This window comes from Electrona antarctica (genome assembly GCF_951216825.1).
Source record: "Electrona antarctica genome assembly, contig: scaffold_407, whole genome shotgun sequence".
NCBI lineage: Eukaryota > Metazoa > Chordata > Actinopteri > Myctophiformes > Myctophidae > Electrona > Electrona antarctica.
The window spans coordinates 1-72,089 of record NW_027637863.1 but is presented as its reverse complement, the minus strand read 5'-3'; the positions used below and the strand labels follow the sequence as shown (position 1 = coordinate 72,089).

Sequence of the window (72,089 nt, the reverse complement as noted above, 5' to 3'; positions counted from 1 at the left end):
GGTGATGGAGCAATCGGTGTAAATGTATATAAATGTATGTATATCATTTCAATAAACATGGTTATGACATGGCGTTGTAGACACTACGTGTAAGTGTGGGTTCTGCCGTAGTAGAAAGGGCTGCGACGGCAAGCAGGTTTATGTATCGAGCACTGATCCTGCTTGCACACCTTACCCTAGAAAACAGAAGGTTTCTCAACTGTTTTTTGTAGTAGTAGGTGTCCTTAATAACATACTAAAAGTTTACCAAAGTTTGACCATGCAAAAGGTGTTATTTTCAAGGTGGCGTCCAAGATGGCGTCCGGAATCATTAAAATAGCCTAACTCCTTCATTATTCACCCTAGACAAGTATTTTTTGTGTCTAACTCTATGTTTTTGGGGTCTAGGAATCCATTGAACTTGTCCAAATTGCAGAGATACATTTAGATAATTAGTGTTCTGTACCATACTGTACTGTACTATACCGTACTGTACTGTATTGTTCCATACTGTACTGTACTGTATTGTTCCATACAGTACTGTATTGTTCCATACTGTACTGTACTGTATTGTTCCATACTGTACTGTACTGTATTGTTCCATACTGTACTGTACTGTATTGTTCCATATTGTACTGTAATGTTGCAGACTATACTGTTGCAGACTGTACTGTTGCAGACTGTACTGTACTGTACTGTACTGTACTGTACTGTACTGTACCGTAATGTCCTGTCGCAGTTTTTTTGTCGCAGTGTTTTGTCTTCTCCCAAACTTCTGCCGCAACAAAAGCTCCTTTTAACAATACAATATCGAAATCATTTCATAATCATCTAATGGCTTGAGTGGTTAAAATGGTCCTACAGTATGTATGTATGTACCTATTTTCACACAAGCTCTGACGCATCTTATAATGGAGGCAAAAGCACACATCCTGCTGGGAGCCTGTGGTGAGTGTGGTGGTGCAAACGTGGTCAAAAAGCTTTCCATTTACCATCACGCTTAAGCTGACTTGTTGAAATGAGGTTGAGTTGCGTAAAAGCAGAGGACAAATCAATGTAAAAGTGTAGCATGAGCCCCATTTCCTTCCAAGTGTTTTGAAAAGTAAGTTAGTGAGTGACAAGGTGGTGGAAACTATAACTGATCACGGAGCTACAGGATGTGGTCGATCCGTTTCATGTATATGTCTTTGAACCTTGTCACTGTCATGCCAATACAGTTTATTTTATGTGAACTGAAGGATTGCAAAGTATTAAATCCGTATAGGCATGATTTCATTTGACTGAAGGTAGCATAACAGCACTCTGGGCTTGAAATATATTGTGTGGGTGAATTGAAATATTAAATATCTTGGACATACTGACATCCAACAACAGTGTTGCAAAATACATGATCTGCTTTTAAGTACACTTGTTCTGTGAAATGTACACTGTCGTCGTCGTCCCCCCCCCCCCCCTTACAGCGTAAAAGTAGGCTGCTGATTCGGTAGGATTGCACTAGTATCCTTTTATTGTACAGTAGTATGTTTTATCTCATTTGCATTTCATTTATCTTATGGTACCGTAAAAAGAAAACATACAAATAAGAGATTACAATTACAGTAGGCCTACTGAAGAAATTATATGTATATGAGGCAGCAGCAAACAGAAAGGACTTTAGCTTTGATTTAAAAGAACTGAGAGTTTTCTGGGAGTTTGTTCCACATACTGTATGTGGTGCAGAATACTGCTTCTCAACATCAACACTGATTCATTCAGTGTTTTTTGTTGTATGCTCGTATCTGTTAAACTGGTATCGAGGATTCTGGATTTTTAAACTGGTATCGAGGATTCTGGATTTTTAAACTGGTATCGAGGATTCTGGATTTTTTTTCTTTTAATCTTTCTGTGCATTTAATGCAGTCTTTACATGTTTGCAGCAAACACCTGTTGATTTGACACATATTACTGTTCAAAATCTACTATTTTGCACGCATGCACGCATGCATCATTATACTCTGATGTATTGTAATACCCACACAGATGAGAGTCTTCTGCCTCTGTCACCTCAAATCATTTCCTGAAAGTAAAGACCAACAAATTATGTAAGACTCTTTTGGGGTATTTTGAATTGCTATGCTTATATGCTATCTTTTTTGTTGTTTGTTAAATTTGTCCTGAATTCGTGTTTTTCTATGTCAAACTTATTTTTCTTAAAGTTGTTTAATAACAGTATATTATACCTGTTTTATAAATACAAATATTTCTATTTGTTCTAATAGTCCTAGAGAAATCTAAAATGTTTCTCACTGTGGTGGTGTATATCCGCATGCAAAAATACATTTTGGGCTGACTGACATTCAGACAGGAAACCAGCAACTGTGAGCAAGTGTCTGCTGGTTTCCTGTCCCTTAAGAGTTTCTAGTCATACACAGTTAGGGATCATACTTGGATATCCTGTGTAATAAGTAGTGGTACCGTAGATCAGATAAGGTATTTGAATGTGGAGGATCATATGATATTAGAAAAGATGCAATTGCATTTCAGTGCCATCAGGACAGTATACTTTCATCAGTTCTATGGTAAAAGTTGATGGTGCTATACTATCAGAATTAACTGGGTTAAGATTTTTAACTTAAAGCATAACCGCAATCAATATGAGATCATCAGCTATGCCTCACTGAGTAAATCTCAATACTGATGCTGCTTGGTTGTCCCAAATTCGATTCCGGCAATTTGTCAATGTATGACCCTGAGCAAGACTTAATTACTCTATGGGCTCACTGCTCCTAGTAGTTATACCGGTATATATGCAGAGGACAAATTTCACGTATGTGCAAATATACTGTGGAGAGGGGGGGGAAAGAGTGGGGACTAACTGTACTGTACTGTACTGCAACACACTGTATTGGACCATACGGTACTGTACTGTGCAATACTGTACCATACCTTTCCGTACTGTACCATACTTTTCGGTACTGTACCATACTGTGCTGTACTGTAGCAGACTGTACTGTACTGTACCATACTATACCGTTCTGGACTGTACCGTACAATACTATACCATACTGTACTGTGCAATACTATACTGCTGCGGTGTGTGTGTGTGTGTGTGCGCGCACAGTGGAATGGGGTGTGGCCTAAAATGTGATGTGATTTGCATCACTGTGAAATGTTGCGCAATAACATGGTTTTTCATGCAAATGCAAACTGTACAGTAATTATGACAGTTGCATGGATGCAAAGTAGTGCGTTATGTCTGGACACGCATGCCGGTGGTGTTATGCATGGTGAGATGTGGGCAAACGGTGTGGTTTGGTAGGAGAAGGCGGACAAAGGCAGACGGATAAACGGGGTGCGTGTGTTTTAATTAGGGTGGCAGGATTTTTTGGACAACTTTTTAATACATTAGGAAGGCAATCAGTAGGAGTGTGCAAAGAGGGTGATTATGGAGGTTGGTGCAGAGCTGTCAGAACCTAAGTCTCTCAATAACCACATTATCAAAACACTCCTTTGAAACAGGTTGATGACTATTATTTGGGTTCATATCTTCTTCCCAAAAGGACTTTCAAACTAAAATGGTAAATGGTGCATTTATATAGCGCCTTTATCCAAGGCGCTTTACATAGATTGTGCATTACATTCACCCATTCACATGTACATTCATACACCGATGGCGGCGGAAACCATGCAAGGCACCAACCAGCACATCAGGAGCAATTAGGGGTTCAGAGTCTTACTCAAGGACACTTCGACAGAAACTCTGGGGGAGCCCGGGTTCGAGCTGGTAACCTTGTGGTTACCAGTGAAATACATTTTGCACTTAAACCCCAAACTAGTACAGTTTCGGGAATAAGAAGATGCCTGTGACAAGTACATCTGAACCCTATCCGTGCCACACTCCACCACCATCCCTGCGCCTATACACCAACTACATACATTATGATAGCTCTGTACTGACTTGAACACCCTCTCTGGGCCCATAAGGGGGCTTTTCTCTCCACTGTATCCCCACTAAGGAGTCCCATCTTCCCCATAGACCAGACAAGTGGCCATTTGTTCCTACTAAGTGTGTTTGCTGCAAAGACTGAGCTTGTAGATCGCCTATTTTCACAATGTTTGTCCCGACCCCCAGTTTGGGAACAACTGCCCTAGGGGACTTGGATTATTATTATTTTGCCAGACACCTTTACAAACAATAGTGAAGACATTTCTTGTTAAGAAATGTCTTCCAAGATGTGTGTAATATTCCCAGTCTATCACTTGGCAGCCATGCTTTTACAAATCAAGTCACAGTACCAACCATTAATAATGAATGCACTCCTTATTGGTATGGAATCAAATCAAAATAAATCTCCTGAAAGCTTCAACAGAATGTGAATTATGTGTATAGGTGATGAATTCACCAATCCTGGGCATTACGGCATATAGAAAAGGGAGAAATGTCCTATTACACTGTTATAACCTTATAACCAATTGCTTTATTATATAATTGTACTTGTAATTGCTTGACTATAATTTAAATATGCTAATTGGATTCCTAGATCACCAAAACATGGGGTTAGGCACCAAAATGACTTGTCTACCGTGAATAATGAAGGAGTAATGGCCTTTTATGGAACTGGGGGCGGCCATCTTGAAAATCTGACCTTTCGCATGGTCAAACTTTGGTAAACTTTTAGTATGTTATTAAGGACAACTAATACTACAAAAAACAGTTGAGAAACCTTCTGTTGCAATTTTTTTAGGGTCAAACCATAATTGCACCCGACTACTAATGTTTTGTACCAGGGAGGGACCCCCAAAAAACATTTTAAATGTTTTAAAAGCATTTAAATTTTTTCTCAAGACTTTGGGGAACCCCTGAAACCCACTGTAATTTTGAGAGCTTTGTGCATGTTTGCGTGCGTGTGTGTAAGTGTAAAGGGCCGGCCCCTAACCACACCAGAGGGTGGAACTCCTTGCAACATGCAACTCCTTGCAACCATTATTTCCAAATGGCATGTTGCAAGGAGTTGCAGCGGTGTGGTTTGGGCCTAAAAAAGTAGGTCAAGGCTGGTTGTAAATAATCTAGGGAAAGTGGCGCATGGGAAATATCAATATAGGCGCAGCATATACAATACAACATAGTTACTATTTGTACTACTAATACTCAATAGTTTATTTTCAAGGCTCTCATACTTGTAAGATGTCTACAGAAGATATCTATGCAGAGCCAGACATGACAAAGAAGGTAAGAAAGAAAGATAGAGAACAGAGAGGGGACACTGAGGACAGTGTAGAGATGGAGGAGAGAGTGGTGGACATCTACCAGAGTGTGGACGACTTCGTCCCTGGACCACAGGAGGACATGACGGACAACACAGCAGGAAGACAGACTCTGGGTGAGTTTGATCAAGTTGTGAATCCTTGTCAAGGTGTTTTATTTGTTTAAAATGTAAAAATAGTACATGTACTGTAGCAGTCTGTCCTTCAAGAAAAGATTATACAGATTAAATTCAGAATTTCTTGCAGCACAAAACATAACAATTAAGTGCATATCCTTGACTATAATTGTGCCAAAAAGTGCCAAGCCGACCCTCATAACAAATTTCTCCGCGGCTCTGCCGCGTAATAAGGAGCGGCCGTGTGTGCGTCCTCACAAACAGCGAAAATAGCCGATCTGAATGAGGAATAGCAGCGCTCTCGTCAGGAGGTCAGCTATGTCCCGTAACATTCCACTGTTCTGAAATACTTAAAAGTATTGTGCAGTTTGAAAGTATTGTCTTTTACAGAAGGTCCTTGCATTTATATAGGCTACCTGAACCTGAATATATTCCTGAACGAATTGCACTGATCTGTTGGTGACAAATGAGCCTACAACACACAGTATGGCAGCACTATAGTTCCAGGTGTTCGTTCAGGCACACAGAAAGAAATACTGTGGCCAGATGTAGGCTAATTTCCTGGGGTCTAGTAGGACTGTAGTAAATAACAAAAAATAAATCACCCTACATTTTTCTAAATAAAGACATATTAGCAACTTGTTCGAATGACCCCGCCCCCCTGTCAAAAATAGCTAAAAACACTAAAACGAAAGACAGCAGCAAATGAAAAACATTTAACACTTACCTTTTACTTTCTCTAATAACAACCTAAAACATGAACCTTGGTTGAAAGACCTAAAGTTGTCCTTTGAACTTTTACTCAACTTACCTCAAAGGAAATGTTATACTTCACTACAATTATTTGACAACTTTAGTTGCTGATGGATTGATTGATTGATTGATTGATTGAATGCACGTTCATGTGCGTGCGTACGTGTCTTATGGGCAGTCCCCCTCTTCTAAAAGTAGCACTGTCTACAACACTGTCTGTAAGTACAAGTAAGACAGAATTTGTGCCTAAATGATATACAGACTTACAGTACGATGATGGCGTGATGTCTGCGGAAAAATAACGTGGGCGAGATGGATTATGGGCGACTGTTACCCGATGAGGATGCAAGGAGTAGCCTAGAGGTGGCGAAGATGAAGGAGTTTAAGGAGTAGTTCACCCCAAACATGAAAGTTTAGAAAGATTTAGTTTTTGTCACATTCGACTTTTTGATTTTTTGATTTGATTTGATGACCTGCCTGACATCATTACAGTACAACCAGAGTGACAGGATGTAAGAACAGGGAACACATTGAATAGTAATAATGTACATGTTGTCACCACTAGAACATGATGTTACAATAATGTTAGAGCCTCAGGGCCATGCAGAGAAGGTGCTATACTTCCAAACCCCTACTCTCCCCACCCCACACACGCACAAATTAATAAACGTGCAATGTGAATAAAAACTGTGTGCGTGTCCCGGGCGGTTAGCTCAACCGTCTGGGCACCTACAGGCTGCTGAGCCAGCCTGACGGCGTGCCGCGGGTTCCACTCCCGATCCTGACGGCCTTTGCCGTGCGTCTTCCCCCCCATTTCCTGTCAGATTACTTTCATCTGATCAATAAAGGCAGAAAAAAATATATATATATAAAATAAAATAAAAATAGAACGGTGTGCGTGTGTGTGCATGCGTGATACAAGACATTACACAACCCAGTGCTATACATACTTACTTTGCCAACTCTCTGCACAACCCATACATTGCATACTTGTGAGGGACTGAGGTAACAATTACTCAACACACGAATAAATGCAAGAACGACATGGGTGGGTGGGTGTATGACTTTACACAACCTGTGTGTTTGAGAATTTAGGTTTTGTACATCCTTAACGCGGAAGCATTGTGCCAAACCAGCCACAGACAGGACACAGGTCATATTTTGCTAAGCCACTACAATTATGGTTATACAGTTTATGTAATGTTTTTGATATGACTAATCAATATAGGCGCAGCATATACAATACAACATAGTTACTATTTGTACTACTACTACTCAATAGTTTCTTTTCAAGGCTCTCATACTTGTAAGATGTCTACAGAAGATATTTATGCAGAGCCAGACATGACAAAGAAGGTAAGAAAGAAAGATAGAGACAGAGAACAGAGAGGGGACACTGAGGACAGTGTAGAGATGGAGGAGAGATTGGTGGACATCTACCAGAGTGTGGACGACTTCGTCCCTGGACCACAGGAGGACATGACGGACAACACAGCAGGAAGACAGACTCAGGGTGAGTTTGATCAAGTTGTGAATCCTTGTCAAGGTGTTTTATTTGTTTAAAATGTAAAAAATAGTACATGTACTGTAGCAGTCTGTCCTTCAAGAAAAGATTATACAGATTAAATTCAGAATTTCTTGCAGCACAAAACAACAATTAAGTGCATATCCTTGACTATAATTCCTTGTGTTTTAGAGAGATGTTCAGTTCTAGCAGGGCTTTCAGACTAGTCTTGTTTTTCTCTCTCTCAGTCACTGCAAACCTAGTAGCTGTTTCAGGACAGCGCTCTAAAACAGAGAGAAGGCCTCTCAGAGTGGTTGCTGGGTGTCTGGGGATGCTGTGTCTTATACTGATGGGTGTGATCATAGCCCAGGCTGTGCTCTGTGAGTATTCCATGTCACTAAACTACCACATCACTCACTCAGGGAGTTTGTTGTCTGATATTTTGTAGCTTTGAGTATTAAAGCCACCACAGTATTAACCCAGAACTTGTGACTTATTTTTATTTTCTCATTGTTTCTTTTTGTGTGTTATTGCATGCATCTGAAAAGTATTATGAATAAAGTAGTGCTGACAACAAGTAACAATGCACATTAAAAAAGGTTAAATTAACAACATTGAGTTTTTCTTCTTTTCAAATCAAACTTTCCACACACATGCTTATTGACCTCATCATGAACAGTAGCAACAACTGTCTTTATCATCCATTTCTGTCCTTCGCAGGTCGTTCACCCTGCAGTAACATCATGACCAACGACACCCTGGTGCATCATTATAACACGCTGAAGTCCATCAATGATACCCTGGAGAACAACTGGCTTCAAAGTGAAGTAAACCATCTGAAGACACGGATAACAGGTGAGAGAAGATACAAAATAACTGTTAAATAGTATATTATTGACATTTGAAATTGAAATTGATTTCATATTACAAATCTAAAGTAACTAAAGCTATTACAGTTAATAAATAAAGTAAAAACTACAATATTTGCCTCTGAGATGTAGGGGAGAAGTATAGGAAGTAGGCTTATCACAAAATGTAAATACTTAAACTGAAGTAAAAGTACCAGAAATCTTTACTTGAGTAAATTTGTGGTGTAAAAACTCTGATAGATTAATAGTTTTACCCTCCACTCCACTCCATCTCTGACTACTATTATTATTTAACTATGTGTTAGAATTGTTTATCAGTACAGTGAAAATCCATCAAATCTCCTGTTTGATGTGTTTAGACAAGTCGTGCTGTTCCAGTGGATGGACACAGTTTGCAGACAGCTGTTACTACAGAACTACTGAAGGGAAAACATGGCAGCAAGGTAGAGAAGAATGTCTGAATCAAGGAGCTCATCTGGTGGTCATTAACAGTAGAGAAGAACAGGTTAGTGTGTGTGTGTGTGTGTGTGTGTGTGTGTGTGTGTGTGTGTGTGTGTGTGTGTGTGTGTGTGTGTGTGTGTGTGTGTGTGTGTGTGTGTGTGTGTGTGTGTGTGTGTGCGTGTGCGTGTGTCCAGTGTCCATCATCCTGTATTGGATACAATTAATGATGATCCAATCATGTACAAAAAATCAGGTATTCATCAATGGATTGAACGCTGGGTTGTATGCATCATGGATTGGTCTGACCAGGACTGAGGGCAGATGGACGACGTGGCTGGATGGAACACCACTGACAATAAAGTGAGACATTTGACATGTTTTTATATTGTAATTCTATCAAAGTCACTGTATGTGAGTGACTGAGTGGATGTGGTTCAATACATTGTTGTTTATTGTGCAGGTACTGTATGTGAGTGACTGAGTGGATGTGGTTCAATACATTGTTGTTTAATGTGCAGCTACTGGAGAAGTGGATATCCTCATAACGATGAAGACAAGAACTGTGCAGCAGCCTACGGTTACCTGAATACCGGAAAATGGATTAATAGGTTATGTTCATCTACAAGGATGTCAATTTGTGAGACTGAGAAATAATGTTTGTTTTCACTTCATTGATGAAACTGCAGCTCAGTTCTGCTACAGTAGTAATTCGTAGTGAAAATGATAAAAACTAGCCATAATCACTTTATCCCATTTAAAATTTGTCATTTTAGATTTAAGAATGAGATATTCAAAAATAGCAGATGTACAAGCTCACAGCGTGGCACCCTTGTACATCTGCTATTTTTGACCATTTTCTAAAGTATTTTTAAGTGTTAGAATTACTGATTCACTCACTCTTTCTGTGACCATAACGTCTTTTACATATTTTTAAGTGGTGCAACCACTTCTTTAAGTGACTCTGTGTGTGTGGGTGGCTGACTGGCTGGGTGGCTGGGTGTGTCTGAGCACAAAAACAGCATGGTTGTTTTTCACCACCTGTGCGCAACCTAACACACACACAAACACACGCACATATTAACTGTATATATGGTGATTTCGGGTGTGACAGTACAGTACAGTGACAGTACAGTACAGTACAGTACAGTAGAGGGTACAGTAGAGGGACCCCCACACGGTAACTTTGTCATTTCTCAACCGTTTCGGACGCGGGGGCTATGTCAGTGGTGCTCAATTATCTGTATTTGGCCGCAGACCCCCATCTGAAAACATGTTGTTCCAGGCTAAAAGTATAACATAATGCTTAAAACACCTAAAGGGTTCCCGGGTTAGCGTCTTTTTATATTTTTATGCACACAGACTAGCCTCACATCCACGTACCGTAGGCGGGTGTTCTTTCGCCAGAAGACGATTTCATTCCGTTATGGTGGGCGATTACATTTTTCCCCCCTTCATTCACTCCTGTTGTAAGCACGATCTTTAACAGCGTTCTTTCTCAGCTTCCTTTCTCCATCCGCACCTGGGTTGGCAATTAGGCGATTGTTGTAGCTCAATGAAAAATCTCCTCTGCTTCACAGTTAGCACATTTATAGCAGCACCGAAGGAGCCCTAGGGTGACACGAACATGGCGGATTACGACTTCCGGTTAGCGGCTCTATAGTGTCCTGGTCCATTCATTTTACAGAACGCAACTCTGCTGTGCGCATGCGCGGCACGTAATTACTGCGGTAGGCTTAATACAAACCACCATTGAACTATGATGCTGTTTATTCATTTTTCTTTCACAACTTGAATATGCTGGGGGAACATTTACCGAAAATAGCAGATCTATAGAAGCTCACAATAGGTCACAACACGATGCATTATGAGCTTGTAGATCAGAGGTTTATTGGGTGAAAAGGGAAATACTAGAGAGCAGAGGTTCTCAAAGAGGAGTCCCCCGGACCCCTAGGAGGGTTCCAGAGGAGTCCCCCGGACCCCTAGGAGGGTTCCAGAGGGGTCCAAGAAAAAATATATATTGCCTCTTTCTTAGGTTATTTGACAATTTTGCCAATGTTTGACCCGTTTTTATAATTTTAGTTTTTGATTCGTTTTAATGCAGAACATGTTTTTTTTGTGTGTTTTTATTTTATTGCTATTGTTCATATACTGTAGTAAGCTATCACAATGCCACGTGTTGTTGTCGTATTGTTATTTTTGATCTTTTTTATATTTCTGGAATAATATATGATTGAAATGTGTTTAAAATGTATGAATATTCATTATTATGTTTAAAATGTCTGAATATTCATGAATATGTTCAGATGTTCAGCTAGAACAACATGCGGCTAAGATAAGCAGAGCAGGTTGAAAGGTCTTAAAGGGATAGTTCACACAAAAAAATACTTTTTTTGGGGGGGGGCTGGGATTTTAACTGATTAATTTAGATTAGATAGAAAAATACTGCGAATTTAAGCATTTTAGTCGCTGACCACAATGTACATTCCCAGTGCCGTCGCTACATTATACACGCTCAATACGCACTGCGAGTAGGGTAACACGTTGAGGGGGGCAACAAAATGTGCCAAAAAGTGCCACGCCGACCCTCATAACAAATTTCTCCGCGGCTCTGCCGCGTAATGAGGAGCGGCCGTGTGTGCGTCCTCACAAACGGCGAAAATAGCCGATCTGAATGAGGAATAGCAGCGCTCTCGTCAGGAGGTCAGCTATGTCCCGTAACATTCCACTGTTCTGAAATACTTAAAAGTATTGTGCAGTTTGAAAGTATTGTCTTTTACAGAAGGTCCTTGCATTTATATAGGCTACCTGAACCTGAATATATTCCTGAACGAATTGCACTGATCTGTTCAGTACCACCTTGATAAAAAATAAACTATTTTGTTGCTTAAGCTTATGTATTTATTCACTATTTATTGCATTCACTCGTATACCAAAATCCACTTGAATTGAAAACAAAAGGCTTCTCAGGTCAAATATTAATATGCAATTAAAATGGGATTCATTTTGATTAATTAAAGCCTTAAATTGGTTTCAGGGTCTATTGAATGTGAAGGAGGAGGTGACAAATGAGCCTACAACACACAGTATGGCAGCACTGTCTATAGTTCCAGGTGTTCGTTCAGGCACACAGAAAGAAATACTGTGGCTGTAGGCTAATTTCCTGGGGTCTAGTAGGACTGTAGTAAATAACCAAAAATAAATCACCCTGCATTTTTCTAAATAAAGACATTAGCGACTTGTTCGAATGCCCCCGCCCCGAAAGAAAGAAAGCAGCAAATGAAAAAGATTTAACACTCACCTTTTACTTTCTCTAATAACAACCTAAAACATGAACCTTGGTTGAAAGACCTAAAGTTGTCCTTTGAACTTTTACTCCACTTACCTCAAAGGAAATGTTATACTTCACTACAATTATTTGACAACTTTAGTTGCTGATTGATTTATTGAATACTTTAACAGTTTGCAAGTTACTTTGCAGATTAATCAAAGTAGCATATCAATAAAAGATAGACATAGATTTTGAATTGCATAAAGAACAGACCTGAATATAAGACCATTACTACTGTGAAAGTGCAGTCTAAGTTGAAACTGCGTGGTTATACCAACAGATGGCAGCAATTATCTCTAATAGAAAGCCAGGCTGTCCTACCATGGGAGAAAAGTGGTAGACACAAGACGTTGAGATTGGTTAGGCCGCCGCCTACCTCGTTCTTTTTCGTGTCAAGGACCCCATGTATTTATTTGGCCATGAACCCACATCTGATAATAGGAACTTTAAGCAACGACTGTTTTCAGGACGGCTCCGCTAGGCGGAAGTACGGCGGCTATGACGCAATCACCGTCCGTAGCTGTCAAAATCGTTAAGCTAACTATTGCTTAATTCTTACATGTGCTGGACATGATCACCAGTGGAAAGAGGAACCTGGAGAAAACCGTTTTAATAAAAATGGTTAATATGACATATGGTATTAGTGTTATTTCTTCATTCAGAGCATGCCAGCACATTGCACAGCATAAGAGAGGTGATGGAGCAATCGGTGTAAATGTATATAAATGTATGTATATCATTTCAATAAACATGGTTATGACATGGCGTTGTAGACACTACGTGTAAGTGTGGGTTCTGCCGTAGTAGAAAGGGCTGCGACGGCAAGCAGGTTTATGTATCGAGCACTGATCCTGCTTGCACACCTTACCCTAGAAAACAGAAGGTTTCTCAACTGTTTTTTGTAGTAGTAGGTGTCCTTAATAACATACTAAAAGTTTACCAAAGTTTGACCATGCAAAAGGTGTTATTTTCAAGGTGGCGTCCAAGATGGCGTCCGGAATCATTAAAATAGCCTAACTCCTTCATTATTCACCCTAGACAAGTATTTTTTGTGTCTAACTCTATGTTTTTGGGGTTTAGGAATCCATTGAACTTGTCCAAATTGCAGAGATACATTTAGATAATTAGTGTTCTGTACCATACTGTACTGTACTATACCGTACTGTACTGTATTGTTCCATACTGTACTGTACTGTATTGTTCCATACAGTACTGTATTGTTCCATACTGTACTGTACTGTATTGTTCCATACTGTACTGTACTGTATTGTTCCATACTGTACTGTACTGTATTGTTCCATATTGTACTGTACTGTTGCAGACTATACTGTTGCAGACTGTACTGTTGCAGACTGTACTGTACTGTACTGTACTGTACTGTACTGTACTGTACTGTACTGTACTGTACTGTACTGTACCGTAATGTCCTGTCGCAGTTCTTTTTGTCGCAGTGTTTTGTCTTCTCCCAAACTTCTGCCGCAACAAAAGCTCCTTTTAACAATACAATATCGAAATCATTTCATAATCATCTAATGGCTTGAGTGGTTAAAATGGTCCTACAGTATGTATGTATGTACCTATTTTCACACAAGCTCTGACGCATCTTATAATGGAGGCAAAAGCACACATCCTGCTGGGAGCCTGTGGTGAGTGTGGTGGTGCAAACGTGGTCAAAAAGCTTTCCATTTACCATCACGCTTAAGCTGACTTGTTGAAATGAGGTTGAGTTGCGTAAAAGCAGAGGACAAATCAATTTAAAAGTGTAGCATGAGCCCCATTTCCTTCCAAGTGTTTTGAAAAGTAAGTTAGTGTGTGACAAGGTGGTGGAAACTATAACTGATCACGGAGCTACAGGATGTGGTCGATCCGTTTCATGTATATGTCTTTGAACCTTGTCACTGTCATGCCAATACAGTTTATTTTATGTGAACTGAAGGATTGCAAAGTATTAAATCCGTATAGGCATGATTTCATTTGACTGAAGGTAGCATAACAGCACTCTGGGCTTGAAATATATTGTGTGGGTGAATTGAAATATTAAATATCTTGGACATACTGACATCCAACAACAGTGTTGCAAAATACATGATCTGCTTTTAAGTACACTTGTTCTGTGAAATGTACACTGTCCCCCCCCCCCCCCCCCCCCTTACAGCGTAAAAGTAGGCTGCTGATTCGGTAGGATTGCACTAGTATCCTTTTATTGTACAGTAGTATGTTTTATCTCATTTGCATTTCATTTATCTTATGGTACCGTAAAAAGAAAACATACAAATAAGAGATTACAATTACAATAGGCCTACTGAAGAAATTATATGTATATGAGGCAGCAGCAAACAGAAAGGACTTTAGCTTTGATTTAAAAGAACTGAGAGTTTTCTGGGAGTTTGTTCCACATACTGTATGTGGTGCAGAATACTGCTTCTCAACATCAACACTGATTCATTCAGTGTTTTTTGTTGTATGCTCGTTTCTGTTAAACTGGTATCGAGGATTCTGGATTTTTAAACTGGTATCGAGGATTCTGGATTTTTAAACTGGTATCGAGGATTCTGGATTTTTTTTCTTTTAATCTTTCTGTGCATTTAATGCAGTCTTTACATGTTTGCAGCAAACACCTGTTGATTTGACACATATTACTGTTCAAAATCTACTATTTTGCACGCATGCACGCATGCATCATTATACTCTGATGTATTGTAATACCCACACAGATGAGAGTCTTCTGCCTCTGTCACCTCAAATCATTTCCTGAAAGTAAAGACCAACAAATTATGTAAGACTCTTTTGGGGTATTTTGAATTGCTATGCTTATATGCTATCTTTTTTGTTGTTTGTTAAATTTGTCCTGAATTCGTGTTTTTCTATGTCAAACTTATTTTTCTTAAAGTTGTTTAATAACAGTATATTATACCTGTTTTATAAATACAAATATTTCTATTTGTTCTAATAGTCCTAGAGAAATCTAAAATGTTTGTCACTGTGGTGGTGTATATCCGCATGCAAAAATACATTTTGGGCTGACTGACATTCAGACAGGAAACCAGCAAAACTGTGAGCAAGTGTCTGCTGGTTTCCTGTCCCTTAAGAGTTTCTAGTCATACACAGTTAGGGATCATACTTGGATATCCTGTGTAATAAGTAGTGGTACCGTAGATCAGATAAGGTATTTGAATGTGGAGGATCATATGATATTAGAAAAGATGCAATTGCATTTCAGGACAGTATACTTTCATCAGTTCTATGGTAAAAGTTGATGGTGCTATACTATCAGAATTAACTGGGTTAAGATTTTTAACTTAAAGCATAACCGCAATCAATATGAGATCATCAGCTATGCCTCACTGAGTAAATCTCAATACTGATGCTGCTTGGTTGTCCCAAATTCGATTCCGGCAATTTGTCAATGTATGACCCTGAGCAAGACTTAATTACTCTATGGGCTCACTGCTCCTAGTAGTTATACCGGTATATATGCAGAGGACAAATTTCACGTATGTGCAAATATACTGTGGAGAGGGGGGGGAAAGAGTGGGGACTAACTGTACTGTACTGTACTGCAACACACTGTATTGGACCATACGGTACTGTACTGTGCAATACTGTACCATACCTTTCCGTACTGTACCATACTTTTCGGTACTGTACCATACTGTGCTGTACTGTAGCAGACTGTACTGTACTGTACCATACTATACCGTTCTGGACTGTACCGTACAATACTATACCATACTGTACTGTGCAATACTATACTGCTGCGGTGTGTGTGTGTGTGTGTGTGCGCGCACAGTGGAATGGGGTGTGGCCTAAAATGTGATGTGATTTGCATCACTGTGAAATGTTGCGCAATAACATGGTTTTTCATGCAAATGCAAACTGTACAGTAATTATGACAGTTGCATGGATGCAAAGTAGTGCGTTATGTCTGGACACGCATGCCGGTGGTGTTATGCATGGTGAGATGTGGGCAAACGGTGTGGTTTGGTAGGAGAAGGCGGACAAAGGCAGACGGATAAACGGGGTGCGTGTGTTTTAATTAGGGTGGCAGGATTTTTTGGACAACTTTTTAATACATTAGGAAGGCAATCAGTAGGAGTGTGCAAAGAGGGTGATTATGGAGGTTGGTGCAGAGCTGTCAGAACCTAAGTCTCTCAATAACCACATTATCAAAACACTCCTTTGAAACAGGTTGATGACTATTATTTGGGTTCATATCTTCTTCCCAAAAGGACTTTCAAACTAAAATGGTAAATGGTGCATTTATATAGCGCCTTTATCCAAGGCGCTTTACATAGATTGTGCATTACATTCACCCATTCACATGTACATTCATACACCGATGGCGGCGGAAACCATGCAAGGCACCAACCAGCACATCAGGAGCAATTAGGGGTTCAGAGTCTTACTCAAGGACACTTCGACAGAAACTCTGGGGGAGCCCGGGTTCGAGCTGGTAACCTTGTGGTTACCAGTGAAATACATTTTGCACTTAAACCCCAAACTAGTACAGTTTCGGGAATAAGAAGATGCCTGTGACAAGTACATCTGAACCCTATCCGTGCCACACTCCACCAGCATCCCTGCGCCTATACACCAACTACATACATTATGATAGCTCTGTACTGACTTGAACACCCTCTCTGGGCCCATAAGGGGGCTTTTCTCTCCACTGTATCCCCACTAAGGAGTCCCATCTTCCCCATAGACCAGACAAGTGGCCATTTGTTCCTACTAAGTGTGTTTGCTGCAAAGACTGAGCTTGTAGATCGCCTATTTTCACAATGTTTGTCCCGACCCCCAGTTTGGGAACAACTGCCCTAGGGGACTTGGATTATTATTATTTTGCCAGACACCTTTACAAATAATAGTGAAGACATTTCTTGTTAAGAAATGTCTTCCAAGATGTGTGTAATATTCCCAGTCTATCACTTGGCAGCCATGCTTTTACAAATCAAGTCACAGTACCAACCATTAATAATGAATGCACTCCTTATTGGTATGGAATCAAATCAAAATAAATCTCCTGAAAGCTTCAACAGAATGTGAATTATGTGTATAGGTGATGAATTCACCAATCCTGGGCATTACGGCATATAGAAAAGGGAGAAATGTCCTATTACACTGTTATAACCTTATAACCAATTGCTTTATTATATAATTGTACTTGTAATTGCTTGACTATAATTTAAATATGCTAATTGGATTCCTAGATCACCAAAACATGGGGTTAGGCACCAAAATGACTTGTCTACCGTGAATAATGAAGGAGTAATGGCCTTTTATGGAACTGGGGGCGGCCATCTTGAAAATCTGACCTTTCGCATGGTCAAACTTTGGTAAACTTTTAGTATGTTATTAAGGACAACTAATACTACAAAAAACAGTTGAGAAACCTTCTGTTGCATTTTTTTTGGGGTCAAACCATAATTGCACCCGACTACTAATGTTTTGTACCAGGGAGGGACCCCCAAAAAACATTTTAAATGTTTTAAAAGCATTTAAATTTTTTCTCAAGACTTTGGGGAACCCCTGAAACCCACTGTAATTTTGAGAGCTTTGTGCATGTTTGCGTGCGTGTGTGTAAGTGTAAAGGGCCGGCCCCTAACCACACCAGAGGGTGGAACTCCTTGCAACATGCAACTCCTTGCAACCATTATTTCCAAATGGCATGTTGCAAGGAGTTGCAGCGGTGTGGTTTGGGCCTAAAAAAGTAGGTCAAGGCTGGTTGTAAATAATCTAGGGAAAGTGGCGCATGGGAAATATCAATATAGGCGCAGCATATACAATACAACATAGTTACTATTTGTACTACTAATACTCAATAGTTTATTTTCAAGGCTCTCATACTTGTAAGATGTCTACAGAAGATATTTATGCAGAGCCAGACATGACAAAGAAGGTAAGAAAGAAAGATAGAGACAGAGAACAGAGAGGGGACACTGAGGACAGTGTAGAGATGGAGGAGAGAGTGGTGGACATCTACCAGAGTGTGGACGACTTCGTCCCTGGACCACAGGAGGACATGACGGACAACACAGCAGGAAGACAGACTCAGGGTGAGTTTGATCAAGTTGTGAATCCTTGTCAAGGTGTTTTATTTGTTTAAAATGTAAAAATAGTACATGTACTGTAGCAGTCTGTCCTTCAAGAAAAGATTATACAGATTAAATTCAGAATTTCTTGCAGCACAAAACAACAATTAAGTGCATATCCTTGACTATAATTCCTTGTGTTTTAGAGAGATGTTCAGTTCTAGCAGGGCTTTCAGACTAGTCTTGTTTTTCTCTCTCTCAGTCACTGCAAACCTAGTAGCTGTTTCAGGACAGCGCTCTAAAACAGAGAGAAGGCCTTTCAGAGTGGTTGCTGGGTGTCTGGGGATACTGTGTCTTATAATGCTGGGTGTGATCATAGCCCAGGCTGTGCTCTGTGAGTATTCCATGTCACTAAACTACCACATCACTCACTCAGGGAGTTTGTTGTCTGATATTTTGTAGCTGTGAGTATTAAAGCCACCACAGTATTAACCCAGAACTTGTGACTTATTTTTATTTTCTCATCGTTTCTTTTTGTGTGTGTTATTGCATGCATCTGAAAAGTATTATGAATAAAGTAGTGCTGACAACAAGTAACAATGCACATTAAAAAAGGATAAATTAACAACATTGAGTTTTTCTTCTTTTCAAATCAAACTTTCCACACACATGCTTATTGACCTCATCATGAACAGTAGCAACAACTGTCTTTATCATCCATTTCTGTCCTTCGCAGGTCAAAGTGAAGTAAACTATCTGAAGACACGGATAACAAGTGAGAGAAGATACAAAATAACTGTTAAATAGTATATTATTGACATTTGAATTATTCTCGGGCATATAGAGGTAGGACATCTTAAGTCATCACTGCTGGTGTATGACAGCTATCATAGAACAGTAATTATTCTTAAAGAAGCACGTCACCCATTTTCAAGCTCATCTTCATATAATATATTGGTCGTCACTAATGCTCATTATAACAGATAGCAGGTGAGAGAAGATACAAAATAAATATGAAATATTCAATTATTGATATTTTAATTAATATATGGGATATAGATCTGAGTAAAGTCATCACTGCATGCTGGTGTACGACAACTATCATAGAACAGTAATTATTCTTAAGATGCACGTCACCCATTTTCAACCTCATCTTCATATAATATATTGGTCGTCACTAATGCTCATTATAACATGGCATCATTTCTGTCTACTCACTCTGTCTCTCATTGGTGGGCATGGACAGTTCAGAAACCTGCCTACCAATGACATCATCAATGGGGATGGCTGCTGAAATTGATTTCATATTACAAATCTAAAGTAACTAAAGCTATTACAGTTAATAAATAAAGTAAAAACTACAATATCTGCCTCTGAGATGTAGGGGAGAAGTATAGGAAGTAGGCTTATCACAAAATGTAAATACTTAAACTGAAGTAAAAGTACCAGAAATCTTTACTTGAGTAAATTTGTGGTGTAAAAACTCTGATAGATTAATAGTTTTACCCTCCACTCCATCTCTGACTACTATTATTATTTAACTATGTGTTAGAATTGTTTATCAGTACAGTGAAAATCCATCAAATCTCCTGTTTGATGTGTTTAGACAAGTCGTGCTGTTCCAGTGGATGGACACAGTTTGCAGACAGCTGTTACTACAGAACTACTGAAGGGAAAACATGGGAGGAAGGTAGAGATTACTGTCTGAAGCAAGGAGCTGATCTGGTGGTCATTAACAGTAGAGAAGAACAGGTTAGTTTGTGTGTGTGTGTGTGTGTGTGTGTGTGTGTGTGTGTGTGTGTGTGTGTGTGTGTGTGTGTGTGTGTGTGTGTGTGTGTGTGTGTGTGTGTGTGTGTGTGTGCGTGTGTCCAGTGTCCATCATCCTGTATTGGATACAATTAATGATGATCCAATCATGTACAAAAAATCAGGTATTCATCAATGGATTGAACGCTGGGCTTTATGCATCATGGATTGGTCTGACCAGGACTGAGGGCAGATGGACGACGTGGCTGGATGGAACACCACTGACAATAAAGTGAGACATTTGACATGTTTTTATATTGTAATTCTATCAAAGTCACTGTATGTGAGTGACTGAGTGGATGTGGTTCAATACATTGTTGTTTATTGTGCAGGTACTGGATAAGTGGATATCCTCATAACGATGAAGACAAGAACTGTGCAGCAGCCTACGGTTACCGGACTGACACTGGAAAATGGATTAATAGGTTATGTTCATCTACAAGGATGTCAATTTGTGAGACTGAGAAATAATGTTTGTTTTCACTTCATTGATGAAACTGCAGCTCAGTTCTGCTACAGTAGTAATTCGTAGTGAAAATGATAAAAACTAGCCATAATCACTTTATCCCATTTAAAATTTGTCATTTTAGATTTAAGAATGAGATATTCAAAAATAGCAGATGTACAAGCTCACAGCGTGGCACCCTTGTACATCTGCTATTTTTGACCATTTTCTAAAGTATTTTTAAGTGTTAGAATTACTGATTCACTCACTCTTTCTGTGACCATAACGTCTTTTACATATTTTTAAGTGGTGCAACCACTTCTTTAAGTGACTCTGTGTGTGTGGGTGGCTGGCTGGCTGGGTGGCTGGGTGCGTCTGAGCACAAAAACAGCATGGTTGTTTTTCACCACCTGTGCGCAACCTAACACACACACAAACACACGCACATTATTAAACTGTATATATGGTGATTTTGGGTGTGCCAGTACAGTGACAGTACAGTACAGTACAGTACAGTACAGTACAGTAGAGGGTACAGTAGAGGGACCCCCACACGGTAACTTTGTCATTTCTCAACCGTTTCGGACGCGGGGGCTATGTCAGTGGTGCTCAATTATCTGTATTTGGCCGCAGACCCCCATCTGAAAATATGTTGTTCCAGGCTAAAAGTATAACATAATGCTTAAAACACCTAAAGGGGTTGTTCCCGGGTTAACGTCTTTTTATATTTTTTGCACACAGACTAGCCTCGCATCCACGTACCGTAGGCGGGTGTTCTTTCGCTAGAAGACGATTTCATTCCGTTATGGTGGGCAATTACATTTTTCCCCCCTTCATTCACTCCTGTTGTAAGCACGATCTTTAACAGCGTTCTTTCTCAGCTTCGTTTCTCCATCCGCACCTGGGTTGGCAATTAGGCGATTGTTGTAGCTCAATGAAAAATCTCCTCTGCTTCACAGTTAGCACATTTATAGCAGCACCGAAGGAGCCCTAGGGTGACACGAACATGGCGGATTACGACTTCCGGTTAGCGGCTCTATAGTGTCCTGGTCCATTCATTTTACAGAACGCAACTCTGCTGTGCGCATGCGCGGCACGTAATTACTGCGGTAGGCTTAATACAAACCACCATTGAACTATGATGCTGTTTATTCATTTTGCTTTCACAACTTGAATATGCTGGGGGAACATTTACCGAAAATAGCAGATCTACTGTAGAAGCTCACAATAGGTCACAACACGATGCATTATGAGCTTGTAGATCAGAGGTTTATTGGGTGAAAAGGGAAATACTAGAGAGCAGAGGTTCTCAAAGAGGAGTCCCCCGGACCCCTAGGAGGGTTCCAGAGGAGTCCCCCGGACCCCTAGGAGGGTTCCAGAGGAGTCCCCCGGACCCCTAGGAGGGTTCCAGAGGGGTCCCCCGGACCCCTAGGAGGGTTCCAGAGGAGTCCCCCGGACCCCTAGGAGGGTTCCAGAGGAGTCCCCCGGACCCCTAGGAGGGTTCCAGAGGAGTCCCCCGGACCCCTAGGAGGGTTCCAGAGGGGTCCAAGAAAAAATATATATTGCCTCTTTCTTAGGTTATTTGACAATTTTGCCAATGTTTGACCCGTTTTTATAGTTTTAGTTTTTGATTCGTTTTAATGCAGAACATGTTTTTTTTGTGTGTTTTTATTTTATTGCTATTGTTCATATACTGTAGTAAGCTATCACAATGCCACGTGTTGTTGTCGTATTGTTATTTTTGATCTTTTTTATATTTCTGGAATAATATATGATTGAAATGTGTTTAAAATGTATGAATATTCATTATTATGTTTAAAATGTCTGAATATTCATGAATATGTTCAGATGTTCAGCTAGAACAACATGCGGCTAAGATAAGCAGAGCAGGTTGAAAGGTCTTAAAGGGATAGTTCACACAAAAAAATACTTTTTTGGGGGGGGGGGGCTGGGATTTTAACTGATTAATTTAGATTAGATAGAAAAATACTGCGAATTTAAGCATTTTAGTCGCTGACCACAATGTACATTCCCAGTGCCGTCGCTACATTATACACACTCAATACGCACTGCGAGTAGGGTAACACGTTGAGGGGGGCAACAAAATGTGCCAAAAAGTGCCAAGCCGACCCTCATAACAAATTTCTCCGCAGCTCTGCCGCGTAATAAGGAGCGGCCGTGTGTGCGTCCTCACAAACGGCGAAAATAGCCGATCTGAATGAGGAATAGCAGCGCTCTCGTCAGGAGGTCAGCTATGTCCCGTAACATTCCACTGTTCTGAAATACTTAAAAGTATTGTGCAGTTTGAAAGTATTGTCTTTTACAGAAGGTCCTTGCATTTATATAGGCTACCTGAACCTGAATATATTCCTGAACGAATTGCACTGATCTGTTCAGTACCACCTTGATAAAAAATAAACAATATTTTGTTGCTTAAGCTTGTGTATTTATTCACTATTTATTGCATTCACTCGTATACCAAAATCCACTTGAATTGAAAACAAAAGGTCAAATATTAATATGCGATTAAAATGGGATTCATTTTGATTAATTAAAGCCTTAAATTGGTTTCAGGTTCTATTGAATGTGAAGGAGGAGGTGACAACACACAGTATGGCAGCACTGTCTATAGTTCCAGGTGTTCGTTCAGGCACACAGAAAGAAATACTGTGGCTGTAGGCTAATTTCCTGGGGTCTAGTAGGACTGTAGTAAATTAGCCTGGCGCGGCCAGACTCATAGCGAGGGTTCACTGATGTTTCCTCCCCGCATATGAGTCTGGACTCGGGCTCATTGACAGAGTGTATGCGGAAACTGGAGAAATCAGAAAATGACCGGGGCCAATCGGGCCAATCAGTGACTGCGTTTCAACGGCTGTCCGTACAACAGTGAAAAGCAGCCTCTGATTGGTTCATGTGTATATGGTGACGTAACATTCATGCTGTAGGACTTTCAAAACAACAATGGCTGCCCTCAACGCAACAAGTTTAAAAGTTTACACAGAAACGATAAGAACAGCAGTTATTTCAGATATAGACTCTGACATATATCCGACATATCTCGCTCACGTATAAAGTAGAAACTATTAAACAGACCTTGTTGTTTTTAGCGTGGTTGCCGTGGTATGAGGAGCGGACCAGCGCACTGTGTGGTGACGTCAGCTTTTTGTTACGCTGATTGGCTAGATGGATCTGTCTGTCAAGGCAACTACTAACGCCCACTTTTCAAGCTGCCTATGGCCGAAGTCCAGACTCATATGCGGGGAAGAATCTTCAGTGAATCTCCGCTATGAGGCTGGCCAAGCCAGGCTAGTAGTAAATAACCAAAAATAAATCACCCTACATTTTTCTAAAAAAGACATTAGCGACTTGTTCGAATGCCCCTGCCCCGAAAGAAAGAAAGCAGCAAATGAAAAAGATTTAACACTCACCTTTTACTTTCTCTAATAACAACCTAAAACATGAACCGTGGTTGAAAGACCTAAAGTTGTCCTTTGAACTTTTACTCCACTTACCTAAAAGGAAATGTTATACTTCACTACAATTATTTGACAACTTTAGTTGCTGATTGATTGATTGATTTATTGAATACTTTAACAGTTTGCAAGTTACTTTGCAGATTAATCAAAGTAGCATATCAATAAAAGATAGACATAGATTTTGAATTGCATAAAGAACAGACCTGAATATAAGACCATTACTACTGTGAAAGTGCAGTCTAAGTTGAAACTGCGTGGTTATACCAACAGATGGCAGCAATTATCTCTAATCGAAAGCCAGGCCAGTCCTACCATGGGAGAAAAGTGGTAGACACAAGAGGTTGAGATTGGTTAGGCCGCCGCCTACCTCGTTCTTTTTCGTGTCAAGGACCCCATGTATTATTTGGCCATGAACCCACATCTGATAATAGGAACTTTAAGCAACGACTGTTTTCAGGACGGCTCCGCTAGGCGGAAGTACGGCGGATATGACGCAATCACCGTCCGTAGCTGTCAAAAACGTTAAGCTAACTATTGCTTAATTCTTACATGTGCTGGACATGATCACCAGTGGAAAGAGGAACCTGGAGAAAACCGTTTTAATAAAAATGGTTAATATGACAATTATGGTATTAGTGTTATTTCTTCATTCAGAGGATGCCAGCACATTGCACAGCATAAGAGAGGTGATGGAGCAATCGGTGTAAATGTATATAAATGTATGTATATCATTTCAATAAACATGGTTATGACATGGCGTTGTAGACACTACGTGTAAGTGTGGGTTCTGCCGTAGTAGAAAGCAGCCCAGCCTATTCCTGCATATGCACAGGTTCTTGTTACAACATGGTCATATACAGTAGTTCACTCTTACATTTTATGAATGTTGTCTTCCTAGAACGTCGCAGGGATTATAATCTGTTTCTTAATAACATAATTAACAGATCACATGGTTAACCTCGGGAGAACTAAAGCGTGTTTAAACGCCACCCCTTGATCAGTCTCTATACCACATATGCTATTAAGTTAGTTTCCTTCATACTTAAGCAATAGTGCAGCCTTTTCATACACTGTAATACATTGTACAATGTTCTCTGATGCTCATGATCACTATCTACCTTAGCCAGGCCACATAACTTTTTAACACCATTGTATCTCGTACTTTCTCTCTCAATTCATGCTCTTTCCTTACTTTCATATAAATGTATTTTAACAGCGAGCAACTCTGTGGCTGCATGAGTCACTTCCTCTTGTCCCCAGCCACTCTTGCTGGCCTGCAAGGGAGGTGTTCTCAGTTCCTCTTTTTTAGCTCCCTTGAACCTCTCAACCTCGCTTCACACTCCGAGAACAATATCTTGGTGCGTGCGTGTACATGTGTGCGTGCGTGCGTGCGGTTTAGTTTAGTATGAGTGCATGTGGGTACATGTGGTGTGGTGCGTGTCTGTATATGTATGCGTGTGTGAGTGTGTGTGTGTGGAGCCAGCATGCATGCGTGCATGTTCCTAATGCGACCCATGGTTTACTGACCTCTGTTTTGGGGCTCCCTTGCTAATGCTGCTACTTATCACAGGTATGTCTTGATATATATTGTAACAGTCTAACCAAGCATGTGGGTGCACCTGTGCAACCAGGCAAGGTTGGTAGAGCAATCCATACACTCAACCCTCGTTGACAGTGTGTGTGTGTGTGTGTGTGTGTGTGTGTGTGTGTGTGCGTGCGTGCGTGCGTGCGTGCGTGCGTGCGTGCGTGCGTGGGCGTGCAGCCTGAGAGAGAGATACTGTCAACAGCTGGAAACAAGTCTTCAACATGGGGTCCGGGACACTTAAAGGGTCTTCTGAGTTTCTACAGGGGGGGGCAACCAAATCTTTTTTTCTTTACATTCACTTGAACCAAACACAACACCAGAGGCAGCTCCACAAATCACGTTCAACACAGATTTGGCTGAAACAAGGGGTTCAATTTGTTCTACTGCTATGCCACCAAAATGTGGAATGCCCTACCAACAGTCATAAAAAGGTCCTTGTATATTTAATTATCTGTCAAATGTTTCTATGAATTGAATACTCAGGACCCCAATGGAAACAAGCCATCTCTCTGGCAAGGACCCATATTTCCAAATGAGATGAGGATCAAATAGATCAAATGTATTTGCTATGCTCTTATATCATATTATTGGTTCTGTTTTGTTCTTTTTTTGTATTGTGTTTATGTTGTATATTTTCAATGGACCCTGAGGCTAGAAAGCTTATAAATTGCATTTACAATGAGTAAGCCTTTTCCCTTTTTGAGGGGCGCTAGCCCCTCCTATATACAGCTTTAATGTTTGTTTTTCAACGATGCTTGTTTAAGAAAACGCCATAGACAATAAAGAGAAATGTATACTTAATGTTTGTTTTGAGGACTAAAACAAACATTAGCACCCAATGCTTAAACAAACATTATGTTGTAATTGATGTTGTAAGATGATAAGAGCGCCCCTCACTTCACACAGGTGTGATTTTTTTATATATAATTAAAATTATCTTCAAATCTTATTGGAAGTGATTTTTCTGTTCTGAACTGAATGTCAAGAAACAGCCATGATTTAATGATTATGGGAGCATGCTTAGATTATGAAAATACTTACTACTATACTTAAATACTAAGACAGCTTTTTATCCATGGGGAAATCCATACTGGGAGAATGGGGGGGTCATCTCTGTGTTCCAACTTCCACCAGCAGAGGTCACTGTGTCCAAAGGGCAGCTGTCTGGGACAATTTCTATTCCACAATGAGAATCTGCAATTCATTGATGTAATTGTTGTATTTTGTCTCCATATGAAGTCATTTAGGAGCCAGATGAAGCACTGTTTGTTTAGAAAGTTCTCCCCTCACGTGCTTTCATCAGAATTCAGAAATGGTTCTGGTTTCTGAGCAGCTTTTAGAATGTATTGGTTATAGGGGCCGGTATATTATTGTACAGCCTACACAAGCACTCGCGAATTTGATTCCAATTTGATAACGGTTGGGTCAAGTCACGGATTAACTACATAATTTAGGTATAATCATTTTGGAATTTAATTATCATATATTTTCTTTGTATGTTGTTTCAAATGGTTTGTTTTTGTGTCTCAAATTATATTCTAGTTTTCTATGTGATGAGTGTACATATATTTTGAGTACTTTATGAAAATCTCTTGTCAGTCACGGTTTGAATGTTGATTGTAACCACCACCAGGCCAAAGCCTGCATCACAGGGGGATTCACAGCACCACTCAGCTGGAATTTCAGAGACCCGTTTGAGAAAATGGGTCCCATCATGGCGGTGCAGCCCAGGCCCAGGATTAACCCCCACGAGGGCTCAAAATAGTTTGAGAAAATGGGTCCCATGGCAGTGCAGCCCCAGGTCTCCCAGTGATACATTCCTGACGTGTCCAGGTTGCCATATTGAGTACACCGTTAGCCAACACAGGGAGCTTCTGTCTCACATTGACTACTGCCCAAAATTATTAATTCAGACAACAAGTGCAGTTCAAAGTGCTTCACAGGAACCCTGAACACCTGCAGTATCAAGAACAAACCCGATTGGATTTGTTCGGAATGTAATTTAATCCATGCTTGTGCCCCATTTGTATTGAGAGGGCAGAAGAGGACTTAAGACCCCCTTTGCGCTGCCATACATGGTTTTTACTCTAGATTCTCTAAAATGTGTCTAGAGTGTATATTGTGTTTATATATCAAATGATAATGAGATTACTTGAAATTGTACAAATGTAGGAAATGTAGAAATATTCTTTGGAGAAATGATTAGAGAGAATAATACATGCTTAAAGGACCACTTCACCACTCTTTTCAACCTGCCTTTATTATAATTGGTCCTCACTGATGTTCATGATAAAATGCCACCATTTTTTTTTGTACTCGGTCTGTGTGTCTCACACCAGTGATATCATCGATGGGGAATCAAAGGTAATAGAAACTGCAAGGCTTTCTATTCCTGAAAAGTTGCAATACGATAATGGAAGCCATCGTTCTCCCGATAATGATAATGAAATATATATTCTTTTAAGGCGAGACATGGTAGGTGAATAGGGAAAAAAAGTTAACTAATAGCTATCACAATGAAACTTCTCCAGTTGATTACTTATATTAAAACTAAGAGTTTTTGTATTACAAGTTTTCTGAAATTATATGTTTAAATATGCAAATTAGGCATTATATGTGCTAATTTGCATACATTTCGGGACGATAAATCTGAAGATCGGATAAAGCCAGGTTCAAAATGATTGTTTCATTTTGTTGACATATTAGAGACAAAGAAAATTACAGAAGGGATTTTAGATACCTCTAATTATCACTCCACAAATCAGAAAATAGTGTCAACAGGCATAGAAAACCCAATTTCCGGCATGTTTTAAAATGTGATATAAATCAGGCTGTGAATGATATATCAACAAACCCATCTGTAAATATCTGCAGAATATAGTTATGAATAAGACTGGAAAGTTTGGTGTACGTTTGAACAATGAATGTGAATTGTTTTTATTACAGTGAGTGACTGATTCAGCAGAACAGAGGACTCTTGCTGGACTGACTGATCTCGATTGCCATCATACAGTAGGTCTATCCTTGGATTGTCTCAACCACCTGGGGGAAAAAAGCAGAAATGTAATTAGAACTTCACATATACATAGGCTGGCCTATACAGTTGTGCCTTTTAGATATACCATTGCTATTCTATCACATGAATTAGAGGTGTGCATTGGCACTGCATGCCCTTACAATTCAATTGGATTACGATTCACCGGGTAACGATTGGAGATTTGGAGTTTACGATGCATCGCAGTGCATCTCGATCCATCACAACTTTTCTGCACAACTGGGCAAATGTTCCATCAGATATACGGTATTTTACTTAGAAACTGCTGTGTAATCAATCTCTCTCCCGTCTCATTGACATAAATGTCTCAACGTTGAATTAAATTAAATATATATATAAATGGTACAGGCTATAATCGATAATGTCACGTTGCCGCATCGATGCACAATGCATTGCTGAACACTAACATGAATGTTTCAATCTGCATCTGGTTCTAACTTCTAAGCGTGGCTTCTTTAACAGTTGTATGGAGGTATAGGCTGTGTGGCTTCTAATTAACCCTAACCCTAACCCAAGTCCTGAGATCAGATTCTACAAATGTCTTCTAAATCATGACAGTTTTCTGAAAAACCTATGTTTCAAACCTATGTCAGTGGTTCTCAAACTATTTCATGTTAAGGACGCCAAAAATTATAAGTATTTGGCTGCGGACCCTCATCTGAAAATATGGGCCCCCCCCCCCCCCCCCCCCCCAGAAGCAAATATTTCAGGTGAAAACGTTCTCTGTGGAAGAATATATGTTCAAAGATTTGCACACATTTACACGATTTGTCAAACATAGCAGATCTACAAGCTCATGAGCTTGTATATCTGCAATTTTTCAACGGCTAAAGTCTTTAAAACAATGGTTAAAGTGGTTAAAAGCTAAGGCGACACAGACGCGTCCTCAGGTCTAAATGGGTTAACAGGTGCATGTGTATGGAGGTACCTATAGGATATACGTGGCTTCTTCATTTACAGCCGTACAGCCTGTTGAGTCTGGTGATGTCGTTCTGACTCATCTCAGTGGCCGTGCCGAACTCCGCGTTGGCGTTGGGAGTGGCTACCATGGTGGGATAGCCGTTGTCGGAGAAGGCATACCTGAAATCACATCATATAAAACACACGCATATTGAATAGTTTGTCCTATATATACAGTATAGAGCCCCCGAGGAGCGGCCAGGAGGAGAATTTCACATACATTTTTCCCGATTTCAGAAAGTATTTATTTAACCCATTTTGGGCGGGAACCCCTTTTGGTGTTAGCATTACGTTATGCTTTAGCTATTGAAAAATAGCAGATCTACAAGCTCGTAGCGCGCCACCGAGTGGCGCGCCACGAGCTTGTAGGTCTGCTATTTTTGAAAACTTTTTAGAATCTGATCTCAGGTCAAAATGGGTTAAAGAACCGTAAGTAACGGACAAAGCCAACTCGGAGGGTGACAACTCATGACAATAAACAAAACAAATTGGGCCGAACAAATAATTAGAAAGAAGAAAAAAGGGCAGTGTACAACACTTTTTTGTTGTTGTTTTTCCTCTTTCTAATTATTTGTTTGTACACAACTGCAATTCAGTGGTTTCAAATAACGTTGTTTTCTCCACTAACCTGTGGTACTGCATGACAGAGTTGTAGTCATATGGAGTTCCCTGGTTCAGAGTGTTTTCCTTATCAAAGGCATACTCCAAACCTGGAGAGAAAAGTGACATTAATAATAAGTGACATTAATGGAACAATATTCTTCCTCTGAATGAATCACCGACCAGGCCTCACGGCCAAGCTACACCAGGCTTTTCTCGCGCGTTTACCCTAAACGCGCGGCCCGCGCTTGCGTTTTTTAAAATAGGACTGGACCTAAATTAAACGCACGCGCGGGAGAAAACGCGCGAGAAAAGCCTGGTGTAGCTTGGCAGTCAAGGTCAAGGTCATGCAGCTTGTCCCAAGCTGGGCGATTAATTTTTCAGCAGATGATAAGTCTAAAAACACAGTACACACAGTAAAACATACATAAACAACAACAACATCACAATATACAGGTTATTACATTTAAGTGCAACTAGAACCAAAAGTGCAACCAAGTGCAAATACAACTATCCTCACCACCCATCCCTGAAACCAGCAGCTACGTGCTCCTGCTTCCCTTGTTGATGGCCTGAGTGGAGGTACTAGGTATAAATGAGAATTTGTACCTGTTGTTTTTGGTTACAGGGGTCTTTAACCATTGGACGAAAGGCATGAATTCATATTCCCGGTTTAGGGGGTGAGAGGCTAGCTGTCTGCTCTAATTGATTTCTTTTAGCACCTGCTCGTCCTATAATATGACTCACATATGACATATGACAGCTGAATTTGACCCCCACAATCTTGCTAGTCCCCTTAACAACCCCGTTAAGGGCATTCATTTCCCTGTCTAACACAAATGTTAATTACCATACCAGCAAATGGCAGCAAAGGAGACGACAGACTCAATGAAGGCCCCGCTAGCTGCCACATTAAATCCAACACATTGACACCTATTCACTCTCAAAGTGAAGTCTGAATGCAGGGACTGCATGCGACTGTATGACAGTATGCGACGAAGGTGAGGATATTTTTAAAAGTGTTCATTTCAAAGTTACTGGTTTGTTTCACTTAATTGGATTTGTGAACTGCATGGAGATTGTGAAAAGCCTACATTGTATATAAGACTGTACTCTTCATGAGTGTAAAAAAAAAGTATATATATAGCGTGCGTGCGTGCGTGCGTGCGTGCGTGCGTGCGTGCGTGCGTGCCACATCTTATGCGGGCCCCCACCTGGAGTGATGTTTTGCCAGAGGATGCGGATGTACTGGTCCCTGTCGTTGCGACACTGCTCGTGATGGAAGCCCAGCGCGTGCAGCAGCTCATGCTGCACCGTGTTGTGGTAGAGGCAGCCCTGACGGCTCAGAGAAAGGGTCTGCTCGTAGTACATACGACCAACATACGAGTAGCACCTGGAGATACAATGTAGGCAATTAGCAGACGCTCTTATAAGTCTTAGTCCAGAGCAGTAAGCAAGAGCAACACATGGTAATACATCAAATACATAGAAATAGTCATCAAGAATCATAAGCAAGCTATAAGAGCCTAACACCTGCCTGGCCCGTGGCTCAGCGGTCCAGGCACCTTGGCTGGTAATCCAGTCTGGCAGCATGTGCCGCGGGTTCGACTCCCGATCCCGACGGCCTTCACTGCATGTCACCCCCCCCCCCCCCCATCTCCCTCCCCATTTCCTGTCAGCCTACTGTCTATCCCTCCATAAAAAAATGTAAAATAAAGGCGAAAGCCACAAAAAAAACATAACAAAAATAAGAGCCTAACATCCGTCTAACAGTAGAATATCTGTACAATGAAACTATGAGTATACACTATAGAGTGCTACATAAAATCTAAATTACATGAGTTTAGCTTTGCATACGCCTGCAAGGTCGTTGAGGCTAATGCAAATGCTACGGGCTTATACGATGGAGTCTGAAGAGGTGATTTTAATGAATATGGCGGGAGATTGGGAGTGAGTCTGCACTCTGCAGTTCTGATTGAAATGGGAAGTTCATTCCATATAGTTTTGGAGCCAAAGTTGGATACATTTCAGAGGAATATAATCTAGTTCACAATCATAATCACCCGTTTTGTAGTGAATCCTAATGAAGTTTTGAAAACCGATTCCTGCCAAAGTTGGAACAGTAGATTCCTAGTTGGAATAGTAGCTCGTATAATCTTGCAATGGGTCTGGTCCACAAGATTCGATACACCACCAGATACCTGTCTAGATACTTCCTTAATGTTAACGAAGTCCACACCCACACCACCAGAGGGAGTGCAACGAACCATGTACAACCCAGATTCGGCACAAACAAGGGACTAAATTCTGTTCGCTCCTATGCCACCAAAATGTGGAACGCCCTACCAACAGTCATTAAGACATGTGAATCCCTTGACTCCTTCAAAACCGCTCTCAAAGGGCACCTACGGACGGCTGCAATTCGAAACTGCCCCCCCCCCCCCCCCCCTCTATTTGTACGTCTCTAAATGTTTTGATGAATTGAACAAGGTGGACCCTCTTGTAAACAAGTGTAATGTTTAATTGGGTCGTCCACTCCACAGTTAACAGTCTTTGTATTGAGTTTGTGCTTGAAATGTACTGTAATTCTGCAAACTGTTAATAAATATTTCAATCAATCAATCAATCAATAATAAACTGTATAATTATTTGAATGGTGTTGGATGTGTATAGAGCACCGAAGTCTGACGTCACTTTCAGTAGAGGGCACCAACACACAGGTTCATGTATTTTTTTATTCTCCATATGGCGATTTTAGGTCGCTTCATATAAGAACTGTGTTTGAAAAATAAACCGACCACCCCGGCCTTTCTGTCAGGGGAGTGGCTGTGCGTCGTTAATGATGTCCATTCATATTTGATACAGCCAGTTTCTGGAGAAAATGGAATTAATGTGGCCGCAAAAGCCTTGAAACTACATATGAAGGCAATGTCGCTGCTAATATACGTCACGCCCAGCTGTCAACACATTGCGTTCCTGAGATTCCTCGTTGACGTAAGCTCAGCTGGTGGTGACTCGACTCGTACTAACCACGAAACATTAAATACCAATAAAATAAAAATAAACATAATTGACATTCAGTTTCTGTTGTGCGACGGGCAGATGCAGCCACCCCCCCCTACCCGGAAATGTAGTCTAGCTCTGGGTTTTTTGACTCGTTTCTAATGCTTATTTTGTTACTCTTTGGGTATATTTGTTCATTTCCACCTTCAGTCGATGCTTCATATCCATATGAGTGAAAAGGCCGGGGTGATCGGTTTATTTTTCAAACACAGTTCTTATATGAGGCGATCTAAAATCCCCCTATGGAGATTACAATGCAAATCGTCAGTAGAGGGCAGTGACGTCAGGACTTCGGTGCTCTATAGGACAGGGGTTCTCAACGTTTTTGGCGGGGACCCCCGGAAATGCTTTGGCAACGTCTCGGGACCCCCGCCCCGCCCCCTCCCGACCCCCAATATAAATTGACTGCTACAATAACCTTAAACCATTTTGGGCGGGAACCCCTTTTGGTGTTTTAAGCATTGTTATAATTTAGCTATTTAAAAATAGCAGATCTACAAGCTCATAGCGCGCCACCGAGTGGCGCGCTACGAGCTTGTAGGTATGCTATTTTTGAAAAATCGTGAAAAAAAAATTAAAAGAAAAAATCTTTTTTTTTTTTTTTTTAAATAATTTGGGGACCCCCTAAAATAATTTGGCGACCCCCCGAGGGGTCGCGACCCACGGGTTGAGAACCCCTGCTCTATAGGAGAAGGCAATTAACTCAGCATTACCCTTCGAGGGACTGGACGTGGAGGAAGTCTCTGTGCGATGTGCGGCGAATGAACCGGATGCAGGACATGCTGTTGAAAGACTGCAGACCACGCTCGATAATGGACAGCTCCCGAGAGCCTGGAAGGATATGCATTATGCAGGGTCCATTTGGTTTCATTTGTACACTTCATTCTGAGTTGAATGTGGGTGGGTGGGTGTGGGGCCCAGGGGTCGTCATCGCCATGTTGGCTTGTGGTGGTGGACATTTTTGTCAACATTCCATTATTGCAGACAGACAGGGTGGACAAAATATCACCAGAAACACATGAATAGATACCCCTGAATGACCATAACAGGTCTGTAACTCTGAGAGTGTTCGAATGGAGCCAAATGGACCCGTAAGGGTCCATTCGAACACTCTCAGAGTTAAAGGAGAATTCCATGCTAGAAGGCTTTCTTACCTTAATTTGTAGTTGTTACGTCCCCAACAAAGAGGTCCAGGTGCAAAAGTGCATTATTGGCTACTTCCCCTAATATAAGCCCTGGGTTTTGTGCTAATTCGCTTATTTCCATCGAAATAAGTAGTAAAGTGTGCCGCTCGGGATAGTATTTACATTATGAAGAGAGGACATATACACAAAATATAGATTTTTGAGCGATGGAAATAAGCCAATTAGCATAACACCCCATAGCCCCATTCAATTCAATGCAATTCATTGAGGGCTTATGGTAGGGGAAATAGCCAATAATGCGCTTTTGCACAAAATAACACCTGGACCTCTTTGGTGGGGACGTCAACTACAAATAAAGGTAAGAAAGCCTTCTAGCATGGAATTCTCCTTTAACGCATTTTGGGCGGGAACCCCTTTTGGTGTTTTAACTAAGCAGTATGTAATACTTTAGCTATTGAAAAATAGCAGATCTACAAGCTCATAGCGCTTGTAGGTCTGCTATTTTTGAAAAATCGTGAAAATGCGGCACAAATCTTTGAATATATATTCTTTCAAAAGACTTTTATTTCGACGTTAAAACACCAAAAGGGGTTCCTGCCCAAAATGGCTTAAGGGGGTCTTTGCAAATAAAACATTTGAGAACCACTAGTAGCCTACTAGCCAACTAGTGGACTCCTAATGTGCCATAGAGTCGTAGTAAATAATTGTCATATTCTGAAGAAAACCTGGAGACTTGACATTCAGTAATTGGGTCTTGTGATCAAAATAAAAACATTATAGGCCTAATGGTGTGTAAAACTACATCTAAAACTGTCCACAGACAAGATCTTGGGCTCCATCTTTGCGCCACCCTTTATCCCTTATCCCTAAACGTATTTGCTATTTTTTTACTATTTTAAAATAGTTCAACTAGCCGATCTAAATCGAGACAATGTGAGCACACGTCACAGCGCGTGCGTTGTGAGCTTGTAGATCTGCTATTTTCAGCAAGTGTAAAATCAGTCATTACGACGGCATCAATTAGCCCGGCAAAATACATTTTAGTCGACTGAATCAACTGTAGATTTAGTCGACTAAAATCCTATGATATTTAGTCGACTAAACCTAGACTAGCACTAAGACATTCCAGGTGACTAAAATGTGACTAAAACTAAATGATGACTATTCAAGAGACTAATGACAAAAAACTAAAATCAAAATTTTTGCTGCCAAAAACCACACTGGCTGCTTACTGTAGTGGTTGGCGATGACATCATAGGGCCTAATAATGCATTATAAAACTGAGGTTTAGAATGGAGGGTTGCTTACTGTAGTGGTTGGCGATGACATAGGGCCTAATAATTAGTGGTGTGCTGAAATATCGATATGGCGATATATATCGATACGTCCTCCCGTGATAAATAATCGATATTGATTATTAAAATATATTTTTTTAATTTGATTTGAAATGTTGTTCATAATGAAGTGATGAACAACATGTTTAGAAAAGAAGGAAATTACAGCTAAAATAAAGCAAATCCCACTCACATTCCACAGCAACCAGAAGTACTGAATTACTGGATGGTGATTTGTCCAAAGTCTCCAAACAGCTTTGTGGGAATACAAAATGCTGCATTTTTTCAGTTCCAAGTATTTTGTAGTTGCAGATATCGTGATATATCGTTGATGAAATTTCATACAATATATCGATATATCGCAAATATCGCAATATATCGAATATCGTGATATTATCGTTATCGAGGGCCTAATATCGCGATATATATTGTATCGTGAGGAACCCATATCGTCCCACCCCTACTAATAATGCATATAACACTGAGGTTTAGAATGGAGGGTTGCTTACTGTAGTGGTTGGTGATGACATAGGGCCTAATAATCAGAATCACTATACTTATCATTTTCCTATGTACTTGCATACAAAAGAACATGAAATACCGTTTCCCCTCAGTTATTGGCAGTGCAACATAAAACATAGAGCCTATTTAAAAAACACAAGCTAAAAACTAAAACAAAAACATGGACAAACATTTAAAAAGAGCCCCAGTATGTATGATGACGTGCAATTCATATGGAAAAGTTCAGAATTACACCACGCACAACCTATACATAAATAAAGTGGCATGGTGCTATCCTTAAAAACAAAACGTTACCAGCACCGTTTTTTAAAGTGCTGTTGTGCATCAAAAGTGCATTCTAAAGTGCAATAATGCATATAAAACTGAGGTTTAGAATGGAGGGTTGCTTACTGTAGTGGTTGGCGATGACATATAGGGCCTAATACTGCATATAAAACAGGTTTAGAATGGAGGGTTGCTTACTGTAGTGGTTGGCGATGACATATAGGGCCTAATAATGCATAGAAAACAGGTTTAGAATGGAGGGTTGCTTACTGTAGTGGTTGGCGATGACATATAGGGCCTAATAATGCATATAACACTGAGGTTTAGAATGGAGGGTTGCTTACTGTAGTGGTTGGCGATGACATAGGGTATGTAGACCAAGCCGTCGCTGGATTGGGGCCACTTGCAGGAGCCGGAGGTGCACTGATCAGCGTTCTTGTTCTCAGAGTCATCATAGGCGATGTCGTCCACCACCCGGGGTCCGCCTACAGCACGCTCTGCAGACAATACATATAGACAGACAATACTGTGAAATCAGCTCCATGCCATCATCATTTAGGAGATTTCATATTAGACCTTTTTAACCCATAATCAGGACGGGAACCCCTTTTGGTGTTTTAATCCATTTTGGGCGGCAGCGGTGGCCGAACGGTTTGCGGAGCGGTCTTGTTATCGGAAGGTCGCCAGTTCGAATCCCCGGACCGGCATGTTAAAATTACCACCGCTGAAGTGCCCTTGAGCAAGGCATTGAACCCCTACCTTGAAATGTTCTATGAGCAGGGTCTGGCTGTAAACAAGCATCTCGAGCTTAGTCCATTCACCCTGGTTAAACAAAGAACTTTGCTTTGGGCGGGGACCCCTTTTGGTGTTTTAAACATTATGTTATAATTTAGCTATTGAAAAATAGCAGATCTACAAGCTCATGAACTTGTAGATCTGCTATTTTTGAAAAATGTCGACATGCTATGAGCTTGTAGGTCTGCTATTTTTGAAAAATCTGCCTTAAATCTTTGAATATATATTCTTTCAGACGTTTTTAACTCAAATCTTTGCTTCTGGGGGGTCCCTGGAACAACATATTTTCAGATGGGGGTCGGCGGCCAATTTCATATCATTTTTGGGGTCCTTGACATGACATATTAAGAACCACGGATATAGAAACATAGGTATTTCAGAAAACTGTCCTAACCTAAATGGGTCTAAGAATGAGCTTCTACAGCTTTTCTGATAGTGACCAGTGGTGGAAAAAGTGCTCACATTTCTTTTAATAATAATGTACAAAGTAACTATAGTAGCTAAAGTTGTCAAATAATTGTAGTGGAGTAAAAATACAATATTTGCCTTTGAGGTGGAGTGAAGTGGAGTAAAAGTACTGGAATTGGAAATGTACAAATACCTCAAAATTGTACTTAAGTACAGTACTTAAGTAAATGTTCTTAGTTACTTTCCACCACTGAGGTCTATGGGATCATAATTCAGGAGATTTCATATTAGACGTTAAGTGTAAGAATGAGCTTCTACAGTTTTCTGATATTGACCAATCAATCTAATTGCTGTCATTAAAATATCTCACGGATTTCTTACCGACTTTATCTCATTCAGAAAATGACCGTCTCACCTATGTTACGGTTGGCTTCCTCAATTCTTTCAGAGGCAGACTTAATATCCTAAAAAAAGAGAAACAAAAATAATTTATTATTATTCAATTATCTCTGAACGGAAAGAATTTGCTTCAAATTTAGAGACAAAAAGAGAGAGGTGGGGAGGGGGGGGGGGGGGATTTAAATTAAAACAACACATTTACCTGACCTAACATAAGCACTGCATGCAAAAAGGCAAGTACTAAGACAGAAGGATATTATGTTTGCAAAGACAAATATACATCAAAACGTGCCTTATTCCCTTAACCCTTAGAAGGTGAAAGACGCATCAGAATTCCGTAAATGATCAATGACGCCAATTGGAACATATTAATATGCTCCGAAGCGCTGTTTAAATTCCTGAGCTTATATTCCAACTACATTACCCAGAAAACCCGTGTCACGTGACACACGTGTACGTGTTGCCATTGGAAGCTGGTCCCACCCCCTGTAAACAGTGGGGGCAGAGGGAGTCTTCATAGTTTATTGTTTTGCCTGTTTTGCCGTCTCGCCCGAGCGATTTTCTAGCAGAAAAAGTTGAAATCAGTACTATTTATTTGAGCGAGTTTTGTGGTAGTAGTATTGATCCATACGCGTCCCAGTCGCCTTCTCCAGGCGGAGTAGCCCTGGTCCAGTGCTTACAGCGAGACTCGCTGCTCCCTCCCTCCTTTTTTCATTGTCTCCCCATCGTCGTCCGATGAGCTATACCGGGAAACCATTGAAGAAGACGATCAACCCGGAATGTTTTGAGGTAATCTTATTGTAGAAAATGCCCTTCTATAGTGATCAGAAATCATAAGATGATCGCTACAAATAGATGCTTGGATAATTACTACTACTAGTCAGATCATGACGCCAGAATGACTCACCACGATGGCCCCCAGCCATTAGCCAGCACCAAAGGTGCTGGCTAATGGGGGGGTTGGTGCATTGGTGCTGGCTAATGGCTGGAGGGGGGGTTGGTGTCGATCGGTTGGTTGGTGCAGTACAAATGTATCGTAGCAGGCATGCACGCATGGCAGTACAAGTATTTTATATTGCCTTATAGGCGATCTGATCTTTAGAGTAATGTTCGCTCCTTTTATTTACTGTCTACAAAGACGGAGAACAAACATGCATCGTTTACTGAAGCAACGCGTGGTTATGATGACCTTGCTACAAGGATCGGAGGGGGGACGGGGAGTGAAGCTAACAGTAGCGTATTATATAAGATCTGTATGACGTTTCATTGACGTCTGAGCTTGCATGATAATCGCATTCATTGTATATTGTATACAATCATGATTGTACATTGTTTAGTGTGTCTCCGTGTGATGATGATGATGACGATGATGTCAGATAGCCTACGTCCCCCCCCCCCCCCCAACTGGCTATTGGCCGGGCTGACTACAGCTAAATGTTTATTTTTATATATTTAGAACTGGCATCAGATGAGGAGGAGGAGGAGGAGGATGATGATGATGAAGACGAAGAGTCAAGACTGCGATGGAGTTCTCCGACACTGAACCGGATGCATTCATTCATTTCAGTTGTTGTTTTTTTTAAATTTAGCCTACACACACACACACACACCGTCAAGAACAACTGGAATGCAGTGGTTTGGGGACACTGGGGAGTTTGGGGACAACTGTTTTGTATGTAGGCCTATTTATTTTCTGTAATATTTATTATAATTGTATTATGTTAGTAGTCATAAAAAATAAAAGACGCTTTTACAATTAGTTAGACCTGTCATGGCTATTTTGTTCACTATTCTGAGGTTTATGGTTTGACTAAGCGAGTTTCAACTGTGATTTACTCTGTAACGGTAGATGGTAAGAACCCAATTTTTTGTTATAATACAGTATACATTCAAGTCTATATTTTGATACATATCATGGGCACAAAGTCATATCAAAACAATGTCCTTGGATGTGTTTTTTATCAAAACTGTTTCTTCACAACAGGCTTTTGAGATACATGCATGAATAGACAAGGTACTGGTAAGACTATGTAAACATGGTATATATCAAAAATTCAAAATGTGCGTTAGAATGTCTAATTTTACCCCAAAAAAGAATTGAGTTTATATGATGTTCCATTTCAGAGCTAGGGGGACTTTTAGCTGGATAGGTCAGATTGATCATGACTGACCATGCTATTTATAGATGGCAAAATATCTACAGTGGTACATGTGAGAAACTTTTTATTTTATTTTAATTGAACTAGACAACTCACCCTTTAAAATGAGATATTGCATGGCTATGTACGCCCAGCAGAAAAAAAGTTATTTAGAAAATAAAACTTCAACCGGGCATAACTTTTTTTGTTGTCCTAGAAACACTACCCAGTGTAAATGCAGGCTCTTTTAAATGGCTTCCAACACAAAAACTAAACATTTTATCAACTCAGTTCATTTTTTTCCTGGAAGCAGACAAGCCAAGCTTTCTCTGAAGGTCTTTCGTTGTCACACATTCACAACAGAGAATTTTCAATAAATCATTCAAAAACGCCATTCTGCCATAGAGAAGTCTAAAAACTATATAGAAATCCTTGAAACTCTCAAAGAGTTAAAGGAGAATTCCATGCTAGAAGGCTTTTTTACTTTTCTTTGTAGTTGTTACGTCCCCACCAAAGAGGTCCAGGTGTTTTTTTGTGCAAAAACTCCTTATTGGCTATTTCCCCTACCATAAGCCCTCAATGAATTGCATTGAATTGAATGGGGCTATGCAGTGTTGTGCTAATTTGCTTATTTCCATCGAAATAAGTAGTAAAGTGTGCCGCTTGGGATATTATTTACATTATGAACAGAGGATATATAAAAAATAATAATAATTTTGCACAATTAGCACAACACCCCATTCAATTCCCATTCAATGCAATTCATTTAGGGCTTATGGTAGGGGAAATAGCCAATAAGGAGCTTTTGCACAAAATAACACCTGGACCTCTTTGGTGGGGACGTAACAACTACAAAGAAAGGTAAGAAAGCCTTTTAGTATGGAATTCTCCTTTAACGAGAGCCTTTCATTAATAATGGGAGACGTGCAAAGCAATCGAGAAGGATCAGCATCTAGAGAGAGGATGAAACACTTACCTGGTTTTCCTCTGCCATGGTGAAAATCACCATCACGGCCAGAAGGCCCAGGGTTATCCTCAAAACAGCCATGATGTCCACCTATAACAACCTGCAGGGTTAGAAATTGTATTTTCAAATCAACGTGACATATGGTGTTCAAGTATGAAAATAAATAGTATAAGTGCCCCATGATGATGAAGTATATATTAAACATGTAAGACTCGTTAAAGAGGTCAGAAAATGTGTGACTCACTCAATCAATCCCCAAAGCTAACACCAGGAAGGTACAGAGATAAAGGTGGCTTTATAAAGACTATGCTGGAGGGGGGCCTAGTGGTCCAGGCGCATCATGCCACATAATGGGCTCTGGCCTGACAGCGCGTTGTGTGTTCGTGTCCCGTTCATGACGACCTTTGCTGCATGTCTCTCCTCCCCTCTCCCCCTCCCTCTTTCCTGTCTGTCTTCACTGTAAATATCAATTAACCCATTCTGGGCGGGAACCCCTTTTGGTGTTTTACCCCCTCAGGCCGGGAACCCATTTTGGGGTTCTGTACAGTATGTACAGTATTCAAAAAATTAAAAACTTTGATGCTGCTATATAAATATTTGAAGTTTTTCAGAAAACTTAGGTCAGGCTTTAGAACTCCTTTTTAGAATCGGCCTCAGGCTTGGCACAAAAGCCAAGCCTTTTTTAAAAAAAAAGAAGAAAAAGGCTATGCTGGAGTCCTGCTTTGGACACCATGGAAGCATGGAAATATGTTGTTGATAAGAACAGTTCACCTTGAAGCCACGTTGCCCATTCCCATCATCTGCAGGTGAAACCAGCTAGTATATCTAATCTCTGGAACACGTGTGCCGCTGCGTGGGTACAGGGCTGCTGGACAATGTGTCACTCCCACAAGTTAGGGAAGACAGAATGTTCATTCTGAGATGCACACGATGCAAAAGAATACATGTATTTTTCTCAACATTTAGAGTAGACCGTTGGCTCTCAAACAAACTTCTTCATGTCAAGGACCCCCAAATTGATCTTTATCAGCCCCGCGGACCCCCATTTGTACCGCTCTAGCAGTGATTCTCAAAGGTTTTCATTTCAAGGACCCCTGTTGACTATTTTGACCTGAGATAAGATTCTAAAAATGTCTTCTACATCCTGACAGTTTTCTGAAAAAGCTATGTTTCTATGTCAGTCGTTCTTCGATTTTTCAAAAATAGCAGACCTACAAGCTCGTAGCGCGCCACTCGGTGGCGCGCTATGAGCTTGTAGATCTGCTATTTTTCAATAGCTAAAGCATAACATAATGCTAACACCAAAAGGGGTTCCCGCCCAAAATGGGTTAACCTACAGACGTTGGACGCCCATTTAACAGCATTTCTATCTCTGGGACCCCAATTTACATTGTAAAATCAATGTGGTCAATTTGGTTCCAACTATCATTTTGCTGGGGACCCCCTGGAACTCCCTCGAGAACCCCTGGGGGTCCCCAGACCCCACTTTGAGAACCACTGACAACAGCATTGTCTTCATCATGTATGTCCCTGTAGCACTTTGAGATCGGCAAGAATGTAAAGCATGTTGTAAATAAAATGCATTATTGTTATCTCGGTCCGATAATAATATTATATAATAATTTTGTACATAATTCTGTGACTATATATATTCTATTGTTAACCAGCACCAGTAGACGTCGATTACCTTTGATGGGACTAATTTCTGGGTTCTTGTAATAATGATAATATGGTGAGTCTATTGTATATATAAGTAGTTAAAAGCAGGACTTTGCTCATATAAATGGTGCATTTATATAGCGCCTTTTATCCAAGGCGCTTTACATAGATTGTGCATCAATTCACCCATTCACACACACATTCATACACTAGCCAGCACATCGGGAGCAATTAGGGGTTCAGTGTCTTGCTCAAGGACACTTCGACACTAACTCTGGGGGAGCCCGGGTTCGAACAGGCAACCTTGCGGTTGCGATCCAGCCACTCCACCCCTGAGCCACCGCCCCCCCCCATATGAAAAATAATTTCACCCACTTCTTATCTGCCAAAAATGATTATTGAATATGTTATCCTTTACGTTCTTATAATATAATGTCTGCAAACCCGAGAGAGATGATCTCAATCTCATGGCAAAGGGTCTAAACAGCTCTCCACGGGTAGCACATTCAAAGTTAACATTTCCCCATGCTGTAACCAGCTGGTTGAATGTGTCATTACCCAGCAGAGAGTGTTAAGAGGGGCAGGGGCTGAAATCCCGAAAGAGGGCACTTTTGGACCAAGAAAAATAGCGAAAATAGCAGATCTACAAGCTCTCAACGCGTCGCAGCGCGACGCGTTGAGAGCTTGAAGATCAGCTATTTTCGGAGCACAACCCAGCACTCTTTAGCTAGTGGAGATGCGGTTGTACGACATGGATTTCTAAACAAATTTGTTCAACGCAAAATACTGTCTTCAGGCAAAGCAATTCTCCTGAATGCTGCCTTTCCGGCATGGCATGGAAAGGAGTGGCATTTGCATTTCTTTCGCCATAGGGAATGCTGCATTCGTGGTCTGGAAAAGGGAGTTGTTTTACAGACTAGGTAAAAGGGCAGGGGCTGAAGCCCCCTTTGATGTCTATGTGTGCACGTCGCTGCTTATACCCAGTAATAAAACAAATAGAATATACACGTCCAAAAAGACCAAAATGAACCCCAAAACATTCATACTAGACGATTTAAGTCTGAGAGTGTTACAATTGACACTGTGTAAATGTTACACTGCCACACTTACATTTACACTGCAGAGCATAATTATGAATATGCACCTCTTGACATTGTACAGTCAGACAGTATTGCCATACAGGCCATATCATGGACCTTAGGCTTGAATATATATTCAAAGATTTGTGCCGCATTTTCACGATTTTTCAAAAATACGATGAGCTTGTAGATCTGCTATTTTTCAATAGCTAAAGTATTACATAATGCTTAGTTAAAACACCAAAAGGGGTTCCCGCCCAGAATGGGTTAATAAAATAATAAATATTAAAATAATAAAATATATAGTCGGCATAAGTGGGTTCAGAATGATGCAGGTTCAATGATGAAGACATTATTATTGAGAAACATTCTGGTTTTTAAAATGTTATTTTTTACATTTTATTTCATTTAGACAGGAGAGTGTGATTAAATTGAGGGCAGTTACACAGCTTGTCATGCAGCAGCACAAGGTTCCACCTGGAATCAAACCGGTAGAACTACTGTCACTCTCCCCATCTCCGTCTCCTGTTTGAAACAGAAATCAAAGGTTAATTCACCTATTGAAATAAGGTTTCTTCAGGCCAATATATATATATTTTTTTCAAAGTCTGCACTTTGGCTATTTGAAAATAGCCGATCTACAAGCTCCACAAAGCTTGTAGAGCTTCTAATTTTGTTTCCTATTATTGGTATGCCCCAAAATAGGGACAACATGGTGAAAGTGGTGACTTTCTTTTCTTACCAGTGGTGGAAAGTAACTAAGTACTTTTACTTAAGTACTGTACTTAAGTACAATTTTGAGGTATTTGTACTTTACTTGAGTATTTCCAATTTCCAGTACTTTTACTTCTACTCCACTACATCTCAGAGCCAACATTTTTACTTTTATTCCACTACAATTATTTGAAAACTTTAGTTACTAGTTACTTTGGATATTTTAATTTTGATTAGATACATACATACAGTAATCACTTCAACCCCATACATTTCAGCCGTTTGAAAATAGCAGATCTACAAGCTCACAATGCGTCGCAATGCGACACATTGTGAGCTTGTAGATCTGCTATTTTTAATAGATTTTGTACACATTTTGAACTTGTGAAATGGGACATTCTGCAATATGAATACTTTTGGTACTTTTTCCACCACTGTTTCTTACTTTTTTTTATTGCCCAGACAGCAGCTAGGTGTGTTTAGCACCTCAGCAGTACAGCCTGTTGAGTCGGAGGATGTCAGCGCGGCTCATCTCAGAGGCGGTGCCAAACTCTACAGTGGGGTCGGGGTAGGCCTCCAGGGTGGGGTGACCGTTACCAGAGAAGGCATACCTGGAAACCACACATCGTACTAAAGCAGGGGGTGGGCAACTTTGACAATGGAGAGGGCCACTATATTTCCAGAGGGCCACATTGCATATTACTGTCGTAGCAAAAATAGCTGATCTACAAGCTCAAAACGTGTCGCAGTACAAATACATTGAAAACAGAAAAAAACAGAAAATGTATTTCAAACAAATGCATGATTAAAACGTTATTTTCTCCTGAAAAGCAACTAGGAGTCGGTGAATAAATTCATCCTCATCATATCATTTACAGGACTTATGACATTTACATCGTTATTGTTTCCAGAGTCAAATATCACTTTTTTTGTTACAGTAAGTATAGCCATCGAAGTAAAGCATAGCCATTTTGAAACCTACTGGTGGTATTGCATAACAGAGCCATAGTCATAGAGTTAAACCTACTGGTGGTATTGCATAACAGAGCCATAGTCATAGAGTTAAACCTACTGGTGGTATTGCATAACAGAGCCATAGTCATAGAGTTAAACCTACTGGTGGTATTGCATAACAGAGCCATAGTCATAGAGTTAAACCTACTGGTGGTATTGCACAACAGAGCCATAGTCATAGAGTTAAACCTACTGGTGGTATTGCATAACAGAGCCATAGTCATAGAGTTAAACCTACTGGTGGTATTGCATAACAGAGCCATAGTCATAGAGTTAAACCTACTGGTGGTATTGCATAACAGAGCCATAGTCATAGAGTTAAACCTACTGGTGGTATTGCATAACAGAGCCATAGTCATAGAGTTAAACCTACTGGTGGTATTGCATAACAGAGCCATAGTCATAGAGTTAAACCTACTGGTGGTATTGCATAACAGAGCCATAGTCATAGAGTTAAACCTACTGGTGGTATTGCATAACAGAGCCATAGTCATAGAGTTAAACCTACTGGTGGTATTGCATAACAGAGCCATAGTCATAGGGAGTGAAACCTACTGGTGGTATTGCATAACAGAGCCATAGTCATAGGGAGTGCCTTGGGTCAGAGTGTGGATCATGTCAAAGTTGTGCGCCTGTTCTGAAAACAAATCAGACAGAAATAACATTGTATTAATTAAAGCTGTTGCACATTTCCAGGGCAATGTATATGGCTAACGTTTAGTATTGATACAGTACATTATACCTGTTGTGGAGATCAAACCTGAGACCTTTCAATTATTCTTGTCCACCCATTTTCACGTTCAATAATTATTATGATGATGACCTACTCTAATGTATGGGTATCGACTTGAGTAACATACATGCTGCATTATAGTAGCCTGGCTAATAAGCCAGACTCAAATCACACTGTCGTGTGGTATTTGAGTCTGGAGATGCTGTGTATGGATCTTGTTTCCCGGGGGGCGGGTTCAAACATTTTCTCTTTGACGCAATTGGTCAGAGCTACTGTCAGTCAAAGGTCTCAAGCATTGAACGTCACTGTACCAAAGCCCGCCCATATTGCATACCGTGTCCCGATTGGCCACACCCGTTCTCTGGTGTAGGAAATGGGCGTACAATTGAGCCTCTCCAGACCGTAATCCGCCGGCAGGCAATTTTTTTTTTGCCAATGGCTGATTCGGTCTGGCTTATTAGCCAGGCTAGCATTATAGAGCGTCGCAGTTGACGAGCGAGGGCACCAGAAAATCATTTCCCATTCATTTTCCCATGTGACGTTTCAGAAAGTATTTATTTAAAGACCTTTAAGCCAACTCGGATGGTGACAAATCATGACAATAAACAACGTTTTTTGGGCCGAACAAATAAATAGAAAGAAGAAAAAAAAGGGCAGTGTACAACACTTTTATTTTAATTTTTTTCCTCTTTATAATTATTTGTCCGGCCCAATTTTTTTTGTTTATTGTCATGATTTGTCATCATCCGAGTTGGCTTTGTCCGTCTTTGTCTGTCTAAATAAATACTTTTTGAAACGTCTATGGGAAAATTAATGGGAAATTCTCTTCTGGTGCCCTCGCTGTTCTGAAAGGGGGCGGGACTGCAACGTTCTATGACAGCGGGGATCTACATCCTTCTTGCAATAAATTGTGCGTGTGTGTGTGTGTGCGTGTGTGTGTGTGTGTGTGTGTGTGTGTGTGTGTGTGTGTGTGTGTGTGTGTGTGTGTGTGTGTGTGCGCGCGTGCGTGTGCACGTGTGTGTGTGTGTGTGTGTGTGTGTGTGTGTGTGTGTGTGTGTGTGTGTGTGTGTGTGTGTGTGTGTGTGTGTGTGTGTGTGTGTTAGTTAGTTAGTTAGTTAGTTTATTTATGTCAGTCATGTTTAAACAATACAGTTGAACATTCAGAATGAGGGTTACAAAGTTACAGTTTGACTAAAAAGGTTTGGGCTGAAGCCGAAGCTTATTATGCCCACCTTATTAATGTGAGTGTGTGTCTGTGTGTGTGTGCGTGCGCGTGCGTGCGCGTGTGTATGTGTGCGCGTGCGTGCGTGCGTGTGCTGTGTGCATGTACGGCATGGACACTGTACTCACTGTACCGTACACAGGGAACTTCATGCAGGCCCATACATACCTGGATCGACATTCTCAAAGAGAACACGCATGTACTGGTCGCGGTCGTCCCGTTTCTGCTCGTGATGGAAGCCCAGCGCGTGGAGCAGCTCGTGCTGCACCGTGTTGTGGTAGACGCACCCGGAACGCGACAGGGACAGATCCTGGGCGTTGCCATAGCGACCGATCCAAGACCAGCATCTGGGACACCATTAAAATGAACATTAATTTAGGCCTGACGTCAAAATAAAATAAAAAGTCTTCTGAAAGAATATATTATATTCAAAGATTTGTGCCGCATTTTCAAGATTTTTCAAAAATAGCAGACCTACAAGCTCGTAGCGCGCCACCGAGTGGCGCGCTACGAGCTTGTAGATCTGCTATTTTTTAATAGCTAAAGTATAACATGATGCTTAGTTAACGAGTCGAGACAGATGTGCCGTTCCAACCTCTTCACGCTTCCCTGATCTTTCCCACCAGCATGGTCACTTTGTTAAAACAATTACATTTACAAGTCAGTTCTCAATATTTCACGGAACACAGTTGCTCAGCTTAACATGAATACTTTAGGTTAATGTATGGTATTTTTTGCAATGTAGCATACTGTAAATTCATGTAAATCATGTCCCACATACCACTGAGTGACGGTATCTTCAGTCTTAATTATATGAACTATGTCTGTCCGTACCCATTGAGTACCTGGATGTTGGGCTTTCACTTCTAGTGATTTTTACTAGTTGACTAGTTGCCTAGTTTACTAGTCGACTAGTCGTTTAACTACGGTACCTTTTATGTAAAATAAAAGAAATAAATATATATATACACCGTATATATTTAAAAACGGTACATTGGTGACTATAATATAGCATTCTAGCTGATCTTGAGGCCTACAAAAACGAAAAAAAAACAACAACAAAAACACTTTTCCCCCCTTTCTTATCAACTAGTACCAACAAGGTCAACTAGTGGATTCACTAGTCGACTAGTTGAATAGTCGACTAGTGCTTTAAAGCACTTCAGACAGATTTTAGAACTATGTAATAACGTACCCATTGAGTGACTGGATGTTCAGACAGATTCTAGAACTATGTAATAATAACGTACCCATTGAGTGACTGGATGTTCAGACAGATTCTAGAACTATGTAATAATAACATACCCATTGAGTGACTGGATGTTCAGACAGATTCTAGAACTATGTAATAATAACGTACCCATTGAGTGACTGGATGTTCAGACAGATTCTAGAACTATGTAATAATAACGTACCCATTGAGTGACTGGATGTTCAGACAGATTCTAGAACTATGTAATAATAACGTACCCATTGAGTGACTGGATGTTCAGACAGATTCTAGAACTATGTAATAATAACGTACCCATTGAGTGACTGGATGTTCAGATAGTCTTTCTGAGAGGTGCGTTTGACGAAGCGGATGCAGGAGACCTCGTGGAAGGACTGCAGGCCGTGTGCGATGATGGACGCCTCGCGGCCGGCTGCAAGTACAAAGGAATGGAAATATATGGTACTTTTAGAACGGTTGCAAAACCACTCATTTGGAGATGCAATCGGCCACATGGCCACTGGCATCGGTGTGAATGCCATCTTATTCGCAGATTATACCGATGGCAGTCAACATGTATTTGGCCGCCGACCACCATCTCAAAATATGTTGTTCCAGAGGGACCCCCAGAAGCACAGATATGAGTTAAAAACGTCCGCTGGGAAAGAATATAATATATTCAAAGATTTGTGCCACATTTTCGTGATTTTCCTGAACTAACAGATCTGCAAAATCGTACCACGGCACTCGGTGCCGCAGTATGAGCTTGTATATCTGCTATTTTTCAATAGATAATTTTAAATAATGGTTAAAGTGGTTAAACGCTAAAGTGACACAGATGTGTTCCAGGTCTTAATGGGTGAAATGAACACAGAATGGTGGTCCTTGAAAAGATTATCATATAATATATAATAATCTGTATGTAATATAATAATGGAGAGCCAATGTCAGTGGAGTTAGGAGGTCTTTTCTGTCATTGATAAGAACTATCTTGACAGAGAAAACCACCTAACTCCACTTGAGCTGTATTCGGGTAAAGTGGTGATATATAATGACACATGATGCAAGTATCTGATAATATACAATGTCACAATACCAACTTTGATGAGGCATGTTTCTTTGTTTCAAAAATATAAGGTTTTCTTCAATTTCTGAAAAATGTAAAATTTGTTTTTCCATTTCCTGAAAAATGGAGATTTTGGAGTTAAGAGGTTTCCTCCCGACAGCAGAGATATTTTTTTTTAGAATCACTGCATTAAAATGTATGAATAATGTGTAGTCGTTGCTACAGTTGGGTGCCACCGATATTGTCCCTTATCATTTGACCCATTTAGGCCTGACCTCAACATTTTAAAAAATCCTTCTAAATCCTCCAGTTTTCTGAAATAAATATTTTCACGATTTTTCAAAAATAGCAGACCTACAAGCTCATAGCGCGCCACTCGGTGGCGCGCTATGAGCTTGTAGATCTGCTATTTTTCAATAGCTAAATTATAACATAGTTTAAAACACCAAAAGGGGTTCCCGCCCAAAATGGGTTAACTGTCCTTTTGCGCAGATCACACAAACCTCAGCAAAAAGAAAAGGACAATATCGATGGCCTCCAACTGTATACTTACAGAACAGTCTAGAAACGACGTAAGGCACGTAGACCTTGCCGTCGCCGGACTTGGGCCACATGCAGCCTCTGGAAGTGCACGGATCAGCGTTCCTCTCAGCCTCAGAGGCATAGGCAACGTCATCCTCCAGATATGGATCACCAGGACCGCGGACTGGCACAGAAAAATCACAAGAGCATTCATTCCACATGAGTATAGCTTTTAATTGCATTTCTGTTCTGACAAGCTTTGGTCATGTTCAGGTTTTATGTTTAGCATTATGCTTAGATGTCATTTTATACTGCTGCGTTAGTTGCACTCCCCATTTAGGCCTGACGTCGAAATAAAAAAAAAATTCTTCAAAATCTTGACAGTTTGTTTCTGTGTCAGTGGTGCTCAATATTTCATGTCAAGGACCCCAAAAATTATATGTAATATGCCTCCGCCCCCCCATCTGAAAATATGTTGTTCCAGGGACTTCCCCAGAAGCAAAGATTTGAGTTAAAATGTTCACTCTAATATATATTCAAAGATTTGAGGCACATTTTCACGATTTTTCAAAAATAGTAGATCTACAAGTTCATAGTGCGGCACTTGGTGCCGCGCTATGAGCTTGTAGATCTGCTTTTTTTCAACAGCTAAAGTATAACATAATGCTTTAAAACACCAAAAGGGGTTCCCGCCCAAAATGGATTAAGCCCGAACCACATGAACCACATTCATTGGTGTGTCGGCCTCAAAACAGTTTTGTAGCAAGGAGTTGCAACTGGTGTGGTTTGGGCGTTAAAACTGCATTTGAGATGTGATTCCCAGTGAAAATAATTCATCTGACCTGGATAGAAAAATCACAAATACATTTCAACAGAATGTTTGCTTTGTTGGTTTAACTGTAAAATGTCTTTACCAATATTCCTGTTGGCTCTCTCAATCCGCTCAGAGACAGTCAGCCCCTTGGGACCTACAAATAATTATACATGATATAATCTTTAATATAGATGATGTATTTTATAGATAATAAACAGAAAAACACAGTAGCGGTTTTGTAATTGCATAATTATGGTCTATCCCCGTTACAATGCCCTATAGACCCCTGGGAGATGGAGTCTGTCCCCGTTACAATGCCCTATAGACCCCTGGGAGATGGAGTCTGTCCCCGTTACAATGCCCTATAGACCCCTGGGAGATGGAGTCTATCCCGTTACAATGCCCTATAGACCCCTGGGAGATGGAGTCTGTCCCCGTTACAATGCCCTATAGACCCCTGGGAGATGGAGTCTGTCCCCGTTACAATGCCCTATAGACCCCTGGGAGATGGAGTCTATCCCGTTACAATGCACTATAAACCCCTGGGAGATGGAGTCTATCCCCGTTACAATGCACTATAGACCCCTGGGAGATGGAGTCTATCCCCGTTACAATGCACTATAGACCCCTGGGAGATGGAGTCTATCCCTGCTACAATGCACTATAGACCCCTGGGAGATGGAGCCTGTCCCTGTTACAATGCCCTATAGACCCCTGGGAGATGGAGTCTGTCCCCGTTACAATGCACTATAGACCCCTGGGAGATGGAGTCTGTCCCCGTTACAATGCCCTATAGACCCATGGGAGATGGATTCTGTCCCCGTTACAATGCACTATAGACCCCTGGGAAATGGAGTCTGTCCCCGTTACCGTTACAATGCCCTATAGACCCCTGGGAGATGGAGTCTATCCCCGTTACCGTTACAATGCCCTATAGACCCCTGGGAGATGGAGTCTGTCCCCGTTACAATGCCCTATAGACCCCTGGGAGATGGAGTCTGTCCCCGTTACAATGCGCTATAGACCCCTGGGAGATGGAGTCTGTCCCCGTTACAATGCCCTATAGACCCCTGGGAGATGGAGTCTGTCCCCGTTACAATGCACTATAGACCCCTGGGAGATGGAGTCTGTCCCCGTTACAATGCCCTATAGACCCCTGGGAGATGGAGTCTGTCCCCGTTACAATGCCCTATAGACCCCTGGGAGATGGAGTCTGTCCCCGTTACAATGCGCTATAGACCACTGGGAGATGGAGTCTGTCCCCGTTACAATGCCCTATAGACCCCTGGGAGATGGAGTCTGTCCCCGTTACAATGCACTATAGACCCCTGGGAGATGGAGTCTGTCCCCGTTACAATGCCCTATAGACCCCTGGGAGATGGAGTCTGTCCCCGTTACAATGCCCTATAGACCCCTGGGAGATGGAGTCTGTCCCCGTTACAATGCACTATAGACCCCTGGGAGATGGAGTCTATCCCCGTTACAATGCACTATAGACCCCTGGGAGATGGAGTCTATCCCCGTTACAATGCACTATAGACCCCTGGGAGATGGAGTCTGTCCCCGTTACAATGCAATATAGACCCCTGGGAGATGGAGTCTGTCCCCGTTACAATGCACTATAGACCCCTGGGAGATGGAGTCTGTCCCGTTACAATGCCCTATAGACCCCTGGGAGATGGAGTCTATCCCCGTTACAATGCACTATAGACCCCTGGGAGATGGAGTCTATCCCTGTTACAATGCACTATAGACCCCTGTGAGATGGAGTCTATCCCCGTTACAATGCGCTATAGACCCCTGGGAGATGGAGTCTGTCCCCGTTACAATGCCCTATAGACCCCTGGGAGATGGAGTCTATCCCCGTTACAATGCACTATAGACCCCTGGGAGATGGAGTCTATCCTTGTTACAATGCACTATAGACCCCTGTGAGATGGAGTCTATCCCCGTTACAATGCGCTATAGACCCCTGGGAGATGGAGTCTGTCCCCGTTACAATGCCCTATAGACCCCTGGGAGATGGAGTCTATCCCCGTTACAATGCCCTATAGACTCCTGGGAGATGGAGTCTGTCCCCGTTACAATGCGCTATAGACACCTGGGAGATGGAGTCTGTCCCCGTTACAATGCCCTATAGACCCCTGGGAGATGGAGTCTATCCCCGTTACAATGCCCTATAGACCCCTGGGAGATGGAGTCTGTCCCCGTTACAATGCCCTATAGACCCCTGGGAGATGGAGTCTATCCCCGTTACAATGCCCTATAGACCCCAGGGAGATGGAGTCTATCCCCGTTACAATGCACTATAGACCCCTGGGAGATGGAGTCTGTCCCCGTTACAATGCCCTATAGACCCCTGGGAGATGGAGTCTGTCCCCGCTACAATGCCCTATAGACCCCTGGGAGATGGAGTCTATCCCCGTTACAATGCCCTATAGACCCCTGGGAGATGGAGTCTGTCCCCGCTACAATGCCCTATAGACCCCTGGGAGATGGAGTCTATCCCCGTTACAATGCCCTATAGACCCCTGGGAGATGGAGTCTATCCCCGTTACAATGCCCTATAGACCCCTGGGAGATGGAGTCTATCCCCGTTACAATGCCCTATAGACCCCTGGGAGATGGAGTCTATCCCCGTTACAATTCCCTATAGACCCCTGGGAGATGGAGTCTATCTCCGTTACAATGCACTATAGACCCCTAGGAGATGGAGTCTGTCCCCGTTACAATGCACTATAGACCCCTGGGAGATGGAGTCTGTCCCCGTTACAATGCACTATAGACCCCTGGGAGATGGAGTCTGTCCCCGTTACAATGCACTATAGACCCCTGGGAGATGGAGTCTGTCCCCGTTACAATGCACTATAGACCCCTGGGAGATGGAGTCTATCCCCGTTACAATGCACTATAGACCCCTGGGAGATGGAGTCTGTCCCCGTTACAATGCAATATAGACCCCTGGGAGATGGAGTCTGTCCCCGTTACAATGCACTATAGACCCCTGGGAGATGGAGTCTGTCCCGTTACAATGCCCTATAGACCCCTGGGAGATGGAGTCTATCCCCGTTACAATGCACTATAGACCCCTGGGAGATGGAGTCTATCCCTGTTACAATGCACTATAGACCCCTGTGAGATGGAGTCTATCCCCGTTACAATGCGCTATAGACCCCTGGGAGATGGAGTCTGTCCCCGTTACAATGCCCTATAGACCCCTGGGAGATGGAGTCTATCCCCGTTACAATGCACTATAGACCCCTGGGAGATGGAGTCTATCCTTGTTACAATGCACTATAGACCCCTAGGAGATGGAGTCTATCCTTGTTACAATGCCCTATAGACCCCTGGGAGATGGAGTCTATCCCCGTTACAATGCCCTATAGACTCCTGGGAGATGGAGTCTGTCCCCGTTACAATGCGCTATAGACACCTGGGAGATGGAGTCTGTCCCCGTTACAATGCCCTATAGACCCCTGGGAGATGGAGTCTATCCCCGTTACAATGCCCTATAGACCCCAGGGAGATGGAGTCTATCCCCGTTACAATGCACTATAGACCCCTGGGAGATGGAGTCTGTCCCCGTTACAATGCCCTATAGACCCCTGGGAGATGGAGTCTGTCCCCGCTACAATGCCCTATAGACCCCTGGGAGATGGAGTCTATCCCCGTTACAATGCCCTATAGACCCCTGGGAGATGGAGTCTGTCCCCGCTACAATGCCCTATAGACCCCTGGGAGATGGAGTCTATCCCCGTTACAATGCCCTATAGACCCCTGGGAGATGGAGTCTATCCCCGTTACAATGCACTATAGACCCCTGGGAGATGGAGTCTATCTCCGTTACAATGCACTATAGACCCCTGGGAGATGGAGTCTGTCCCCGTTACAATGCACTATAGACCCCTGGGAGATGGAGTCTGTCCCCGTTACAATGCACTATAGACCCCTGGGAGATGGAGTCTGTCCCCGTTACAATGCACTATAGACCCCTGGGAGATGGAGTCTGTCCCCGTTACAATGCACTATAGACCCCTGGGAGATGGAGTCTGTCCCCGTTACAATGCACTATAGACCCCTGGGAGATGGAGTCTATCCCCGTTACAATGCACTATAGACCCCTGGGAGATGGAGTCTATCCCCGTTACAATGCACTATAGACCCCTGGGAGATGGAGTCTATCCCCGTTACAATGCACTATAGACCCCTGGGAGATGGAGTCTATCCTCGTTACAATGCACTATAGACCCCTGGGAGATGGAGTCTGTCCCCGTTACAATGCACTATAGACCCCTGGGAGATGGAGTCTGTCCCCGTTACAATGCCCTATAGACCCCTGGGAGATGGAGTCTGTCCCCATTACAATGCACTATAGACCCCTGGGAGATGGAGTCTATCCCTGTTACAATGCACTATAGACCCCTGGGAGATGGAGTCTATCCCCGTTACAATGCACTATAGACCCCTGGGAGATGGAGTCTATCCCCGTTACAATGCACTATAGACCCCTGGGAGATGGAGTCTATCCCCGTTACAATGCACTATAGACCCCTGGGAGATGGAGTCTATCCCCGTTACAATGCACTATAGACCCCTGGGAGATGGAGTCTATCCCCGTTACAATGCACTATAGACCCCTGGGAGATGGAGTCTATCCTCGTTACAATGCACTATAGACCCCTGGGAGATGGAGTCTGTCCCCGTTACAATGCCCTATAGACCCCTGGGAGATGGAGTCTATCCCCGTTACAATGCACTATAGACCCCTGGGAGATGGAGTCTATCCCCGTTACAATGCCCTATAGACTCCTGGGAGATGGAGTCTATCCCCGTTACAATGCACTATAGACCCCTGGGAGATGGAGTCTATCCCCGTTACAATGCCCTATAGACCCCTGGGAGATGGAGTCTATCCCCGTTACAATGCACTATAGACCCCTGGGAGATGGAGTCTATCCCCGTTACAATGCCCTATAGACTCCTGGGAGATGGAGTCTATCCCCGTTACAATGCGCTACACCAAGTATTTACAATATATGGGAGGAAAAAAAACACTTGAACTTACATGAGTGGGAGTTCACCAGATGTCATAGTAGACGCATAAGGAAACAAATAGGTCAGTTAGAATAAATAAACAAGCAACTAGTTTGAACGGCATCTATTTCCTAATCCTAGAATAAACAGCCATTAGGGGTTCATTGATTTGATTAATTGATGTACATTTCTAATGAGCTACAGTATAGATTCACCAAAATGTGAAAGATTGTCCCATGTGATATTTTTTAATAAATGTTTTATTTCATCATAATTTTGTGGTGTAGTGTCTTGCCATTATTTGTCGTATATTGAGTGTCCAGGAAGCACTTTTTACCCTGTTGCATAAATGATTGGAGAGGCCAGGCGTGTCCTTATTTCTGTATCATTTTATTAAGGACAAAGCTTAGTTACCCAAATTCATAATCAGTCAACTCCAGAGCCATCCTAGAGCAGTCCCATCAAGCTGTCCCCGAGGCTCTGTAATATACGACATGGTTTAAATTGAAAAAATGATGATGAAATAAAACGTCAGCAAGGGCATGCGTCAGCCGGTCCCAACTGGTTCTCAACGCCAAATCAAATGGGTTCAGATCTGAGCCAAGTCTCCTTGAGGAGGCGCGTCTGAAGCCTGTCCTGGACGGGGTATCCGGGCGTAAAAAACTATTCTGTTTGAATTGAGGTGTCTATTAATTAATCAATTAGGCCTGACCTCAACATTTTAAAAATAATATTCTAAATCCTCCAGTTTTCTGAAATAAATATTTTCACGATTTTTCAAAAAACTGTTTTTTGTTTTTTTTGTTTATCACATTTATATAAGTTTTTTTATTATGTATTGTTACCTGTCACTATTATTTTTTTCACTTTATATCACTTAATTACTCATTATCTGTCAATGATATTCTGAAGTTATGTCATATACAAAATGCCTAATAAAAACAGTATTAAAATTTAAAAAAGCGTTCGCTGTGGAAGAATATATATTCAATTTGCACACATTTTCACGATTTGTCAAACATAGCAGACCTACAAGCTCATAGCGCGCCACTCGGTGGCGCGCTATGAGCTTGTAGATCTGCTATTTTTCAATAGCTAAATTATAACATAATGTTTAAAACACCAAAAGGGGTTCCCGCCCAGAATGGGTTATCCACTGTCACACAGGCGTCCCTACTCCCTACTGTATGTTGTGTGGGCATATCAATCTGCCATTTTCACTATTTTTTTGAAATGTGGGAAAGTATAAAACAGGGCTTAAGTGGCTAAACAATTATGAAATTAATAATTAGTTGCAGCACTAGTGGTGGAAAGTAACTAAGTACATGTACCTAAGTAAGTACTGTACTTAAGTACAATTTTTAAGTTGGATCGCCGCCTTTTTTTCTAGTATTCCAGTCCCACGGACCTTTGTAGCACCAGTCCACTTTATTTTTTACTTTTATTGCACCTCCATTGAGCACCTGGTTGACTCTGTCTTTGTTGCTGTACAATTTTGAGGTATTGGTACTTTACTTGAGTATTTCCCGATTTCCAGCACTTTTGCTTCTGCTCCACTACATTTTGATTATTATTACAAAAAAACAAAACATACAGTTACCACTTCAGCCCTATATAAATTTCATTTTCAAAATATTTGTAGACATTCTGCATAATTGGTACTTTAAGTAAATTTTTTGAGGCCAGTACTTTTGTACTTTTACTCAAGTACATTTTGAATTCCAGACCTTTACAGTATTGATACTTTTACTTTAAGTAAAGTTAAACATTTGAGTAGTTTTTCCACCACTGCATTAAAGCCACACTCACCTCTTCTTGGGCCCAGGTGGAGACTACAAGCAGAACCACAAGTCCCAGCATGCACTTCAACACAGCCATGACGTTAACCAATATCCTGCAGCAATACCATAAATGACCAACAACATATTATCTCACCTACAGCAGTGTTGTTTTTGTCGACTAAAACTAAAATGTTCGTCGACTACCTTTTTTCACTGACGAAAACTAAATGGAAAATAAATGAAAACTAAGCCATGCCGACTAATACTAAGACTAAATATACTGATAATTTCGTCAATTTAAAAAAAATAAAACTAGTGGACAAGAGATCCAGTATGTAATTTTACATTTGGTTGCAAGCTCACAACGCGTCGCGCTGCGACGCGTTGTGAGCTTGTAGATCTGCTATTTTCAGCAAGTGTAAAATCAGTCATTACAACGGCATAAAGGCCCGCCAAAACACATTTTAGTCGACTAAATCAACTGTATAGATTTAGTCGACTAAAATCTCATGATATTTTGTCGACTAAAACTAGACTAACACTAAGACATTCCAGGTGACTAAATTGTGACTAAAAGTAAATGAAAACTATTCAAGAGTCTATGACTAAAACAACACAGTTACAGCACCAACAAGGAGACATTAAAAGACTTACCGTATGTTTAAAGTTATAGTTACTGTTCACCTGTCCTGAATGGAAGGAAAGAAGCAAGTTCGGTACCGTTATGTCCTGTTATATATAGTAGGACGATGGGGTACTGGGACATTTTCCTTTTTTTGGGATAATGAGGTCATCGAGATGAGAGACGGAAAACAAATAAGAGCGGAAAAAACATCCAATCACCAGATAAGAATATTTCACCTTGATGCCACACTGTGTATTCCCATATACTGTAAAGTTAAAAACAATTCCGTGTGAAGGCATGCTCTCAGGGCAGCTGCTTGACTGAGATAATTTGTATTCAACGAGTGGGAAGCACGCCCCCTCCAGTCTGCTCTCTCAAGGTGCCACTGTGTAAGGCACTTAAAACGATTACACTATAGTCTTCAAGCCATTTTCGATAACCGTCAAACCATGAACGACATACTATACCGTAGTATGTAGTCGAAAAGGACGATTTTCATAATTTCTACGCACACACACACACACACACACACACACACACACACACACACACACACACACACACACACACACACACACACACACACACACACACACACACACACACACACACACACACACACACACACAATTTTCGATAATCGTTCTGGGCGGGAACCCCTTTTGGTATTTCAAGTATTGAAAAATAGCAGATCTACAAGCTCATAGCGCGAGTGCCGCGCTACGCAGCGCGACGCGTTGCGAGTGTAAAATCAGTCATTACGACGGCATCAAGGCCCGCCAAAATACATTTCAGTCGACTAAATCGACTGTAGATTTAGTGGACTAAAATCGTATTATAATTAGTCGACTAAAACTAGACTAACACTAAAACATTCCACGTGACTAAAATGTGACTAAAACGAAATGAGAACTATTCAAGAGACTTATGACTAAAACTAAAACGAAAATTTGATGCCAAAAAACAACACTGCCTTCAATGAAAAGAAAAGTATAGTGGTGTGCGAGTTAGAAAAGAAACCAACTAAAACAAACAAAAGAAATGTGATTATGAATGAATTGCTTTCCTTTGGCCTTAACCCATTTAGGCCTGACGTTGAAATTTAAAAAATGTCTTCTAAATCATGACAGTTTCCAAATTTGCGCCACATTTTCACGATTTTTCAAAAATAGCAGACCTACAAGCTCATAGCGCGCCACTCGGTGGCGCGCTATGAGCTTGTAGATCTGCTATTTTTCAATAGCTAAATTATAACGTTATATAATGTTTAAAACACCAAAATGGGTTAATATAAAACTGACGTTGAATGGAACCACGACACAGGTTAGGGATCATGGGTAGTTAAAATATTTATTTATGGCTTCTTTACAGTTCAGAGAGAAAATGTCCTTGTGTGTTTTTATGTGATTCTGTGTTACTTTATTGCCACATTCTGTCCACTTTGAAACAAGTGAAAAATTCAGAACCGAACACCCATTTTTACAAACACTATGTACAAACATACTTCATCACTTTCTTTTTTTTTCCTCTTCTCCGTTAATGGTTTCTTTGACTGTACAAAGCAGTAAACACCACATTACACCAATCTATATGCCATTTAAAGTTACTAATTCTTATTTACAAATATTTGGTAAAACCCTGATTAATTAGCAACAGTATCGACAGTATTTAAACCAACCTTGCAACTATTTAAACATAAAACACTTTTATATATTTAAAATACTTAAAACTTGCCCGTTCTGTCTTTGTTGTTGTTTTTCAAAACACTTTTTTAGTCAAAACAGTTCAAACTCTTTTAAGTAGTAGTTTTTCCTCGGTAACACTTCACAGTGGGTTCATTCCTGTTCCATCTGAGACAAAGTAAAGGTACAGTACCGTCAAGTTGACTATACTACTAATGCGAGTACCACTATGTACTCTACTGTATAAGTACTTCATAATGAAACTCCAAATAACACCATGTACTTATATCGTGTCGAGTACTGACCTTAGAGTATATATTATTAATAGAGACGGCACCGGATTTCTCCTCCCATCCACTTGCATTAAGTTGCTCAAAAGCGCATGAGGTGATTTCACTCCTCCTTCCCGGGTAGGAACAGAGTGCATTCTGGGATTGATTGAGTCCAAACACATGAACGCGCTGGACCGTTGACTATCATTGCACGCGTTCAGCGTTCACGTGTCATCATGAACGTGCGCAATGATAGTCAACGGACCAGCGCGTTCATGTGTTTGGGCCCAGCGCTGCAATACCAAATTTCGGCCCACTATGTCCATTTCGCCTCAGGGTTTCCTCCGGGTGCCGTCTCTAATATTAATATATACTCTAAGGTACTGACCCTAGGCAAGCACAGTACACATTACTGACATTTTCACCGAGCGTACTTGTGCGCGAGTGCATCCTATATAAGTTAATAACACAAGTTAACGCAGCAGAATGAAGCCCACCGGAGTGCGTAAAACCCTTCCTTTTGTCCATCGTACGATTCCCTGCCAATACCTCTCGAAGAATACAAAATAACTCAAAAAAGGTTCATTACTTCAATACTGTAATAATAGAATAAAACTATGGTCCCCAAGTAAGTACACAACTGTAGTACAGTGTAACGAGTACACATGACAAGTACAAATACTCAAAGGTCATCAATCATAAACCTAATCTTTACAACGTCGTGGGAGGTTCGGGGGTGGATCGGGTGGGGGGCGGGTCATGGCGGTGTCCTGGGACGGAGGGGGGGGGGGGTGGGGGGGTGAGGAAGATGTCTACTGGGTGCATATCGTTGGTCCGACGTCCTAACAGTCCGACACCCAAACCCTAAGCCACGGGTGAGTCTTAACCGGCCACGCATGTGTCTTAACCAGCAACGCATGTGTCTTTAACCGGCCACGCATGTGTCTTAACCGGCCACGCATGTGTCTTAACCGGCAACGCATGTGTCTTTAACCGGCCACGCATGTGTCTTAACCGGCCACGCATGTGTCTTAACCGGCCACGCATGTGTCTTAACCGGCCACGCATGCCGGACCACTAGTATGTCGGACCAACGTATGCCCCCCACCCCCCGTCTACTTGTTGTTGTTGATGCTGTTTTGGTACAGGTCTCGGTGGAGGACCCAGATGTCCTCGTGGTGCGGTTGGCTGTTTCCGTTGACGATGTTGTTGTTGCGATGGTGCTGCTGATGGAGGTGGAGGTTGCTACCAGACGGGACCGGCCTGGTTTTGCTGCTGGACTCGGTTCTGCTGGCGGTTCTGTTGGAGAGAGTCGTCTGACTACTAGTACTACTACCACTAATACCACTAGTGCTGCTGCTGCTGGCTCGTGGCTGCTGCTGCTGCCCCCTGCTGCTTGGGACGGGGAGCTGCGACTTGGCGGGGCGGCCGCCGGGGGCCTGCCCGCGGCGCTCTGAGGCGGGGCTGGGGCTGGAGGCGGGGCCTCGGCTGGAGGGACGGCTGCTGCTGCTGGGCTGGAGGGAGGAAGGACAGAGAGAGCATATAGTTCAAGGTTCAACTGTTGAGACAACTAGAGCCGAGCCAGAAGGCAAAGCTCTCCGTCTACCGAGCAATCATCGTTCTAACTTTCACCTCTGGCCATGAAGTGTGGGTCACGACCGAAAGAATAAGATTGCGGATACAAACGTCCGAAATTACTTTTCCTAGACGTGTGGCTGGCATCTCCCATAGGGTAGCCTGGCTAATAAGCCAGACTAATATCACACAACACTGTCGCGGTATATCAGTCTGGGCTGGCTCCACTTGGATTTCATTTCCCGGGGAACATTTTCTCTTTGACGCAATTGGTCAGAGCTACTGTCAGTCAAAAGTCTCAAGCATTGAACGTCACTGTACCAAAGCCCGCCTATATTGCATACCGTGTCCCGATTGGTCCGACCTGTTCTCTGCTGTAGGAAAGAGGCGTGCTACTGAGCCTCGCCAGACCGTAATCCGCTGGTAGGCAACTTTTTTTTGCCAACGGCTGATTCGGTCTGGTTTATTAACCAGGCTACCCATAGGGCTCCCTGGGCCAGCTGACATACAAGCTCACATCGCGTCGCGGCCGCGGCCGCTGTGAGCTTGGAGGTCTGCTGTTCTCGGCCAATTCTCTGGACGCAACGCCTTAGCACGGCGGAGCCCAAATTAGGCTTGAGGAGCTACAGCTGCGCAATCGAGCAGCCCGTGATCATAGGAAGCGCTCCCTCTGTGACTGGAGGTGGGGGTTTGGGGAACAAAATGCTTCGAGTATCGCTATTATTGTTTGCACACGAGTTGACAACATAAACCGAGGTATATGTTTCAAGGGCGAGAGATCACAGTAAACATCCACCCTAAACCTTCTTCTTCCACACAGGGAGGGAAAACAGCATCTGAAAGTTTGCTGGGATGCATTTTTACACGTCAGTGCTGGGACCACTTTTACAGTACATCTAATGAGCGCTCGGTTTCTTTTGCCCCCGACCTATGCGCGCATACAGGTTCTTCATCAGTGTGACGTTGTCTGGAAATGCGTCTATGACTACGTATGCCCTCACCGTCTGTGTCCGGGGTTGGGGGCTTCCTTCCTGGTCGGGTCGGTGGGGGTCTGCGGGTCCTCTGGACGGGCTGGAGTAAACAACATCCAAGTCATCCTTGGACTGGGCCATCTACAGCCAAAAACACAGGACAAATACTTAACACTTACTGTGCCCAGGACGTCCCCACAGGTCTTTATAATTACACCCGTAGTGGACACGTCTTTATGTCCCTTCTAACCCATTTTGACCTGAGATCAGATTCTAAAAATGTCTTCTACATCCTGACAGTTTTCTGAAAAAGCTATGTTTCTATGTCAGTCGTTCTTCGATTTTTCAAAAATAGCAGACCTACAAGCTCGTAGCGCGCCACTCGGTGGCGCGCTATGAGCTTGTAGATCTGCTATTTTTCAATAGCTAAAGCATAACATAATGCTAACACCAAAAGGGGTTCTCGCCCAAAATGGGTTAATTACATGTATTGTGTATGTCTTGTGTATTTGTACTGTATGTCATGTCGCTAAAATCAATTGCGTGTGTGCGTGTTGTACCTTGCTGATGTCGGGCTCCGACTTGCTGGAACACATGGAGGTCAGTTCTCTGATCAGATCGGTCTCATCATCAGAAAACACTGACAGGCCTGCTGGCTCTCCTACAGCTAGCCTGAAACACACGCACGCACGCACGCACGCACGCACACACACACACACACACATACACACACACACACACACACACCCACACGCACACGCACACGCACACACGCACATGCACACACACACACACACAAGTCAAGTGTCTCTCACCATCAACTCTACTAACGTAAGACGAGACAGAAGAGCTTATCATAGGATAGTAGTAACTGTATTTACGCACATTTAATAAAGGGATATTTCACTTTCAAACATGTCTGAGGTCACTTTAACGTCCACTCTGGATTTTTGTGTTTCACCCCCTTTGATCGCTCTAGCTTTCTTGCACTCTTTATTCTATCCCTTTTGTTTGCTGTTTTTTTTTGTTGTTGTTTTGAATGTTACGCTATCTATCTATGCTGCTGCATTGTCTGAAGGAAGCCAGACTAAAATATGTTTTACCTGTACACAAGATGTAACAAAGTACAACCTTGAACCCAAGACAGCGTTTAAACAATTTTGACCTGAGGACGATTCTAAAAAATCTTCTGAATCCTAACAGTTTTCTGAAAAACCTATATGTAATTGGCCGCCGACCGCCATCTGAAAATATGTTGTTCCAGGGACCTCCCAGAAGCAAAGATTTGAGTTAAAAACGTTCGCTCTGAAAGAATATATTCAAATATTTGTCCACATTTTCACGATTTTTCAAAAATAGCAGACCTACAAGCTCATAGCGCGGCACCGAGTGCCGCGCTACGAGCTTGTAGATCTGCTATTTTTCAATAGTTAAAGTATAACATATTGTTTAAAACACCAAAAGGGGTTCCCGCCCAGAATGGGTTAAGTTGCACGATTCAATATTTATATATTTGAGCCTTCCATATATTTTCTTTTTGGATAAAAAATAAATAAATATTGTGTTTCTTTTAATTTTATACTGGAAGTCAAAGGAGACTCCGGCCCACAATATTAAAAGAAACACGATTCAATATTTAAATATATTTGAGCCTTCCATATATTTATTGCATTTCTTTTTGGATAAAAAAAAAAGAAAAAAAGGAATTGATAGAACACAAACGCATTAGAAGGTCACCGAAAATGTGCTTTCGATGGATCTGACATGGTGAAAATGAAAGGTGAAATCAAAATATAATATCGAGTTGACATAAGTAGGCTACAAGCAGCTTTTCATCACAAAAAGTATACACCGACTCATCAATTACACTCTTCTACCCTCTCCTGGCTAGACGTGGCACTGCGACTATTAACAACTATTGGAAACTAAGAATTGTATTTAGGTATAATTAAATTAAAATCATTTTAAGCGTGTGTTGTCCATCGGAACACTGACCTCTGGCTGTTGCCGTTGGTGAAGCGGACATCAGTGGTGGACAGTGAGCCTGGAAAGAAAAACAATACAGTTACTTTTATACTTATAAAATACTATACTATATGCTTACTAAAACAGATTATGCAGGCCTGTACTATACTGTATACATGCATACTAAACAGAGTGTACATTGCTGGGTACACCGACAACCATGTTCTGTAAATTAAACATGTCCAATAGGTAGAGGATTGTACATTAGAATCAGAATCTATTTAGGAGCAAATTGAGTTGGTGCATTGCTCTCACATAAGTGGTGCATTTATATAGCGCCTTTATCCAAGGCGCTTTACATAGATTGTGCATTACATTCACCCATTCACACACCGATGGCAGCGGAAACCATGCAAGGTACCAACCAGCACATCGGGAGCAATTTGGGGTTCAGTGTCTTGCCCAAGGACACTTCGACATGTAGCCAGGAGGAGCCGGGATTCGAACCGCCGACCCATGGATCATTGGACGACCTGCTCTACCTCCTGAGCCACAGTCTCCCCACTCAGTCTCTCACAAAGAAGGATACAGGAAAAAATATATATAAAACGTAACAGTAGTAAATATATATATATAAAAGTCCAAATTTTGAACTCCCACTGTGGGTGTGTGATTGTAGATCGAACTTAATCGTAATTATTCGTAATAGAGGAAAACGTTTGAAATAATCATGATACTGAGTTGAAGTCGTATCGCTTGCACGCACGCACGCACGCACGCACGGAGGCCGGAGCCTCCTTTGACTTCCAGTATAAAATTAAAAGAATACACAATATTCTTTTAACACAATATTTAAAATATAAAACATATGGAGGGGGAAAAAAGGTAGCCTAGCTGGACAAGATTTGGCTCTGAGTGGTCTGTGAGATTAGTGCCATACTAGTCACTCGAGTAAGTAGGTCGGGAGTGTATCGGCCGGTAACAAGAAAAACGCCACAAAAAAATAATTGGAAAAACGCAGCAGTTTACACTCTGCAAGGGACCTTTATAGGTCTGTGTAAAAGTTTCACCAAATGGACCCTCCTCGCAGAGTTATGGGGTTCTTTGAATGGAAGCGCCCGTGGTACGGCGAACCTTCTCTCACCTTCTCTGAGCGGCCCGCCACAGCTCCAGTCGGAGGCGGGGCTTCCCTTCTTCCGTGGGCTGGTATTGGCCCGTCTCCACTGGCCGCTGTCGCGCCCCTTCCTTCCGGCGGTGGAGCTTCCTTTACAGGAGCCGATGGCGGACATGGGGAAGGACCCGCCCTGGAACTCCAGCAGGTGTCTGTCGATCTCTGAGGAGGAACCAGGACAGTGCAAGTTAAGTATCTCTGCCAACGGGTTAATGTTTTCTTTGTCTGTCCGTCTGTCTGTCTGTCATAGCAACCGTTGAACGTTGTTTATTGACGGGCGTCAATAAACAATCTGTGTACTTTAGTAAGAAGCATTCTGGTGGTGATATCCAAAGCACTGCTCCGCTCCAAAAATGCTTTATGTGGGCACACTACATTCCCTATTAGTATTATTGAGGCACGGCCTGGGCCGTGGCTCAGCGGTCCAGGCACCTTGGCTGGTAATCCGGTCTGGCAGTGTGCCGCGGGTTCGACTCGGCCTTTACTGCATGTCACCCGGGTGACATGCAGTAAAGGCCGTTGTCTGTTCCTCCATAAAAGAATATAAAATAAAGGCGAAAGCCACAAAAAAAACCATAAAGTATTATTGAGGCACTATAAGTAAATGAAGATACTGTATATAGAAATATAAACCGATATTTAGAACCAAAAATCTACTACTAATCTAATAATTGAGAATAATTTGTGTCTATCAACGAATAGACACAAAAGTTCTAATGTATCTTTTTTTTAATCACTTTATTAACCCTATATTATACTTTGTTGTACAATGGTGGCATGCAAAATCAGCGAAAACAGCCAAAAAGTTAAAAATATACAAGCTCACAATGCAACGCATTGTGAGCTTGTACAGTAGATCAAACTTAATACTAATTAATCGTAATATAGGAAAACGTTTGAAATAATCGTGATACTGATTTGAAGTCGTGAGAGCAAAGCGCTGCTGACAGTGCGGCAGCTGTTGCGCGCACTGTGATGCACGCGCAGCGACGTGCTAGAAAAGGTGTCGGGCTTTGGACTGGGCTCCGGCTGTTAACACTGCGCTACCATAGCGGCCCGGGCCGGGCCAAGGCCCACATTTTGGGCCCGTGCAGGGCTCTAACACACACACACACACACACACACACACACACACACACACACACACACACACACACACACACACACACACACTTCTCACACACACACACACACACACACACACACACACACACACAGCAGACTCACCGTGTCTTGGCAGAGGACAGCCCAGCAGCACAGCCTTGTTGACTAGGATGCTGAGGGCAGCCTTCACCACCGCCTGCTGACCTGAGGTCAGCCCGTGGCTGCCGGAGGACGCTCGCCGCGACGACGGCGATGGTGAAGAGGGCGAGGAGGAGGAGGAGGACGGCGAAGAGCGCTTGGCCGTCACCCGGGAGACGATGGCTTCCTCCACGCGAGGGACCACCACCGCGTTCCACAGACGCACCAACCACCTGGAGAGGAGAGGAGAGGAGAGGAGAGGAGAGGAGAGGAGAGGAGAGGAGAGGAGAGGAGAGGAGAGGAGAGGAGAGGAGAGGAGAGGAGAGGAGACCGGGTTAACGACATAACAACCGTAACTTGTCACCAGTGTTGATTTCATCGACTAATACTATGACAAAAAAAATGTTGTAGCGCGCGTTGGCTGGTTCTTTACTTACGAAGATCATGGGAGGAGTTTAGAGATTGGGGTCCTGTTAACCCATTTAGGCCTGACCTCGAAATTTAAAAAGAAATCTTCTAAATCCTCCAGTTTTCTGAAATAAATATTTTCACGATTTTTCAAAAATAGCAGACCTACAAGCTCGTAGCGCGCCACTCGGTGGCGCGCTATGAGCTTGTAGATCTGCTATTTTTCAATAGCTAAATTATAACATAATGTTTAAAACACCAAAAGGGGTTCCCGCCCAAAATGGGTTAATTTGCTTTGAGGCAGGTTGATAAGACAATACTTTTTTTTTTAAAGTCATTTTTATCCCACGTCTTTTGTGTAAATTATCTAATGTAAACCTTGGGCGCTACACTCCCTCTGCCAACCTGGGGAGAGCAACGGACTGACCCCATGCTTCCATCAATGCATGAGCAGTCCAAGCTGCTTTTTTTTCACCTGACAGGGGTTGAGTTTTCCCGGTTGGACATAGAGCGTAGAAGGAACACGTTATTCCGACCAGTTCACCCTTTCGCCGAGCAAGTACGTTTGCGCATTGCAGCTGTCTGCTTGGTGTTGCTCACCACAGTGAGTGAGTGGTTGTCCCACACCCGTTTGCGGAGCCAGCCAAATTGCCAAACAAACAAGCACTGTTTGCTTTGGAAAATCTATTTGTATGTCTTTTGTAATTGACACACACGTGCCCCGGCCTACTCCATGAAAGAATCATGGAGTTGAAGACCAAGAGAGCCCAATCTGCAACAAAGCAGTCAACACCAGGAGAGACAACATCAGTTGTTGCTGGATTTGTGGGCAAACATAGGTGTTGTTTTGGAGGGAGGCAGATTTTTTCATTGCAAGTGAGGTCATGACCGCAGGAGCTGAAATAGGTCCCTCTCAAAACAGACGCACGCACGCGTGCACGTACGCACACACCATGCGCACACGCCATGCGCACACGCCATGCATGCAGTGTCTCTCAAACGTTTTCATATCGAGGACCCCGTACAACATCTGTGCTGTTAAATGTTTCAGACATATTTCACAGCCTTTCAAGATGTACTGTCCTCAAATTATATGTGGCCAGATATCTTGAGGCCAAAACAGACCTGGAGAAGATCAGTGGAGAGTGAGGCAAAGACGACCGGACTATCGTGGGCCCAGCTGAAGAAAACTGCTCAAAACAGAGTCCGATGGCGGGTGTGATTGCGGCCCTATGCTCCACCTAGGAGCCTACAGGAATAAGTCAAGTAAGTCAAGATATCTTGACAGTCAGATAAACTCTGCCTTGACGTTAAGACTCTGAAGACAGTTGTTTCATGCCAAACACACTTATGAAGCATGAATTTGCAACTTGAAATGTAACTAAACACGAGCTGTTTTAAAAACAGCAGATCTGCAAGCTTGTACGGTAGATTGGCCACTGTCAAACAGCCAATGTATACAAGTTTAAATGAGTAATAGTGTGTTCACATGGGGCAGATGCTGTGATCTTTGCTAGCCTCGCGCAACGATACATGAATATTAGTCTCGTTCCTCTCAGTATTAAGATTTTCTTCTGCATGTCCCGCCCCCATATATTTGCATACTGGGCCCTGGTTGGTTATAGCCTGGTTACACATGAATCTGGTTGGCTCGTCACCACTTCGGCCGGCCCGTGAAGTCCTCCCACAATGGAGAGGGGCCAGACTTATATTCTGCCTGGGGGGCAATATTCATCGCAAAGGGCAGATGAAGGCTGGCTACAAGTTGGTTTGGGCAGTAAATTTAGATTTTAGTTTTAGTCATAGTCTCTTGAATAGTTTTCATTTAGTCTTAGTCACATTTTAGTCACCTGGAATGTTTTAGTCTTAGTCTAGTTTTAGTCGACTAAATGCTGTCCTTGATACTGTCGAAATGACTGGTTTTACACTTGCTAAAATGACTTATACTGGATCTCTTGTCCACTAGTCCCTTCCTAGCATTTTAGTCTAGTTTTTATTTGTTGACGAAATTGTCAGTATATTTAGTCATAGTTTTAGTCGCCATAGCCGAGTTTTCATTTAGTTTTCATTTAGTTTCCATTTAGTTTTCGTCAGTGAAAAAAGGTAGTCGACGAACATTTTTCGTCTTAGTTTTAGTCGACGAAAACAACGCTGTACGCGAGGCTAGATCTCTGCACATGCTCCGTGTGAACGCAACGTCACACCAAGAGGACTTACTTGACAACAGCCTGCGTGTTGTGAGGGACCACGGGGCAGGACAGGAAGAGGCGGGGCCCCAGGAGAGCCTCGTGGGTCCCCAGGCGAGACAGACAGGCGTTGAGCTGCTGCCACACCCGGCTTACCCACAATACACTGCGTTCCAACGCACCCTCCCAACACCACACACCTGTTCCCGTCTGCAGGGAGAGAGAGAGAGAGAGAGAGAGAGAGAGAGAGAGAGAGAGAGAGAGAGAGATGGGTTAATTAAAGCAAAATAAAATCTCACAACTGAAAGTAAATGAGTAAAACGTTGTCTCCAGACCAGTATTGTGGGATTCATTTTGAATCGTTTCTCCAACAAGGTTTGCAGTCTCTTTAGGCTTGCAGTTGTAAACAAGACTTTGATTTATTATGCCAAAATATCCGTACATGGTTCTATTTTATTGCCGATTAAGAATGTTCTACTACAGCATATTGCATTATTGCGCTGTTGTAAAGCACTTTATAAACTATACTACATTAGAAAATACTGAAAACAAATGAGTAGTTCCCCCACATGGAGAGAATTCAGCTGGAAAAATGTGAGTCGTTTCTTTTGCACTCCAGTTTTGTTTTGTTTCTGTTGTATGTACTGTCAATTGTCATAGTTGTTTCGTTTACATGTATGTTTGATTAAAATTCAATAAAAAGTAAATTGAAAAAAAAAGTACTGAAAACATAATGTTAATTCATATTTAGACTTCTTTAAATCATCCTTAAAATCGAACTCCAAAAGGAAGAGGTATTTGTGTTCATGCCAAAACCAATCATTTGTAAATGATGTCTGATGATGATGCATTCACACACAGATGTGCGTGTGTGTGTGTGTGTGTGTGTGTGTGTGTGTGTGTGTGTGTGTGCGTGTGTTTGTGCGTGCGTGCGTGTGTGTGTGTGTGTGTGTGTGATACAGCTGCGCACAGTTTTGCTTGGCTTCCATTGCATTCGCAATAATACTACATTGTCTGACCTTGTGGAGGAGTTTCCTGCGGAGGTGTCTTCCCAGCAGGCCGTGCAGCGGCTCCTGGTCCCAGCGCAGCGTCACCCAGCGGAAGTGTTGCTGGAGGCGGAGCTCCGAGCCCTGGAGGCGGGTCTTGGACAGCGTGCCAATCAGGAAGCCACCCTCGCGGAAGTGATGGGGTCCTGAGAGAGATGATGTCACAGATTGACGAGAGGCCGTTTCTAAGTGGCTGATACGTCTTTAGCTCTGCAGTTTAACCCCTTTAAGACCTGAGAACGTGTCACCGTAGCTTTTAACCATTCTTTTAAACTTTAGCTGTAGAAAAATAGCAGATATACAAGCTTGTAGATCTGCTATTTTTGAAAAATCTTGAAAATGTGGCGCAAATCTTTGAATATATATTCTTTCCCAGCGATCATTTGTAACTCATATATTTGCTTCCGGGAGGTTCCTGGAACAACATATTTTCAGACGGCGGTCGGCGGCCAATTACATTAGTTAGTTTTTGGGGTCCTTGACATGAAACAGTTTGAGCACCACCGACATGGAAACATAGGTTTTTCAGTCATGATTTAGAAGACATTTTGTAGCATCTGGTCTCAACCTTCTTTAATTCATACAAGGATTAAGGAAGCTACAGTAAAAATACCATTGAAACAAAAGTTGCATTTCTTATAGTATTTGCTAAATTTCTAAATACTGTTGTTCCTAATACATTTCAGTTCCTGTTAAATACTTCATGAAATGAAACAACAATAATATAGTGTGTAGCCGGCCTATAGCGTAAGCCACGTCCTGCTGTAAGAAGCATCAACACTTAACACATTTTGGGCGGGAACCCCTTTTGGTGTTAGCATTATGTTATGCTTTAGCTATTGAAAAATAGCAGATCTACAAGCTCATAGC

General features: G+C 41.9%; 3 protein-coding genes across 3 annotated transcripts; all 3 read right to left on the bottom strand.

Moving 5' to 3' along the window:
- Positions 1 to 29,583: 29,583 nt before the first annotated feature.
- LOC306918602 (high choriolytic enzyme 1-like) lies at positions 29,584 to 41,462 on the bottom strand (the record flags this gene model as incomplete). The annotated part of the gene is made up of 7 exons (XM_079531494.1): positions 41,238 to 41,462; positions 38,140 to 38,188; positions 36,866 to 37,018; positions 33,970 to 34,087; positions 31,408 to 31,586; positions 30,222 to 30,303; positions 29,584 to 29,713 (listed from the first exon to the last, which is right to left on the bottom strand). Exons 1-7 carry the CDS (start codon positions 41,307 to 41,309, stop codon positions 29,584 to 29,586), a joined length of 783 nt encoding a protein of 260 aa, XP_079387620.1. The 5' UTR covers positions 41,310 to 41,462.
- Positions 41,463 to 45,167: 3,705 nt separating this feature from the next.
- Positions 45,168 to 58,186, bottom strand: LOC306918601 (hatching enzyme 1.2-like; the record flags this gene model as incomplete). Its single annotated transcript, XM_079531493.1, has 7 exons — positions 58,105 to 58,186; positions 51,362 to 51,407; positions 50,479 to 50,631; positions 49,175 to 49,292; positions 47,818 to 47,996; positions 46,250 to 46,331; positions 45,168 to 45,291 (listed from the first exon to the last, which is right to left on the bottom strand). The coding sequence occupies exons 1-7, from the start codon at positions 58,171 to 58,173 to the stop codon at positions 45,168 to 45,170; spliced, it is 771 nt and encodes a 256-aa protein (XP_079387619.1). The 5' UTR covers positions 58,174 to 58,186.
- A 1,839-nt stretch (positions 58,187 to 60,025) lies between these two features.
- LOC306918604 (cortactin-binding protein 2-like) lies at positions 60,026 to 71,365 on the bottom strand (the record flags this gene model as incomplete). Its single annotated transcript, XM_079531496.1, has 8 exons — positions 60,026 to 62,169; positions 63,232 to 63,342; positions 63,762 to 63,873; positions 65,197 to 65,245; positions 66,311 to 66,499; positions 67,565 to 67,812; positions 70,205 to 70,383; positions 71,193 to 71,365. Coding segments are annotated over 8 exons (1,460 nt in total), but the record flags the coding sequence as incomplete, so codon positions are not given.
- Between the last annotated feature and the right edge of the window lie 724 nt (positions 71,366 to 72,089).